This window comes from Magnolia sinica, chromosome 4 (assembly GCF_029962835.1).
Source record: "Magnolia sinica isolate HGM2019 chromosome 4, MsV1, whole genome shotgun sequence".
Classification (NCBI taxonomy): domain Eukaryota; kingdom Viridiplantae; phylum Streptophyta; class Magnoliopsida; order Magnoliales; family Magnoliaceae; genus Magnolia; species Magnolia sinica.
The window spans coordinates 13236548-13306056 of record NC_080576.1 but is presented as its reverse complement, the minus strand read 5'-3'; the positions used below and the strand labels follow the sequence as shown (position 1 = coordinate 13306056).

Sequence of the window (69509 nt, the reverse complement as noted above, 5' to 3'; positions counted from 1 at the left end):
CGTAATGTTGAATACTACACACGGCCACAACCTCTAATAAGCCCTTAAAAGCAATAATCGAAAAATAGCTCGAAGCCTTATATTAATACAATCAAATAACTCTTTTTTTTATCCATTTAATCATGGAGATTTATCATTTTATTTTATTTTAGTTTAGTTTCAGCCCCATTATTGTTCACAGCATGGGGCCATTAGTTTTTAATTCTCTGCGTCTCTCTATCCTTCATCCACGACATACTCGCAATGAAGTCTATTCAATTTCAAATAGAAGATTGTGGGGGTTTCTTACTATGTGTTATGTGATTTTATTGACCATATTGCCACGAGCCTGGTTCTGACCAAGTAACGAACGGATAGTTAAATCACAACCGTTTCGTCATATGCTTAGTTTCGATCAAGACCACAAACAAGTGTTACCTCACTAGCCATCTTATCACGAGGACTGATTCTGATCGAGCAACGAACGGATCATCGAAGATATGCCCTCCACCAGTCGTCTTGTCATAACGCCTGGTTTTGATTTAGCAACAAATAGATGTCCATCCCACACGTCATGACCGTCATGCTATGAAATTCAGTCTCAATTAGGCATGGAACTGATCGATGTCCCTCAACCCAATCGTGAGTTCCATCATTGTAAGAGCATTAATAAAATAACACTTTAGGCTTATATTTTCTTTCTCGATTATTTTTTATTGTTTAACTATGGTAGTGAATAACGTTGAAAGAAAATGTCATTAAAATTATAAATTCACGCTTATTGTCACACAAGCAAAAACTTTAATTTGGAAGGTTTAGTCACCTGCCCTTCCACAAATCACTTAAATGGAGTGCAATTTAAGTGGCCAGGAGGACTCTGGATCCCGTGTCCAATATCTAATTTGTCCATATCGGTGCAGGGGACAATAACATTTCAATTAACCCTAAAGTTGGGCAAACTCTAGCATGCCCCTACAATCATACACAAAAAAAAAATAAAAATTTAAAAAATTTAAAAAAAGAAAAAAAAGAGAAAAAAAAGAAGAAGCATAATTTAGGCCCTCATCTACATGTGTAGCTTATTTTGATTGTATTTGAGAGCAAACAGTTATTTCTATCACACAAGGTAGGACATGCAGACAATTAGAAATTTAACAGTTCAACAATATGGTTTGAAGATCTAAACTCAAGAAGAAGCCAAAAGATCAAAGAAAACAACCGCAAAAGAATGTGCTTTTAAAAGATAGTTATATCCCAATGCATGTAATTCATAAGTATGAATCATCCTCCAACAACAATTCACCAGATATTACAGGTATCTTAAACAACATAAGTCCATGGATTAGATAGCTAGGATTGCTCGAGGGGACTTATACTTAGGAGCAGATTAGGTGCGCTCCTGCCTCACCTAACAAGGTGTGGCTCTGACTGTGGGGCCACCTTGATTCATGCATTGTACATCCACGCCGTCCATCTGTTTTGCCTGATCATTTGAGGGTATGAAATGAAGCAGATCCAATTCTCAGGTGGACAGAGTGGTGATTAACCATTGAAGACTCTAGGCCACTAAAGTTTTGGATTAAGCTTATATTTGTTTTTTACCCTCACGTAAGTCCACGTGATCTTATTACCAGTTGGAAGACAAACAAATATTACAGTGGGCCATGGAAAGTTATAATGGTGTGCGTTCAATCCCACTGTTTCTTATGGTTCGGTCCACTTGAGATTTGGATCAGCTTCATTTTTTGCGTTCATGCCAGGGCAAAAACATGTAGACTCATTTTGGGGTTCATGCTGTGAAATGACAGGGCAAAAACATATAGACGGCATAGATATACAATATATACATCAAGGTCGGCCCCACGATCAGGGCCGCACCATGTTGGTTGAGGCTGGGGCGGCACCTAATTTGCTCCCTTTATACCTACCAGTTTTTCACTCATAGCTGGACCTCCTTTTGAATGGTTCTGATCATCCATATGCGTGGTCCAGCAAGCAGACTACGAAATTGCTTTGGATGATTCTGGATCACGCGCACATCTTCCCCTTCGCGCACATTAATCCTCTCCGCTCGGGTGACTTGGAACAGGAAGTACGCGTTGTGATAGATCAAGCCATTCATCGCATAGGGCCAACGGTGAACATGCCCTTATCCAAAAACATGCAGGTCCATTAATCAGTTTGACCACACGTGTACATTTAATACATAAAGTTGCTCATCTCTTTTTTCCAGCCGTCCATTTATCTCATAAAATGTGAAATATTCAATGATAATTCCAGTCTGATTTTAAGCTAGGGCGTTTCGACGATGGTTCCTGCATATGGAACGGCAGGGATTTGTCCCATGCGTGCCAAGTTGGCACCTACGCGTGAGCCCCTTTTCACCATCTCATTCGCACGAGTCCCATTTGCAGGTGCGAGCCCTTAACACAAATGACCATGCGAAAGTAACTCGCGTTAGTACATCGAAACCACAACTTCCGCTTAGAGAGCGACGGGTGGCCATTGGTCAGCGAAAGTTACCAAGGCCCCATCCCACGGCGTTTTTGGAAGCGATCTATTCACTAGTCAATAAAGGGTAAAAGAGGGAGAGAGAGAGAGAGAGAGAGAGCTGCCAAAAGAAATCCCAGCGAATTCAACCCGATGGTACGTATAATTCCTCTTAGGGTGCGTTTGGTTGCACCAAATTTCATGATATTTTCAAATATCATTTCCCTAACTGTGTTTTTTTTTCCCTGATCTTAATTCCTTACAATATTCTTCATTTCATCTTTTTTTTTTTCTTTTGTGGGAATGATTGAAATTCCATACATTAACATGTCTATTACTAACTACTATTATCTCATTATTTTGATTTAGTCGGATTCCATCCCTTCGCGTATTTGCATTATTATGATTTAGTATTTCTCTATCATTCAAAGGAGAGATTAGGTTAACCTTAATCTGTAATCACTATACCTTGGTAAAGAATTACATTATTCTTCTATTATAAAAGTCGCTTATGTGTGGAAAGAGATCCAGCGTTCATTCTTGTGTGTACTGTAATGAACTGAACCGACAATCCAATGAACTTTACCATTGATGTACTGTAATGAGCTGAACCGACAATCCAATGAACTTTACCATTGATTGGCCACTAACCAAAGAATTACCTTGGGCATAGCAAATCCCTGAGATTTCAGCATCCAAAAATTCTTACATTTAAAAGATCATATCCCAATACATGTAATCCATGACTATGAATTATCCTCCAACAACAATTCATTGGAGATTACATGTATCTTAAACAACATATGCACTAGACAATTTTATCGCTTCTATGTAATGAATTTCATAAATTATAAAAAAAGCTGATGGAGTGCATCAAAAGGCCGGCGAAAAAAAGATTATTTATTAATAATCGGCGTAAGATAGTGTTTTTGCCGTGAATGAGGGATTAAGAAAAATGGCTAAGCCCTAATCGAAAGGTGGTTGACTAAATCAAAACGTTATTTCCCAAATTGTTTTAAAAATGACAACCGGTGGCTGACCGGCCGTAATTGAGAGTTGGCTGATTAAATCAACCCTTGAGTAAAGCAAACACTGGCGTGCCAGCACAATTATTCAATGTACATATACTTTCAATCTAAGCCCTCCGTCACACGAGTGGGCTAATCTAATTGAAATGGAGAGCAAACGGTTGCTATAGTCCAGTGGTTGATCCCAGATCTGTCGTGCCCATCAGCACTACAAGAGTCGTTGGTATGTTGGGCCCACCGTCCACCGTCCAAAAAATGCACCGTCAGGCCAATCAGTGCCTATAAGAAGCACCTAAAAGACTAAAACCAGAAAGGTTGTCCATCAACATGCTAATGTCAGTCCTGGCCTAATGGATAGTCCCGATTTATTCAGACGGTGGACCATTCCTTATCCACATCGCAGGCCACTCTCACACAGAGTCTACTTTCAAAGTATAAAACTGAAAAGGTTAAAAAAGATGTGGACGTCAAGCAATTGAAGTGAAATCATGGGCCGCAAGTTGGGTGCAAGACCTACCTTTGGATGTAAGGCCACCATGGATAGGCCGCCCAGGGTCTTCCTTTTCTCTGCAGACGATCCTAACCATTAAAATACCGGAAGTCGATGTGTAAACTGATGATCATCACTAATTGCATACATTCATTTTTGAGTTGATGCCCCAAAATGATACGGAAAAACATATGGACAGCATAGATATACAATACATACATCAAGGTGGGCCCCATGATCAGGGCCACACCGTGTTGGGTGAAGCCGGAGCAGCACCTAATCCGCTCCCTTTATACCTTGCCAGTTTTTCACTCATAGCTGGACCTCCTTTTGAACGGTTCTGAGCGTCCATATGCGTGGTCCAACAAGCAGACTACGAAATTGCTTTGGATGATTCTAGATCACGCGCACATCTTCCCCTTCACGTGCATTAATCCTCTCCGCTCGGGCGAATTGGAACATGAAATACGCATTGTGATAGATCAGACCATTCATCTCGTAGGGCCAACAGTGAACATGCCCTTATCCAAAAACATGCAGGTCCATTCATCAGGTTAACCACACATGTACATTTCATATTTTTTCCAGCCGTCCATTTATCCCATAAAATGTGAAATATTTGAAGAGCATGCCGGTCTGATTTTCAATTAGGGCATGCCGACGAGGGTCCCTACATATGGAACGGTAGGGGATCTGTCCCATGTGTGCTAAGTTGGCACCTACGCGGCAGCCCCTTTTCACCATCTCATTCGCGCGAGTCCCGTTTGTAGATAGCGTCGTTAACCCAAACGACCATGCGAAAGAAACTCGCGTTAATACATCGAAAGCACAACTTCTGCATAGGGAGCGACGCGTGGGAGAAACGACGTTTCAATGATCGTTAGGCTAAGTTCTGCACCATTTTAAAAAAAGAGGGTGACTCATCCTCTCCCATATGGCACTGACCTACAGCTATCCAGACCATCCAAAAAGTGGGTCTCCTCGTGGATGGATCAAATATCGAAAATCACTCTAATCAATCAAACCTAACCATCAATTTAAGGATACCAAATAGGCTGTCCAAAGAAAAACAGTGGACGGTCTAATTGAAAAGGAAAAATCAGATGGAGAATACTGTCTTCTCACTTCAACCTATAGATTATGCTCCATTTGCAGTTGATTTAGTGGTTTGGCCGGTCTGGACTTCTGTACAGCTACGTCACGGGTACGTTTGAAGAATCACCACCATTTTTAGACGGTACAAAACTCACATTGGAGTCTAAGGCAAGCCTCCCCACGTTGTTAGCGAAATTTACCTAGCCCCCCATCCCCTCCGCGTTTTCAGAAGCAATCTATGCAGTAGTCAAGAAAGAGGGAGAGAGAGGGAGGTGCCAAAAGAAATCCCAGCGAATTCAACCCGATGGTACGTATAATTCCTCTTAGGGTGCGTTTGGTTGCACCAAATTTCATGATATTTTCAAATATCATTTCCCTAACTGTTTTTTTTTTTTTCCCTTCTGATCTGAATTCCTTGCGATATTCTTCATTTCATCTTTTTTTGTGGGAATGATTGAAATTTCATATATTAACACGTCTATTTCTAACTACGATCATCTCATCATTTTGATTTAGTCGGATTCCATCCCTTCGCGTATTTGCATTGATACGGTTTGGTATTTCTCTATCATTCAAAGGAGAGATCAGGTTAACCTTACTCTATAATCACTATACCCTGGCAGGGAATTACGTTATTCTTCTATTATAAAAGTCCCTTATGCGTGGGAAGAGATCCAGTGTTCGTTCTTGTGTGTACTATAATGAAATGAACCGTCAATCTAATGGGCTTTACCACTGATTGGCCACTAACCAAAGAATTACCTTGGGCACATGTTTATGATGAACCGTCAATCCAATGGGCTTTTCCACTGATTGGCCACTAACCACTACGGGACCCTTGCTTTCAAAAATGCTTCTGGTACTTGAACTTGACAGCCTGTCAATTTAGTCCTACTTCCAATTACGACTAGATCGAGCCAAGATACTGAGGCTTTTGCATAGCATGTTAAGTAGATACATGAGGAAGTCAGGCGGAAGATCACCTTCAGTAATGAGAATTACAAGGGACTTGCAGTTGTTCGACAATGTTTTGCACAATTTCAAGAAGGGGGTAGGGTTGGTGTGCGGCTCAAACCATAGAGGTTTCCAGCAAGGTTTACAACAAGCTCCACTCTAGAAAGGCAGGTCCTTTGCCTTGTTCAAAAGAAGCTAGGTGATAATGCATGCCTGATTGAACTTCCACCCGAAATGAAGATCAGCCATGTTTTCAATGTGGAAGACCTTATACTTTATCTTAGGCATCATGAAAATGAGAGGACAGAAGAACAAGCTATCCAAATACCTGAGGTGTCATGCTAGTTCCAGCAAGTCATTGAAGATGTGTTGAACGATCAGATAATTTTCACACGCCGAGGAGGGTATAAGAAATTTCTTGTCTAGTGGGGGGGTCGATCGAGGTCCTACAGCATGTGAATCTTAGCGGACGATTTCGATGCATCAACCCAAAGCTGTATGAGAATTTTATGCCACTAACTCAAAGGAGCTGAGTTCTTCTGAGTTGGGGGAAATTGATGCAATCGCACCCGTTCCTACACGTGCATGTTCTGCACACGTGCACAAGAAGAGTCATGGTTTCCCCCGTTTTAGATTGCATCTATTTTCCTTTTTTATGGTTTTTAGGAAATATATCTCTATATTAGGAATTAAATGTTATTAGGTTTTCACGTTTATGGGTTTTCTTATTTTAGATATTTTAGCCAGCAAGCAATTATATTTTTAGGTTTGTTAGATTGTGCTAGAGATTTTTCTCAAGAAGAAAACCTTGTAAGCACTCATTATAAATAAGGCATATTCATATAAAATAAGACCGTTGAATGATAGTTTTCTTTGAGCAAATTCTATTGTTTCTCTGTGGTAGTAGTGTTGGGAGGGGAGTGGTGATCGACTAGAGGCCACTGCATCTTTTCTCTTGTATGATTTGAACTTTCAACTTGGTGCGTTGAACTCTAGTGCAATTAGTTTTATTATTATTATTATTATTATTAATTTTTTTTTATCTAGTTGCATTAGAAGTTACAACTTTTCATCCCACTTGTAAACATTTCAAAAAGGAGAATTTCCACTTACCTGTAAGTTACATCCCATCCCATCTCTCTCTCAAGTTAACCCAAGCAGAGAAAATTGGTTAATTATAGGCATCCAACCTACACCTTAATCATTGGTTATATATATGAATGAAACTCATATTGCCTCCAATTATGCCTCCTAATTAAAGCCACTAATTGTGGTATGTGCATTTGACTGTGGTTTTCGGAAGCATCTTCAATTAAGATGTCATGGAGACGTATTGAACAAAGCTTCCAAAATTATTATCTATCATCAAATTTTTACAAGTGAGATTTCATCATCTTCATCATATTGAGATTTCATCATTGTCATCATCAGTGAAGCCTTTTCTCAACTTATTGCGGTCAGCTACACTAATCATGTTTCTTCATTCTACTCTTTTCATTCCACTCAATCTAGGCCATATCCTCAGTTAAACCATAGGTCATTAAATCTTTTCGTACTACCTCCAACCACGTCCTTGTTTGATGGAAAAATATGTGAATGATGTTTTTAACTTGCACACAGGCAAGTCTTCAACGTAGGGGATCATTATCTAGGAAAGAGAAGCCCAAGGGTCGCCATCATGGGTTAACCCAGCAGAAGAAACAAGAGATCAAGGAAGCATTTGAATTATTTGACACAGATGGTTCTGGTATGAACTTCATTTCTATTTATGGGAAGTTTTTCTTTTTCTGCTTTCTTATATTTTAAATTAATGAGTTTTTTGAATCTGTTTTATCAAGGCACGATCGATGCCAAAGAGCTGAATGTTGCCATGAGGTACGGCAGTCCTTCAATTGCATGATATAAACTTCTTATGTGGTCATTCTATTTTTTCTTTGGGGAGTCATGCTAATATGATTGCTAAAATGATTTATGTGCAGGGCATTGGGCTTTGAAATGACAGAAGAGGTATTGTTTTCCAAGGATCCTTTTTTCTCTTTGGTGAGGTTGGTGCCTGAGTGGCCTTCTAAATGGTCATTGCTGGAGCTGGCTGGACCTATAACAGTCGCCTGAATCCTGACAACTTTGAAGTACTCCTCCAGATGCCCAGCCTAGACTGAATTCTTTCTCGCCCCATGCCGCAATATTATCATTTGGGCCATAAGGCATCTCTTCACCTAGACTTCTCGGACCCAAAGGCATTGAAGCCATCATTTTTGTCTTCCCTTAATCAAATTTTCATTGCAGCAATCATGCTAATTCCCCCATTTTTTACTTCCATTGCTACTACTATTTTGTTATTGCACCTCTAGATTATGGGACCAGCATACCACACGGAAAAATTCTCTAGAAAATAATAATGTGAAAATAAGCATCTTACACGTTAAAAAGGGCATTAATTGTCAAGCCTCACTCCTAAGTTACTGGGGTTGACGAAGAAAAAGGCAAATGGGCCATGGAGTAATGGGAATGATGAATAGTTTGGATAGTTTGGAACATAGATGCGAACGGTGGAAAGGGCCTACTTCCATTCCCCTTTCTCCTCCAAACACTGCACAGAGGAGCGTAACACATTAAAAAGGCACTTCTCGTTCCATGACAATTCGAAGGCTGGGAGGGAAAGACAATTCTGCAGTCCTAAAACTTTTGCCAAACCATTAAATTGTAGAAGTGATAACAATTGTCAAATGAACTTTAATTGATTGATAGTGTGAAGCCCATCCATAGAAACAACATGTTAGATAAAACCTTGGTACTCACATATACCTTTTGAAAAGGAGAAAGGTAAACTTCAACTTAGGGGCCGTTTGATAAAACTTATTTTTAGTACTTATCACTGAAATTTGATATTTTCAGTGATTTTACTGATTCTATTCGTTTGGCAAATCCAACTTATTTAGTTGCTTAAATTAATTTTCACTGAAAATATGGGCCTTTTTTCAGCTCCCCTCCGTTCGTTTAGTGTTGAAGGCTGAATGTTGAAAGTAGTGGTGCATTAAAAATTCTTTTCACTTGAAGGAATGCTCCCCTCCCTTCAGCTCCCCACACTAGATGAATGCTCTAGGACAATTGAAGGAGATCTAAACCATGTGAAACTATAATTTCAGACCTCAACAAGATCATCACAAGTTAAGAGAGAATGGATGTTGCGGGAGAGAAAGGAAAAGGTACTGCGATTGCGGCAGAGGACGGTCGGGTGCCTTAGGGAGAGGATGATGTTTCGAATGCAGGAGAAGGAAATGAGTATTTTGAGGAGATGGAAGGGGATGAAAAGGGGTGGAAGCTTGTCTCATCCCGAAGTGGGAGGCTGCTAGAGAAGACGAAGGGAGGTCATAAGAGGCTGTTAGAATACCCAACATTGTACGTCACTGGTTTCCCAGAAGGGTGGATGCCAATCAACTTCGAAAAGGTTTTTGGCAGGGCTAGAGTAATGGAAGTTGTGATTCCTAGGGATTGAGTTTTGGCAACGTACAGGAGCTTTGAGTTTGTTCTGTTGAGCTCCGAGGTTGAGCTTTCTCGGACAGTGGAGACTTTGCATGGTGTGAGCTTCGGAGGAGCTAAACTCTCGGTGCAGAGGGCTCGGTTAAGACCTGAGATGAAGAACAAGGAGGTGGTGGGTCCGTCGGGGGCTAAGATGCGAAACCAGATTGTGCAGGTCAAAGGGGAGAAAAAGATGGCATCGGAAGCATTGCCACCTTAGAAGTCTACAGGAGTGATTGTCTCTGCTTTTAACTCAAATCTTTTAGGGAGGTGGTGGAGGCGAAGGATCCTCTGAATGATCCTCAGGTAGAGCAAAAGGGGGATACTACAGGCGGTATTAGTTATGCTGAGGTAGGGAAATGGGTGATCACGGACGACACCCCAGAGTCTAGGGCCATTCGTATGAAGCCAGAGGCTATTGTTAAGTCTTAGGCCTCTTTACAGTGTTCTATTGTAGTGACTTTGAAGGATGAGGCGATTATTCGTAGATCAGGAGGACCACGAAGTATGGATTCAACTTCACCCGGACGGGGATTTGGATAGCTTGATTCTCGCTGGTGCCCTCCATAGGGACGGTCCTTTTGCTCGAGTTTGAAGATGGGAGGAATACTCCTGTCTGGGAAGGGGGACAATCGGTTTCTCATCTTGGGGGATACCTTTGGAATTCTGGTTCACAGACTTCTTGCATTGAGTTTTTTGGGGAAGTTTGTGGAAATTGATTCTGTAGTAGAGAGTGGAGAGGAATTGGAGGTGGCAAGAATATTTGTCAAAAGGAAGAAGGATATTAGGGATGTTGATTCTATGTTGGTGAAGGTTGAAGAGGAGTTCAAGCTTAGGGTGCAATGGGAGGTGGTGGGAGTGGGGCGATCGGTGGAAGACAAGGGAGCTTGGTACTTTTCCTATGAATAACGACGTTTCCCTGATTTGAGAAGATGGTGCAGGAGGAGTGTGCTCTCGCAGTGTATCAGATAGGGAAGATGAGTGATGTTGCGTTTCTGTTGGCTATAGGGGAGTAGGTGGCCGAGGAATGGAGGTGTCGATAGCCGACAGGTGGCATCGGATGTTCGGCGGGTGCACGGGAAGGTGGTACTCCTGCTCCAAATCTACCTTCGAGCGGTGGCTTAGATGGAGGTCCTGATCCCAAAGCTGTCCCGACCCTGATTCGCTTTTTCGAGGTAGAGATTTAGTCGGGTCCGATTTTGGTTCGGTCCTCAGGGGTGGACACGAAGCGATCCATGTGGCAGAAGCCTTGGGCCTACGATTTCAAGTTGCAGTTAGAACTCGATACATAGAAGGATGATGAGTTCTCTTCGGGCGATGATCAGTCGCTGGATGAAACATGTGTGGGTATTCGCACATGTCCCCCACTTGACTTGTCCACGTGTTGAAGTATCTAACATTTCAGAACGTGCATCTTCTAATCGCATGTGTTCCTCTAGCCCTCTTTTTATACTTTGTAAATAGCAACAACTTTCCTTTTCTTCCGAAGAGTCAGTTGCAGTGGGTAGCTGAGATATTGCTTTGGTAGTTCGGAGCGATCTGTGCATCGAGGAGCCCCGCGTCTTCCCTGGCGATGATCACACCCTTGAGAGGAGTTAGTGCGCAGTCTCTGTAGTTGAAGGCGGGGCAAACGTAGTTTAAGAGGTGGTTCAGGAGGATCTTCTTGGGGAAGGGATTTTGGTCATTCGTGAGGCAATCGAGGAAGGAGAGCTGACAGAAGAACTGATGGTGATCACCTCTCTGCGTTGAGAGTGTCGGAGAATCCGAGGCTAGAAGTTCTTGCAGCTTGGTCCAATGAAAGTTTTTCAGAGACCTTCAAGCTACACCGAAGGTATCACTAAAGAACAATTTTTATGGGCCAAGGATGTATTGGATAGAGTGGCGGGCTTGGCGGGGCTTTCCCTTGACAACGACGAAGATGTCTACAGGTTTCATCAATTCGTCAAAATCAGGGGAATGCAATGTCAATAGGACGACCAATATTTGAACCAAAGAAAATCTCCTAGAGGCATGTGGGAGCTATTGAGTTTAGAATGTTCGCTAAATTGTGATATTTTAGGTAATGCTGGTAGCAGGAAGAGGGTGAGGTCGGGAAGATTAGTTGCTTAATGATGATTTTATCTTGGAATGTTAGAGGTTTGGGCTGCAGGGTCAAGAGAGCCAAGGTTAGAAAAGTTTGAAAAAAAGACGAGGTGGATATCATATCCCTCCAAGAATCCAAGTTGTAGGCTCCTAACTCAGTTATTGTGGAATCTATGTGGGGGGTTAAAGCTTTCGATTGGGTGGGCATTGATGCCGCTGGATCTGTTGGTGGGATTTTACTCGGCTGGAATATCGACAAGTGGAGGAAGGTGGATTCTTTCGCAAGTTCTTTTTTCCTTATTTGTATTACTAAAGGATGTTTCAAATGTTTTTCAATGGATTTATTCAACAGGTTATGTGCCCTGTTCTTATAGCATTCGGGACAAGTTTTGGGAGGAACTTGACAGTGTTTGTTAGAAGTGGGCAGATCCGTGATGCATCAGGGGAGACTTTAACGTTGTTAGATTTTCTTATGAAAAATCTAGTGGGAGTAGGACTTCTAGCATGAAGAATTTCTTGGACTGGTTGGTGAGGCACGAGCTGGTCAATTTGCCCCTTTGGGGTTCTAGATTCACAAGGTCGAATGGGCAGTCAGAGGTGATTATGTATAGATTGGACAAATTTATGATATCTCCAGATTGGATGGGGCATTTTCCTTTAAAAAATCAACGGGGCCTCTGGCCTCCCATGGATTGCTTCGGATCATCGACCTATAACCCTCGAAGTGCCCGAAGACAATTGGGGCCCTAGACCTTTTAGGTTTGATGCTACTTGGCTTCAAATTGATGGTTTTGCGGAGTTAATTGAGGAATGGTGGAGCTCCTTTGAAGTGGATGGGTTTGCTAGCTTTCGATTGAGTAGGAAGCTTAAGCTTCTTAAGGATAAAATTAATTTTTGGAAGAGAGGTTCTGAGTGTCAGAGAGGCGGATTTCGACTTTATGGTGGAAGGCATCAATGAGCTAGATATGTTAGAGGAATCTGGTGACCTTTCTGGTCAAGATATAAGCAGGAGAGAAACCTTTCTTTGAAATACGCCCAATGCGCCAAAGAAGAGGAAATTAGGTGGCGCTAAAGATCTAGGGCCTTGTGGTTAAAAGAGGGTGACAAGAACACTCTTTTCTTTCATGGCTTTGCCAATGCTCGTGCTCGGGCAAACAAAATTTCTTCACTTCTAGTTGATGGGTCAAGAATTACAGAAAAGAATCATATTTGCAATGTGATAGTTCACTTTTATTCTAGTCTTCTTTCTGGGGAGAATTGGAAGCAGCCGAGATTATAAAGTATTGAGTTTATGCAGCTCCCATCAATTGATGCTTCTTGCTTAGAAGCGCTTTTTTGGAGGAAGAGGTGACGACGGCTTTGGGTTCTTTGTGTGGAGAGAAAGTGCCGGGCTCCGATGGTTTTCCGATGCTGTTTTACTAAAAGTTTTGGCATATTTTGAAAGGCGTATGTTATGGATTTCTATGTGGAATTTTATCGTCGAGGTCGCTTATCCAGAGACCTAGGGTTCTCGTTTATTGCTCTCATCCTTAAAGTTGAAGGGACGGTTCATCTTAAAGACTTTAGGCCAATTAGCCTCATAAATGGCCCTCACAAACTTTTGGCCAAGACTCTTGCTCGTTGGTTCAAAAGTGTTCTTGCTAAAGTTATTTATGACTCTCAAGGTGCTTTTATTGCGGGTAGACAAATTCTAGATAGTGTGCTCTTAGCCCATAAATGTATTGATTCAAAATTCAAGGAGAAGAAAAGCGGATTGGTGTGTAAGTTGGATGTGGAAAAGGCTTTTGATCACGTATATTTGGTTTTCCTAGACTATATGCTTGGTAGATTGGGATGTGGCCCTAAGCGGAGAAGTTGGAAGAAGGCGTGTGTTCAGTTTGCCTCCTTTTTTGTGTTGGTCAACGGCTCGCTGAAAGGCTTTTTCAAGGCTTCGAGAGGTTTGAGATAGGGGGATCATTTATCTCCCTATTTGTTTGTTGTTATTGGGGAAGCTTTTAGCAGAATGCTTCGTAAAGGAGAAGAAAATGGGCTTTTCAAGGGCCTCAAGACCTCGACGATTGGGTGTCAGATTAGTCCTTCAGTATGCCGATGACATGCTTCTTTTCTATGATGCCAATCTCCCCTTGGTGGATAATCTTTGAAAATTGATTGTATGTTTGGAAGCTGTGTCAGGATTGAAGATCAATGTGGCTAAATTGGAGTTGTTGGTTATAAATGTTTGTGATGAAGATCTTCGCTGCCTGGCGGATATTTTTTTGGGCAAAACTGGGTCCTTTCCTTCGACTTATTTAGGGCTTCCTTTGTGTATCAGCAAGCCGGCTAAACACCTTTGGGATTGCGTGGTAGAAAGGATTGAAAGGAAGCTTGCTTCCTGGCAATGTTGGTATCTTTCTTTGGGGGGTTGGCTCACGTTAATCAAAACAACTTTTTCTAATATGCTGGTTTATTTTTTGTCCTTGTTTAAATGTCCAAATGAGGTGCTGGATAGGTTGGAAAAGATGAGGAGAAAATTTCTTTGGAATGGTGCTTCAAATGGTAGGAAGTTTCATCTTCTCAAGTGGTTTGAAGTGTTTATGATGATTAGAGGAGAGGCCGGGATTAGAGGCCTAGGAGATATGAATGTGGCTCTTCTTGGCAAATGGGTATGGTGGTTCACGTTTAGTGGGGGAAGATTATGGAGGGAAACAGTCGCTTCAAAATATGGGGTTCATAGGGGTGGATGATCAGTGAAGGGATCATTGCTATATAGAGCTTCTCATGTTTGGAAAGCGATAGCGTCGACCGACCATCTTGTGTTTTAGAGCATTGCATTTTGTTTGAGCGACGTGCATCACATTTGGTTCTGGGTGGACAAATGGTGCGGAGATCAAGCTCTCTAAGATTTATTTCCTAGAGTGGCAAGGCTAGCTCCAGACCATTTGTAATGGTTGCGAACTGTTATTCTATTCTTGGAGGGACAATGGTTTGGAATCCCCTGTGTAGGAGGAACATGTCGGATGACAAATTCAATGATTATGTTGTCTTATTGGCTCATTTGGTAAAGGTTCATCCATTCCTTTCTGATTCGGATTCTCTTCTTTGGTTGGGACATCCTTCTAGTAAATTCTCGGTGAGTTCATTTGTGAAGTGTATTCGGGAGGATAGTCCTCATTCGATGGCTCTCACCCATTTCACTGTTGGTTTTACGGAGCCCCACCGCGAGTTGCGGCCTTTGTTTAGTTGTTTGGAAGTAAGAGGATTCTCACTGTGGATAACCTTCAAAGGAGAGCGTTGCTATTTCCAAATATGCGCGTGATGTGCGGGGAGAATGCAGAATCTATTGATCATTTGTTCTTGAATTGCTCCTTCGCTTCTAAAGTGTGGACTCATTTTATCCGGTTGCTTTTGTGGGTTTGGCACGATGGTGGAGTGGGCAAATCTGACAAAGGTAACAATGGTTGTAACGATCACTACCGTTACTGATACGGGTATCGGTCGTAATGGCTGATCCAGGGGCGTAACGACTGTTATGACCCCCGTAACGGTTGAATTTTTTTCTTTACCCTAAAAATTCTGAAAAAAATATTTAGAAAATCCATAATACTGTAAATATTCCAAACATGTATTCATTTTTTGTTTTGAATATGTTTTTGGTAGCATAATGGTCCACTTTTTGATGAGAGTGTTATATCTGGTTGTTTGGCGAATTTATGAACATGGTTATGCGTCTCTAAAGGGCGTTTCTCTTGGTGATCTTTTTTGCAAGTTGTTAAGGGTCTGTTTGGGCGGTGGGATTAGAAGGGATCAGGTGGGATGGGATTCATCTGGTCCTGTGCCAATTCCACTCCATGTTTGGGAAGAATGAGAAAGCTTGGAATTACATTAAATGGAATTGCATTGGATCTTGTGCCCATTTCACTCAATGTTTACCAAGTTGTGTAGGTCCCACCATGATGTGTGGGCTATATCCACACCGTCCACTCATTTATCGAGATTATTTTAAAGCATAGGCCAAAAAATCAGGTAAATCTAAAGCTCAAGTGGACCCCACCATAGAAAGCAACAGGGATTGAATGCTTACCGTTGAAAACTTCTTTGGGGCTACATAAGTTTTGGATCTACCTCATTTTTAGGCCCATGCCATAAAATGAGGTTACAAAACAAATGAACGGTTTAGATATAACACGTGTGTTATTCTCAGTAATTTCAAATGATGGTGGGTATATTCATTCAATATACCATTGTATTATCAACAAAGCATGGCATTAATTTTATCCCATGTATTAGGGGACAATCCCAGCCATGGGTAATAATTCTGTTTTTTTGAATCCCATCCCACCTAATCCCTTGTAATCCCATCGCCCAAACAGACCCTAATAGAAATTCTTGTTCTCTCAAAAAAAAAATCTTTTCACTTTTGACTAAAATATCCGTAAAACTATTTCAAAATTACAATTCATCACTTAATTTTCAGAGCTTATTTTTCAGTTTATCTAACGGCACCTAGGTCATTTAAAAAAAAAGAATTTTCATCTTATACGTAAGTCTAATTATGTTACTAAAATGTGAAACTATTGCGTTATTGCAGCAAATAGAGCAGATGATTAAAGATGTAGACAAGGATGGAAGTGGCGCAATTGATTTTGATGAATTTGTGCATATGATGACAGCCAAAATTGGAGAAAGGGACACCAAGGAAGAGCTCACAAAAGCTTTCCGCATCATTGACCATGATAATAATGTGATGTTCGGACTGTTACATTCTATTCTCGTTCTTTCTTGTTGATAATTAACTCTTTTGAGTGTGGATTTAGGGGAGAATATCTGCTGCGGACATTGAACATATTGCAAAGGAGCTGGGTGAGTCATTCACTCCCAATGAGATTAAAGAGATGATTGAAGAAGCAGACCGCAATGGTATGAAGGACCTCTTCGCATTTCATTTTTTTTTTCCTTCCCTTTTTTTTTTAATGGTTATTGTATATTGATGAGGATTCAATTCAACTTCTATAAGTAACCAAACAATTTTTCTGAGTGTGCAATGTAGTTATTTATTACAGTAGAGGTCATGATTGCTTTTATAGATTGGTGTATCCATCTCTGAAACCTTAGTTCAAATTGTAGTTACCTGATTTCTTGATACATTATTTGCATTTGGATTTTCATTTTCTTCCTTTTTTTTATGGTTATTGTATATTGATAAGGATTCAATTCAACTTCTATAAGTAACCAAACGATTTTTCTGAGTGTGCAAGTAGTTAGTTATTACAGTTGAGGTCTTGATTGTCTTTATAGGTTGGTGTGTCCATCTTTGAAACCTTAGTTACAAATTGTAGTTACCTAATTTCTTGATAAATTATTTGCATTTGGGTTTGCCTTTTGCTACTTGTGAAATGAAACTAGCTATTAGGGTTGACTTAGTGGGTCAAGTTTCCTAGATAAAGCCAGACGATTGTTGGGGATCCTTTTATCTCTCTTTTATCAGGTAAAACCAGAAAAGGGGATATTAGTCTTCTTTCATCTTTTAGATGTTCTCTCATCATCTTTAATGTCTTTTCAGCTCTTTGAACTCTTAAAAATGCTGCTACTTCGTTGACATATTGCCCACAATGGTGATCATTGATGTTATGCATGTTTGGGTTCTGCCACAAAACCCTAAAAGTGCATAGAAATATGAAACAAAAAAGGAACATGAATATGTGCCACTTCCTGCTGAAAAAGTAGTGTTTCGGATCCTTTTATCTCTCTTTTATCAGGTAAAACCAGAAAAGGGGATATTAGTCTTCTTTCATCTTTTAGATGTTCTCTCATCATCTTTAATGTCTTTTCGGCTCTTTGAACTCTTAAAAATGCTGCTACTTTGTTGACATATTGCCCACAATGGTGATCATTGATGTGATGCATGTTTGGGTTCTGCCACAAAACCCTAAAAGTGCATAGAAGTATGAAACAAAAAAGGAACATGAATATGTGCCACTTCCTGCTGAAAAAGTAGTGTTTCGGAGCCTGAGGATTAGAGAAAATAGAAAGAGGGAATTGATATGGTTCAATTATTGGAAAGGATGTTTCTTTACGAATTATGACTGCCCATCCACATTGCAGTCTCCACGACCAAACCACCTGCCACAATCTATATAAATAATGCCAAACTGTTAAGCCATGTAATTGTGGTTGGAAGCGAAGCAGATTGCCTACAACACCCGCCACAAGGGTATCCCTGTGGCACGACATGGCCCAAGTTCTGCAGGGCGCCGACCATCCGCTTTGCCAGCTCATTTTAGGGCATGGGTCCAAAAATAGGGCTTAAAGTCAGGCGGGTTCAACCCAACCAACCCGTGACCGACCCGACATTGGATTGAGCTTGGGCATGATGTATCGGGTTTGGTCTCAAGCTTGGGCTAGATAAACACTAACCCGATAAAAGTTGGGTCGGGCAGACTTGGGCTTGTGTCAAGGTCTTGGGTTGCCCGACCCAACCCAAACGCGATGGATATCTAAGTTATAAATTATAATTGAGTGCGGATCATCTGTGTTGAAGGTATAGGAAATTCTAATGCCATTGGGTCTCATTTGCCCATGCTATTTTCGATGATTCAGGCTAACAAGATATACCGGATTTCTCTCTCCCAAATATATATTTTAGCTTGTTTGTTTAGAAAAAATGAAGTTCTTTATGATAAATAACTACATATATAATTTATAAAATCATAAGTACAAAAAATAATACATGTAAATATTAGCATGTATCCACCTGACCAACCTGACCGAGCTCGCTTGGGTTGGGCTTGGGTTGAGATATAGGGACCTTGGGTTGGGCTAGGGTTGAGCACCAGCCCGACCCAACCCGCTCAACTTTTAGCCCTACCCAAAAATGATACAGATCCAAAGCTCAAGTGGACCACACCATAGAAAACAGTGGGGATTGAATGCCCACCGTTGAACACTTCCTAGGGCCTACCGTGATGTTTTATTTTCCATCCAACTTGTTCATAAGATCACAAACGTTTTTTTTTTTTTTTTTTTGACAGATAAGATCACACAGACCTGGATGAAGGAAAACACAAATATAAGTTTGGTCCAAAACTTTTGTGTCCCCTAAGAAGTTTTCATTGGTGGGCGTTCAATCCCCACTGTTTTGTGTGGTGTGGTCCACTTGAGCTTTGGATCTGCATCATTTTTTGGCTCATACCCTAAAATGAGTTGGCAAAGTAGATGGACGACGTGGATAAAACACAAACATCACGGTAGGCCTCATAAAGCTTGGGCCATATCGTGCCCCGGGATATCCCTGTGGTGGGTGCTACAGGCAATCCGCTTCCAGAAATGAGGCATAGTAGGTGCCTTGTCGCAAATGTACGTAGAGGAGGGTTTATTCTTGTAGTTCACCCTTTGAAAGGATGTAGGTTCTTGGTATAAAAGGCGAAGTAACTACACTGCCAAAACTAATTTCGGTGGTAGTTGGGTTGTAATTAGTTGTCCAACACAGTCTCTCTCTCTCATACACATATACAAAGGGTAGGGACCTACATCACGTTAAATGCATTAAGAGCGATAACCAGAGGGTACAAGTAGAGTCTCTATATCTCTCTCATGCACACACATGAAGGGTAGGAACCTAGATGTTAGATGCATTACAAGAGAACCAGAGGGTACTAGTGAAAGACATTGAGATCAATGAAAAGTGGAGAGGCTATTTTTATAACTCCCCCCCCCCCCCTCTCTCTCTCTCTCTCTCTCTCTCATACACACGTCTCTTTCATACACACACGTATATGAAGAGTACGGACCTGGATCATGTTAGATGCATTAAGAGCGATAACCAAAGGGGGTACAAGTAGGGACCTAGATCATGTTAGATGCATTAAGAACGATAATCAGAGGGTACGAGTAAAAGACAATGAGATCAATGAAAGGTGGAAAAGCTATTTTCAGTAATTGTTAAATGACAACACTCTGAAATCATAGGGGATAGATGGAACAATAAACTAAAATGATGTTAGGGACCATAGATACTTTCGTAAGATTAGGATATCTGAAGTGAAAGAAGCTTTGAGAAAGATGAAAAAGGAAAGGCCCTCATACCAGATGGTATACCAATGGAGGTTTAGGTGTATGGGAGATGCTCGATTGTTTTGGTTGACAAAGTTGTTCAATGAGATTGTAAGGTTGATGAAAATGCTAGATGAATGGAGGAAAAGTACCATGGCACCCATTTATAAGAATAAACGAGACATACAGAACTGCACTAACTATTGTGGAATTAAGACTTATGAGCCATACTATGAAACTTTAGGAGAAAGTGATTGAGCAAAGACTAAGGCGTGAGATGAATGTATCAGAAAATCAGTTTGGTTTCATGCCTAGGAGATCAACCGCTAAAGCTATTTTCCTACTTATACAACTGATGGAGAACTATAGGGAGAGGAGGAAGGATATCCACACGCTCTTTGTTGACTTAGAGTATGCATGCGATAGGGTCCCTAGAGATTTAATCTGGTGGGTGTTGGAAAAGAAAGAGGAGTGATGTAGGACATGAGATTTAAATATGATATGCAAGATTTCAGGCTTAGATCATACCAATTCAAAAATAATTACACAAATTCCACATCTCACATGAAAATCCAAACATTCAATTAAAGGGGAATCTATGCGGGTCCAGGCCTACACAGGCTAGGATTGGACCAATAAAAATTATAAGCCAAACGATCTCAAAGGGAAATAGAAATCAACCACTCATGCATAGTAAACAGTCCCTAATCCAAGGGATTCCCCAATCTCAATTCAAGGAATCCTAGGGTGAAAAAAATGGCAAATAAATTAGGGCTAATGCAAACTAAGGCTAGGGTTTAGGAAATAGGAATGAAAAGAGAAAAACTAGAGGAAAACTTGACCCGGAGAAAGCTCCCGCGTGCAGATGGTGACTTGGGGCTGACACATGCTTGGGTGGGTTGGCCGCACGTGTGATGGAAGCCTCCATTCCCAAAGTGACACTTAGGCCTTGGTCGGCTAGGGGAGACCTCCAATCCCTCCAAGTTTGACAACGATCCGACGTAAGGTCAAGGCGTAGTACTCCGCCGAAGTTTCAGCCCTCCTACAGGTCCAGATTCTGAAAACTGGCTGTAGGAGAATGAATAGCTGTAAAATCTGAGAAATTCAAAGCAATAATGATGATAGAAGATGAAATATATGGATGAGAGAGGGTAGGGACGGATGAGGATAGATGTGGCTTCACACCACGTAGTTAGCCCTTCGAAAAGGGAGGGCTTCGCACTCACTTTTGAATTCTTCCACAACTCATTAAGAGAGCAGAAAAATAAAGCAGATATTTTTATTAAGCTTGAATTAATCAAAAGAACTACAAGGGGTGCCTATTTATAGGGAAAACCCTAAACTCCTAAACTTGCGTCATGTGCGCAACCTATTACTTGACGATGAAGTAAACTAAAAAAAAACCAAACAAAGAAATTTAAAGCGTTTATGATGTTCTAAATAATAACAATAAGCAAAACTTAAAATATGAAATCAATCCGACTAGTGGGCCACGATCATGAGATCCCATGATGGGCTTTTCTTGACTATTGGTCTCACTCTTTTGAACCAAATTTCGTCTTCTAACTAGGAGACCCTCCTTGGACGTCGTCATCGAGCTAGATTGACGGTGGGGCCCTCCTTTTCCTTGCATACGTGCGTAGGGGGGCGGCGCGCGTGCGTGTGTGCGCGTGATGTCCCCATCAAGGAGTTCCTAGAGGACATATTGACATGATTAAGGATATGTACGAGGAAGCGGTAACAAATGTGAGGACCACTAGTGGAGAGACAAGTGAGTTCCCACTTACTGTAGTCTGTAGGCTTGACCCATGGGTTGGATTTGACCCTGTACCTTTCCATATTGGTTATGAACAAGTTAATGAGGCGTTTACAAGAAGAGATTCCATGGTGTATGTTGTTTGTAGATGACATGGTTTTGATAAGATGAGAGAGGGCATAAACACAAGCTAAATTTATGGAGGGATGCTTTAGAATCTAAATAATTAAAATTAGTCGGACTAAAACAAAGTATATGGAGTGCAATTTTAGTAACAATAGGAGTGAAATCGAGGAATTAGTTAAGATTGCTAACTACAAAGTTTCCCAAAATACCCACTTCCAATACCTTGGGTCAATAATTCGAGATTGAGAAGGATGTAGCCTGTAGAATTCAAGCTGGGTGGAAGAAATAGGGATATGTCTCTGGAGTTTTATGTGATCGTCAGCTACCACTAAAGCTAGGCTGTTAAGGAACAACATTCATAGGAGATGACTATAGCTGAAATGAGGATGTTAAGATGGATGTGTGGCAAGATAAGGAAGGATAGAGTTAGAAATAAATGCACTCAAATGAACTTGGGAGTAGCACCAATAGGTAATAAGATGAGGGAAAGTAGACTCGGCTGGTTTGATCATATGCAATGGAGACCAAGAACCGTGCTGGTTGGGAATGAGTTGGTCCAAGTTGAAGGCTCTATAAGGGAAGGCCCAAAGGGACATGCATGGAGGTAGTAAGAAAGGACTTGCTGACCTATGGTCTACCTAAAGGTCTAGCCCTTGATAGAGTGGAATGGGGGATGCGATTCATGTAGCCAACCCAATTAATTGTGACAAGGCTTAGATGACGACAACGATGATGATGAGGATGTGTGCGCAAGCACACGTGTGGACACACATACACACTTATGTTATGCTTTTTTTCTCTCCTGAGAGAGCAAAAAATGTGATACTTTGTTTCCTTCTTTTCACAAGTGACAGACTTTCTGTGTTCTTGAAGACCTGGGACTCAGTTTGAAGTTTTCTCTCTCTCTCTCTCTCTCTCTCTCTCTCTCTCTCTCTCTCTCTCCACTCCCTAAGAGTTTTGACTCTACTTTTCTCAGGATGGTGATATATCATATCTATTTCCCCCCAAAAAGAAAGAAACAAAAAAGTGATATCATTTCTGAAATGTGCAGGTGATGGCGAAGTTGATGCTGATGAATTCCTGAGGATGATGAAAAGAACCACTTTCGGATATTAGAATTTTGATGCCGATGCGCAACAAAAACATCAACAGCCTCTATACATTGCAAAAATGATGGAAACCACCTCAAATCTCTACCAGTCAGGAAATACGCCACCGAAATAACAGTATCTTCATTTCTGTAATTTGGTTTTGAAGACTAAGGTATGTTCATATTCCATGGGATGGATTAGTTGTTTTCTAAATTCAAAGTGGTCTTTTTTCTCAATTTTCCCATTTGAGTTTCCTGCTGCATTACATATCCATTTTTTCTTAACTAGTCATTTTGAAGACTTCTGGATTATATATTTAGCCTTTGACATTGAAAGTGTATTAGATGTATAGCCCGCTAGATGGCTTCTGACCACTGCATTTTTTCATTTCTAGAAAACTAATTTTAGTTACCATCATAGAAACTGGAAGAACTTGTGTTGCCGCTGATAAAAGAGGAGGATAAATGTTGACAGGAGGGTAAATGTAATTGCAAACGAGTAATGCTATGATGATTTACCCTGTTGTATCAACTCACCTCCTCTTCGCCGCATTTAAACGTACAGAGGCAGTGGGTACAACATAAATACATGTGGGACCCATCGTGATGTTTGGGTGAAATCCATCCATTTGCAGCAGATCAGTGTAAGACTTGATCCCAGAAATCAGGCCCATCCAAAATTCGAGTGAACCACACCACAGGGAATAGTGGGATATGGCGCTCACCATTGAAATCTTACCTGGGACCTAATGAAGTCTTGGATGAAGCAGATATTTGGTTTTTTCCCTTCATCCTATGGGTACTCACTTCATGAATAGGCTGGATGACATGTAAACATCACCGTGGGCCTTTGGAAGGTTTCAATGGTGGCCATCTCTATTCCCATGTTTATGGTTTGTCTACTCCCTTATACATAGGAATTCATGCATTTTTTTACATAATTATAAATATGTACCATTAAACCATGGATTGGGTGTTTCTGGTGTAGTGGTTGGATTACTTGTTAATAACACTTTATAATTTTGGTAATACTTGAGAATCATTTCTATCCACGTACATGTTTCAATGTGCTAATGTGCTACACGTGTGAACATTCAAGTTGAAGCATCCCACATGTACATACATGTAACTATCAATCATTAAACACTAGAAAATGTAACACATGTATCAATGTGCAAACTTACAAGTATGCTACTAACCAATCGTTAATTTCCATGCATGTGCCACAATCTATTCTATTCATGATCTGGTATTTGACAAACAAGAAATGGAACAACTAGCTTTAATAGCATGCCATGAATTGCTGTTCTTGACATAACTTTGCCCAGATGAAAAAAAGGCATAATTTGCTTGCATGATTTACTTGGGTCCATTGGCCCCCTTTTCCAATGCGTCTTGGCTCCATTTAAGCCGAGCTCATATCTTTTCGCGAGCAGTAGGATAATTACTATTAAAAAAAAATAATTACAAAGAGGTTTACTTGAATACATCTTGAAGTATGGCAATACAATACATCAAGACTTTTAGCCCTTTAATATGAGTCAAGTTTGATATCTCAGCCGTCTACTCAATATCCTTGTACAAGTCTACAATCACTATGTGGGATGAATCTGGGCTTGGTGAATTTTAGTTGGGCCTAGGTGTAATAGGACTCCCTATTACTAGCTGGCAGCTGCAATCATATACTGAGCCGGACCATGCCTCAATTCAGAGAGATGAAGGTAAAGAGGTTACTAATTCCCCATCTCATTGGGGGTGGGTATGGCAATACAATACATCCAGCTTTTTAATATGGTTTCTCTTGGAAGGATCCAAATTGTTTATAGGGCAAGCCCCACTTTGCATAATGGAAAGAAAACAAATAAAAGCTCTCAACTTGGTTATTTCAAACCATTTATAATTTGGCTCTTTTGCTTTGAACATGAACAGATACCATAACCTTTGTATAATAAATGGTTGGTCATTCCCCATGCAAGGGGAGCCCTGACAAACTGTTTGTGTCATTAAAAAAAATGCCCAAATACAGTGGCTAGAGTCTTAGCGAATCTTATTATAAATAAGTTAGAATGTATTCGAACAAACCTTGTTACAAAATAGCTCTACATTATGCCGGAGTGGATTAGGTGAGGCCCTGACCGTGGGGCCCACCTTGATGTATGTGTTGTATATCTATGCCATCTATCAGTTTCCAGCTCATTTTAGGGCATGGTTCTAAAATTAAAGCAGATGTAAATCTCAAGTGGACCATACAGTAGGGATTGAAAGCCTACCATTAAAAACTTATTGGGGGCCACAAAAGTTTTGGATCCGCTAATATATGTGGTTGTCCATTCATCCAAGTCTGTGTGACCGTATCCACAGGTTGGATGGCAAATAAACATTGCGGTGGCTCCTAGGAAAATTTTAATGGTGGGCATTCAATGACCATGATTTCCTGTGGTTTGGACTACTTGAGATTTGTCTCTACTTCAATTTCTGGAAAAACTGATGGCCGGTGTGAATACACAACACACACATAAAGGTGGGCCCCACAATCAAGACCTCACCTACTGAGCTGTTACCCGGGCCTCACCTAATCCGCTCCCACAGGAAGCATGCCTTCGTATCAGTAATGCGCACCATACATGCCTGAGATAGGTCAGAACCATTAATTCTTTAAATCAGCTATTGAAAGAGCATTGGGACAGATTATGCTGTTTTCACAATTCTAACCCTCAAATCGATGTGAGAAAGAGCTCATAACTGATGGTTAAGGTCATTGATCATGGCGGAGTTTGGTTAGTGACTGATAGAAGTACGAAAGTTACATGCTTAAATGAAAACGTATTTTCATCTTCTTGCGGGTGATTATTGTGGTCCCGATGATTTCTTAGACTCCCGCAAGGATGAACAATGGGTTTTGGGGTAGAGACTGAAATTGATAGGTATGGGTCATGTCAGCCCATTACAGGTGGGTATGATCACTTAGTCACAAGTTTAGCAATACATTGATAGAGTGTGATGTATAATACGCAGTCACTTGGAAATTATTTAGTGTAAATTTGGCATATAATAACTTACATTAAACAGGACTTGGATTGTCTGGTGAACCCAACCTACCTAGTTTGGTGGTGTTGGGATGTGGCAAGATTTGATTGCACCATATGTCGCTATCAGAGTTTGGTGTGCGGTACTTACCTAACAACTTTTCAACACACTGAGTGGGATCTATTGTTTTTTGTTTTTTAAATTTTTAAATTTTAATTTTTTCATTTATTTACAATGGCACATGCTCCAAACAAATCCTGCCATGTAAGTTCCAACACCACCAACTACGTGGTGTTAATAACACCATGCAATCCCCCTCCAATTAAACTACATAAATTATGCGTCCCATTTGAAATTTATCATGATAAAAATACAAGGCTTATTTGGTTATGTCGATTGGCGGGCATTTATTGGATGGTTAAAAATGGAAAATATACCATGGTCTTATTTCAATGAACAATCATGCATCCACGAATGATCCGTCTAAGGATTGTTAAACTATCTGATTTTGGGATTGTGAGTTAGCAACAGTCACTTCCAATATTTAGATGGTTTTATCCATCGCCATACTTTTATAGAGTATCAAAAAATCTTTTTTCGTTACAAAGAAGACCTGATTTGTTGGGATACACACTTGTATGGTATTGATAATCACACGATGTAACGTTTTGGGCCCATTGTATTGTCTATGTGAAATCCAAACCGTACATCGCGTGTGCAGCTTCATGAAGAAGGAACCATATAAAAGTTAAGTAGCTCCAAATCATATATGGGCCTCAACGAGAAAAAAATAAAGAGGTTAAAGTAATCCTATTTGAACATAATTGTTCACAGAACAAAGATTAGAAGTTCTCCACCAATCTGATTTTGTAATTTACCTAGAAACAATGGGGTCCCTAATTTAATTATATATTTAAATTTGAACTAATGTATGCCATGTGTATAATTTCTTAGTGCTCGTGTATCAAGCATCATGCTCCAGCAGAGGATTATAAACCTCTCATTCGTTAATACCAAAGAAGTGTTCATTTACTGCAGACGTGCTCGTACCGAGTTGCCATCCATTTCCTGCCATTATTTATGCACTAAAATAATATTAGTCAACATATTAGGCCGGTATTAGTTGTCAGGTCATGCTTCTTCTTCTTCTTCTTCTTCTTATTTCTTTTAACACACGCACACACACCCCTACACACTCACGCAGTACTGGGATTTCACTACCTATGGATGCTCAAACTCTTGACCGGGTGTTGAAACTCCTGAGAATCTACCACTGGACCAAGAGTAAGGATCCTGTCCAAGGTCATACTTGTGGGCCAGATTGGCGGTGCTCACTTTGACAAGTGTACTTGTGGAAAATGGGTCATCTTCCAATGTTTCGACTTTAATTGGATTACTTCAGCTCATAAATAATTTTATTTTTTTATTTTTTTATTTTTTTACTTTGAACATGAATAGTTGCCAAAACTTTTGTATGATCAATGGGTTTAAGTATTCATTCAAAGATTGTTTTAGGCATTCTTAATTTAAGGAGATCCCTATAAAATAAATTGTTAGGGTAATTAAATAAATATGAGTTTAAATATATTTAATTGCAATACAGTGAGTTGTGTTTTGAAAACATTTGCGCATCGCATAATTGAAACAAATTAAATTGGATGTACTTGTAAGCATGTATGCATGAATTAACACTTTTTATGGATAATGAAAGATGATTGGCATTTGCTCTTTCTCTTTCTTTCTTTTTTTAAATTAAACACTTTTGTATTTATACCTTACTTGTTAAGAAAATTTTCTTAACATGTGAAATTTTATAGAGTTTTCTAAGTTGCTCTCATATATTTATAGGTTTGCCACCAAGCTTTCTTTGTCATAGTGAGATCTCTTTTGAACATCCTTACAAGTTATCTAAACTACAAGCAATACTCACAATATATTTATCTAATTATACAAGAAGTTTAACTGAGTTAAATCTGTTTAAATTTGAATGTTTTCATGCATACACTATTGGGAAAAGAGATCCCTTCTCAACAACACACGCAACGGTATCGATGTAAAGAAAAAAGGAAAAATATGTAAACCACAAAATAGATATTTACGTGGTTTACTTTTGGTATGTATACAAATTCACACCGATCCACTATGCTCAAAGGTTAAAAAAAAAAGAATGAAAAAACAATTCTCAATACAATGCCAACTCTCTCTCCCTCTCTCTCTTTCTCTCTCTCATGATAGAATATATATTACCCTGAACAAACTAGAATTTACATCAAAAAAATCCACGTGAAATTACAAAATTACCCTCTAGACTGTGGACATGCCCCTGGACCCCCAAGTAAAAGAGTGCTACCCCCCTATAACTCCTAACAAACTCAATGCGGAGCTCGATCCACAAAGTGCTAGCTGGATGAATAATACACCTATGATGATCAAGCTTCTTAGATCCTAACATACACTGCATGGATGTATATGATCACTATGTTTTATGCTATCATGTACATATTCTTTTACATTACTACCGTAAGGTCCACCATAATAGGTTTATCATTTCCCACAATGATTAATTATAAAAAACAAATATAAACCGTTTATTTTAAAAAATAATACGTATGATGATTTCAAAATCATTTATTTAATCAAAATGATTTATAAAACAAGTTTAGTTAGCCATGTTAATCAAACATTTTGGTTCATAGTATAAAGCTAAACCAAAAAAGTTTATACATCCTTTTTTAAGAATTCTAATCCACATGAGAACATAATATTTGACCATTCAACTCACCACGATTCATTAAAAAAGTTGACATATTAATGAATCAAAGCGACTAATTCAATTTCCACTAAGACCATATGTCATCTCTGAAATTGCACGTGGAGTAGGATATTATAGCTACACATGAAAGCTTGACGGAGTTATAGAATGAAGGTTATGCCTTAAAAAGAATATGGTGATTAAGACCAAATAAAATATAATTGCCTAACTTAAACTAATTTATCAATTAAACTAAGACAACTTAATACTAAGGCTTCAAAGCTAATAGCAGGTCCAATCATATAAACTACAAAGGATATTGTAATTCAAGCAACTAGTTTATAAAGATGATTGTATACATGTGCGTGTGGAATATGCTAACTATCAACTTCCAGCATTCATATAATTATGCATACACATAATTCACTAATCAATCACATAGGCACGATTAAACAAGTGTTCAAATGACAATTCTAAACATAAGCATGTATAGTAGTTTTGTTTTCATACTCTACTCTCAATAGACACACTCAACCCATGAATGTACTAGATTTCACTACGGGAGGTTTTAAATTAGGTTCACCTCTAACCTTTATAAGCGCACACTAATTTCAATGATATTCAATTACCCTGGTGGGTCCCCTTATTGTATGTATGTTGAAATGACCAAAGATAATGTCTATATAATCATTGGGTGGGCCATTCCATCCAAAACAATGGCCGTCCACCCAAAACTTTCAAATTCATGTGTGGCTCCCGTGATAGTTTGATGGGCCTAGAACGGTTCGATTTCCGTACACAAAATACAGTCGACCATATGCAGAGTCGAAGAATGAACTTTTGCTATAAAAAAAAATCCGTCTGATAAGTGGCCCAGATCTCTGACACGTGTTGCATGAAATAGATACGTGACACATATTCCGTGCCTTCGTGAGAGTGTACGTATCTGAATCACGATCCTTCCAGAAACACCTTTCTTGCCTTCCGCTGCGAAGTCCTCTTCTTTTGTGCCAGGACGTGGTTTCCTTTTCTTTCTGTTTCATGATATATGCTATCGCTCTGTCTCATCGCACTCGCTGGCGAGATCCAGAGTCACTCATCAAGTAGGCCCCTCCCAAAAATCAGACTGGTAGAGTAGCCAAACTCGCCAGTGAAGTGAAGCCCAACTATGATATGTGTTTTGCATCCACACCGTTCATCCATTTGGAGATATCATTTTAAAGCATGATTTAAAAGAATGGGTTAGATCCAATGCTCGAGTGGACCCCACCACATAAAAAAAGTGGAAATGAAACGCCTACCATTAAAAGAATTCATGGGGCCAGGGTAGTTTTGGATCAAGCTGATATTTGTATCTTCTCTTAGCTTGTGTTTGCGTTAACTCAAAGGAAAAACACAAACATCAGCTTAATTGAAAACCCCTGCATTCACTAAAAGTTTTTAATGATAGGGGTTTAATCTCTATTGTTTTCTGTGGTAGGTCTTCTCGAGCTATGGTAGGTGTTTAATCTCTATTGTCTACTGCAGTAGGTCTACTCGAACTTTGGACCTGACTTATTCTAGAATGATATATCCAAAGGGAGGGAAGAGGTGGATATAGACTCAGTGACGTCACTTCAGTAGCCAATTTCTCTCCACATCTCAGTAGCTTAAAGTGTTTCAACATACTCAACATGAAAGGTCACAGATCCAAAACTTCTGTAACCTAAAAAGTGTTTCAATGGTAGACATTCAATGCCCTACCATACTTTCTTCCCGCTTGATAGTTAAATCTTTCTTATTTTTCACCTCAATACTTAGTAGGAGGTCATTAAATGGATGGTGTGTGGTACACCAGCCAATCCGCTTCCCTTGAACAGCGGCCTATCAAAAGTTAATTTTACTTGGGGCTCGTTCCGTAGCACGGAGATTTAGGGATTTGTGAGACTTTGCTGTTTTCTAGGTATTTCGTAGCCAAAAACGGCAGGGATCTGGATTCCATAAGAGTCCAAATCCTAGTAAAAAAGCCTCTTCGGAGCTGCCACCGAAGAACTCGTGACTTCAAACGATTGGACCATCTTTTGTCGGAGAACATAAATGGTGAGGTTAGCCGAGGTGTCTCGGGGTGGCCACAACAGATCAGGCATGGAGGATCTTGAAATTAGGATTAGTTACTGTATGCAACAGTACTTGACATTAGCTCACAAGATGTGGTGAGATTTGATTGTACAGTAGGTGATAGAAATAGTGTATGATTGATTGAAACTTTAACACATACTTTGTGTGTTTTAGTCTCCAACAATAATATACTATCCAATCAAATCCTGCCATGTCTATTTTATAGAGTGTGGTGACTTGGTGTCACCACTTACGTGGAAGGACTCAATCAAATCCTGCCATGTCTATTTTATAGAGTGTGGTGACTTGGTGTCACCACTTATGTGGAAGGACTATAAGGTTTGCTGGGACGTGTATCTTTTATCCTTGCTGTTCACATGCTTTCTTAGCTTATTTTAGGCCATGGGCTTAAATTGGAGCATATCCAAAGCTCAAGTGGACCCTATCACAAAAAGTAGTGGTCATTGAAAGCTTACTATCGAGAAATTTTTGTTTTTTGAAAGTTTTAGCTTTAGGTGACATGTGTTTTCCCTTTGTTCGGGGATGTGTCACTATCCTTATTGTTTCCTTCATGGTTCACTTGAATTTTGGATATGTTTCAAATTTAGGCTCGCCGCTTAAAATGAGGTAGCAGATCATGGTAGGCCACATAGTCATCCCACCATTGAGGTGGGCAGGGACGCGGATTAGGTACTACCCCTGCCTACTTGGAGCTCAGGGTAGGCGGAGGCTCTGATGGCTACTGAGGGACTTTCGTGATGTGTGAATTTTATCCACACCATCCATCCACTTTTCGAGATAATTTTAGAACATGATCCTAAGAATAGACTGTATCTAATACTAAAATGGACTACAAAGTGGGAATTAAATTCCTACCGTTGAAAATTTATTAGGGACCACGAGAGTTTTGGATCAAGATTATATTTGTTTTCTCACTTCATTCAAGCGTAGATGACCATATCAACAGGTTGGATGTAAATTAAACGACTCGGTGGAAGGTTCCAGTGGTGGTTATCCTTAGTACAGCTGGTTCCTGTGGTGTGGTCCACTTGAATGTTAGATCTTCCTTAATTGGTATATCAGCTAAAATGTGATATGGCAAAATGAATGGGCAGTGTGGATGAAATTCAAACATCACGGTGGTCCCTCACTAGCAATCGGAGCCTCCGCCTGTTCCGAGCTCCGAACAGGCGGGGGTAGTACCTAATCCGCGCCCGGTCGGCAGTGGCTGGGTCACCACGCAATCCGCGTCTGTCCGGCCCCGCGTAGCTGGAAGTGGCGAGTGGATTAAGGTACTGCCATCGCTTGTTCCGAGCTCCAGATAGTCTGGGCTTCCAGGGTCCTCCGTGATTTATTGACTACATCCACACCGTCTAATCATTTTTCCATATCATTTTAAATTATTATTCTTAAAGTAAGGAAGATCAAAGGTTCAACCGGACCACACAGTGGGATTAAATTCCTACCTTTGAAAATTTGTTGGGGAATATAAAAGTTTTATATCAAGATTATATTTGTTTTTTCAATTCATCTAGGTGCATATGAATATATCAACATGTTGGATGGTAAATAAACAACACGGTGGGCTCTAAGATCGTTCCAATGGTGGACATCCTTAGCACCGCTGCTTCCTGTGGTGTGGTCCACTTTAGCATTGGATCAACCTTATGTTTAGGTTAATAATATAAAATAACATGGAAAAATGGGCGGTCGGTGTGGATAAAAGCCATATGTAATGGTGGCCCCTCAGAGCAGGTAGAGGTAGTACCTAATCCACGCCCCTGAAAGTAGTGTATCATTATACGTTACAGATACCTCCACCGCACAAGTGGCAGGAGAGCCGTAGATGGGGTGCATTTTGCACCGTCCACTTCTGGACATACTCAGAATAGGCGCGTCCACTTGGAAAAAAGACCACTGTTTGATCAGATGGCGATACGTAGAAAAGAATGAACGGTTAAGAGAAATTGATCAGTGGGGAATCACATGATGAGCGGGTGAGATATCATGACACGTGCGCATCGACTACAGAGAGTGCACTCGCATTTAAGTCGCTTACGAAACATCGTAACAATTTGGAAATATTGGTTTGCGTGATGTGATAATCTCCGCTCAGCTCACGGCATTACTACCTCACCCAACTCCTCCTCACTTCTTAAAAGCTACATCCCCCGATGCTATTTGCTTCCGCTTCCTATCCTGTAGAGAAAAACAGAGAGAGAAGGGAAAATCATCCCCGGCGTATTATAGAAAATGGCTAGCCAGTCCCAATTAAAATCCGCCGCCTTGTTGGAGCAGATGAAGCTCCATCTCGCTACAGATGCTGGAAAGTCCCTTACCAAAAAATTGGGCCTTGTTTATCAGTTCAATATCGCTCCACAGGTCTCTCTCTCTCTCTCTCTCTCTCTCTCTCTCTCCCCCCGTTCTAAAAACCCTAATTCTGACCTAGTTTTTCTTTTTTCTTAAAAAAAAAGAAACTTGGACTGGATGAGGAGATTTACACCGTCGATCTCAAGAAAGGAGAGGTCATCAAAGGTTAGGCAATCTTTTGCTTCTTTCTTCTGGCACTTCAATTTGAAGATCAGCAATCCATTTATTCTTTCTGTTTCAATTATTGAAAATGGTGGAGGATGCTGATGTCTTTTGGAATATTTCTGGAAGTACACGGAGACAATAATCTAAAGATAATGCTAAGGGTTTTGGGCATTTTGTGTTCTTTTGAAATTATACTCAACGATGTATAGAAGATAACTTAATGGGCAAAGGGTTGAGTCATCTGAACTTTATCATGACACGCTTACACTTGTAGATTTACCATCTACAGGTTCTAAACTGATAATATCATGATGTGTTATTGTTCTTGATGCATATTGATGGAAAATTGATGGTTATTATTATTATTTTTTCAGATTTTGTGTAATTTATTTATGGTTTTTCCTTTTTTATCCTTTTTAAAATAAAGTTAGGAAAAATATTACGATTTAAAATATGATTTGTAAATTTGATACAATTTGACGCATTATGATGTACGATATTACTACGATTTTATTCGTCCTTCTCTAAGCTGTTTATTTCTCCAAAGTTAAGTATCAGACTCAGTTTCATCTAAGTTTGTTGTAGTATTGAGTTGCTGGGCTTTTATACCCTGCTGGAATTACCCTCTATTCTTTAATTTATAGGAGAAAACATTTCCAAAGAACTTTGCATGTCTAAATTCTAATATGATACCATCTTCAATGTTAAGGAATGTATATGCCTTGCTATGAGAGGCATATCCCATAAGAACAGACTTCGTAGTTCTAGGTCCTAACTTTGGTCTTTTGTGCATTTGTTAGTTGCAGTGTTACCTAAATCACCAACCCCCTAGGTTTTTTGATCTGATTATTCTTATTACGCAATCCGGGTTATGGGTACGATCCCGACTGCTATTTTTGCCCATCCAAACTTATGGTTCTATACTCTAGTGTTGATTAAGTTTTAATGCAAATTTATATTTAGAACGTGCAATATACTTAGATTTATGCAATATCATGAATATAATATAATGTTATGCATGTATGATATTTTAATAATAATATTCATTATTTATGTATAAATTACAGTTTGTGTCACGCCCCAAAATCTGGGTATAGAGTGTGCACACTCAGACCCTCAGTTCGGGAGGTTGAGAGATACGGGGAGAGTTAGAGATATAAAAGGGAGAAGGATTAGGAATAGAGATAAGATGGGAGACTAGGATTGTGTTTGGATAAGAGATAGAGATGAGATACGAAATTTCTCTCTCAAATTCTTCTTCTTTTTTTTAACAGGTGTTATAGTTTGACCTTAAAAAAATCACTATATCAATTCTTATATAGAAGTATATTGCATATACTTAGTATATGTATTGGAGTGACTTATCCCACCTTAGTGTTCCACAAATTGGAGGTAGTGTCTCATGTCTCGTTCCCGTATCACATACTGGAATAACTCAAAATCCACATAACCTTGGTTAGTCTTACACAGGCAAGACAACCCAAACTCTAAGATAACTAAGGTTTGGTTTTCTACCTTTCAATTGTTCGTAAGGTGTTATCTTAAATTTAGATTTGGGTACCCTATTAAGAATGTGACATCTAAAATAAAGAGTTCTCCTTAGAAACCAAGAGAAAGACTAGAACTTAGCATTCACCACATTGATTAGAGTTCTATTTCTATGTTATGCTACCCAATTTTGTTGACAATATGGGGAGCAGTTAGCTCTTGTATGATACTATTATATTCCTGAAGATTTACCAAGTCTTTGGAAAGTTTGTTCTCCTCTATCACTTCTAAAAGCTTTAATTTATTGACTTAATTTTCAACTTCATTCTTGAACATTATGATTTTGTGAAGTGTTTCATTCTTTTATTTGAGCAAATACACTTGAATCTAGAATGATCATTGATGGAGTAATAAAGTATTTAGTGCCTCCTTGATTAAGGGTCCCTTCCCATTGCTCAGTGGTAGACTTATTGCATTTCAACACTGAGGCTATGGGTTTGATTGCTCATGTGGTGTGAGTGTGTGTAAAAATAAATAAATAAAAAATAAAAAAGAATAAAGGTTTCCTTAAGATTGTATATGTTAGATTGGGTCAATTAAAGTAACTCATAATTCCTTTCTATTATAAGAAAATTCTTTCTAATCATCTTAGATTACGGGCAAGATTCGGACTTTTCAAAAATTTCTAATTCAATTTATGTATTGTACTACATGCAGCCATCTTTTGTATCAATTATGCATTCACACATCCTAGGCTACAATGGTATATAGAAGCAATACATATTGCTGAAGAAAGTTTATTCGGTCATGCATTTACTTTGAACACTCCATGTTCATCATCAACATAACTATTTCCAAGAAAAGAACCATTTTCATAATTAGAAGTTGATCAGACTTCACAACCTGTTTTGACCTACCTTGTTCAAAAGGTAATATGAAACGAGGTTCTTTTGCATGTTTGGAACATGAAGAACATTGGCTAGGGTGATGGCTTCCCTGAAGGTGAACATGATTTCGACCTTGTCCCATCATGTTCATAGTTGCAACATTCCTCATTTGAACTATTTGCAGATAGGAACCTCCTCATGGGCCTTGAATCAACTTCTATTTTAGCAAACATGCATGTTAGCACCTATGTTGGTGCTAAGGCTGGTCCGTGTGATGGTTTCCTAACCTCCAAGTCAAAGGTTCGAGGAGTTGGTGCCATCATCTTGAAAAACCCACTATTACAGTCCCATATTGATCATGTTAACCTTTGTGGCCACGGCCGCAATAGGAGGCTCTTTGGTCAGATTTGCTATAGGCATATGCTTCTTTTTGAGATGATGGCACTCTCTTTCAAAAGTGTTGGGTTTCCTACAAAGCAATCTACAGATTTGGTATGGTTGTCAAATTCCTAGTTTTTAGGCTTGGGCTTTGTTTCCTTTTGAATTGATTCTATTTGGTGGGTTGGAGTTTATTAGGCTTCCCTTTGAATTGATTATGCGTGTGTGCGTGCGTGCGTGTGTGTGGGGAAAAAAAATACAACTGCCAAAAATAACTCAGCTAATTCTGATTGATTAGACTGAGAAATCGTGACCCTTATATCATTATGCCAAAAGTCATCTTCCCAACAAAGCACATTAGTGTTTTTGCTTCTTTGAACATGGAAGGCAGCTTCCATGGGAATCGACCATCTTGATCCAAATGACTGCATTCCACAAATCCCCTAAATGATAATGGAGTGGAGGTTGAGATTGGCTGCTATCTTTGCTCCCCCAGAGTAATGCTGAAACTTCCACAAAGCTAGAATCACCTGACCTGATCGACTTGAAAAATCGTTAACATTATCTCCATTACTATTCCTAATTACCCCACTAATAGCAGCAGGGCTTGGATTTCCTAGCGAGCTTCCATTAAGGTTCAATTTGAACACCAGTTATCAGGAGAGTTTCGCCACCTCTCAGAGATCTTGGGAAGGTTCCAAGTTCCAACCCCCACAAATGGATTCCTCCCTATTGGAATGGAGAAGACATGGGAGGAAACCAACCATCAGTTTGTCATGTCTTTCCCATTCTACAAACGCCTCAAAAATCTTTTTCAAGAGATAGCCTTTTGATCTTTGTTTGCAATTGAATATTCTTCCATTTCAGTCAAGCCATAGCCACCATACTGTTGCCTTCAGGACGAGATTCCACAACAGCTTGTTGATGGGGCCTCACCCTGACCTCCACTAACCTGTGCACAACTTGCCAACTGATCTAGGCTTTAACCCAACTGACTACAAACTTCGAAAGAATCACTGCATAAATCTTGCTTGCAAACTTATAGCGGATGAGAAGGTGCTCCACCTTTTTTTTTTTTTGGTGCCTCGCTGCACCTCTTGTATCTATTTGGGATCAGGATCCCCCTGCTTTGAAGATGATTGATCATAAAATTTTATCTTTACATGCCAACCAGCAAAATGCATTAACTTTCGGAGGAGGCCCATTATCCCAAATCATTTAAATCCCATTCAATTCACTTGTGGATGTCTGCATCAAGCTTTTGCAAAATTTATTTTATCTTGAGGATTCAAATGTATCAAAGAAAAGGAGAAAAAAAAATTTGTAGGGAAGAAACCCAACAATCCACTAGCCAAGTGCTAGCAATCACAACCCCCTCTCTTCTACCAAATGGAATCAAAAGAAAAACAGCAAAATTGATGTTTTTTATTCATTCATATCATAATCAACTGTTACGAGTAAGGTCTTTTATGAATAATTTGACAACTAAAGAAAACCCTATTATAATAGGAAATGACCAAAATTCCCTTGAATCCTGTCATTGCCATGTGGACCTTATGAAAATTGGTCACAACTTGCAAAAATAACATCGAAATTGCATAACTTGGGCTAAGCTAACTCAATATGCTATCAAACAAGACCATTTTTCATCATTATGGCATCGTTTTGATGCCCAAAAAGTTGTGCATAAAAGAAGTGATGAAAATTTAAGGAGACTTGTTAAACACTCAAACTAACCCTAATAACTAATAAAAAACAAATAAATCCTGTAAAGTTAATGACCATTTGGTTGATCCCATATGTGCTTGAACCATGTGTCTCATATGATGCTCATGCTCAAATTTTGGAAGCAAGTATATACCAAACCATCTGTATCAGTAGTTATCTGAAATAGCGGGTTCACCAACAATCTTTTCTGTTATCTTTATCCTTATCTTGAGGCCTCGCTTTTTCCACCATGTGGAGAACAATGTGGCGTTCAATGGACAATTATGTTTTATGCATGGTATGCCAAAACAGTTGCTTAACGGCTGTAATGGCCGTTGCATAACGGTAATGGTTGTAACCGTTACATATTATGGGGCCGAAATGGCTGTTATGGAAAAAATGATCTGTAATGGCCTTGTAACGTTCTTGTAACTGTTCTGAAACAGATTTTATTTTTTATTTTTAAAAAAAGGCCGTAATGGCCGTTAGAATCCGTATCATAACGGTAACTGCCAATGGCTGCTGTTACCGTTATTGAACACCTCAGTTTTATGCATAAGGGAATTTTTAGATTAGAGTCTTTCTAGGATAAAGGCATTTTTTCTATCATTACTGCCACTTGGAAAAAGCTCATTCAATTCAATTACATCTCACATTATTTCATGGGCTGCTGTGAGTGTTGAATTTATTTGTCTATTGTATTACAGATTTGTCGTCTACCATATGGAATATGAAGTATCTACTAATTGCATATTTTTTTAAACTCTCGCTTCTTCATTTTTTTTTTCCTTAAGGGCATTCCAAATCTCAATAGATGTCTTGCAATCACAAAAACATCATATATAACTGATAGGACATGACACCTTTTTTTTTTTTGGAGGATTAACTGATCATTTTATTGAAAAGGCGCTGAAAAAGCACAAAGAATTATATTCTTAACAAACAAGAAAAATTAGTCTTGTAAAGAGATGGTGCAAGAAGCCCATTCAGCAATAAGATTCTTGACATGAATAACTTTCCCTTCTTTGGAAGCCTCGTCTTGGAAACATCTACCATTCCCTTCCCCCAAAACAGCCCAAAGGACGGCTAGCAAAGTCAACTGCCATAAATCCCGAATTTTTCTAAGTGGACGCCATGCCACATTAGGAGAAGCTCCTTAAGTTTCCAGCATACTCCAAGAAATGCCAAGTAGAGCAAGGCTAGAGCACCAAATCTGACCGTCACAAGGACAATGAACGAAGTGATGATTAATTGATTCCATGTCCGCCTTGCACATCAAATATACATTCAGGAGAAACATGCCCCTCTTTTGAAGATTGTCAATGGTAAGGACCTTTCCTCACTAATGAACTGAAGGCCATTACTTTTGGGGGAGCACCATAGTGCCACACTAATGCCGTATGCCCACTAGAACCTTCCCTTTCATTATGCTTAAGGGGTTGTTTGGGAGCTTGTAAATGGAATCCATTTCACATTTACTCCCATTTCAAGTGTAAATGACTTACTAAGTTGTGTTTGGACGAGTAAATGAAATGCATTGAAATCCAAATATTTTGTTTGGATGGGAGTAAATGGGAGGAGTTGGAATGCATTGGAATACCATACAAACATATGTGATATTTCAAATAAACTTTAATATCCCAAATTAGTATACATATGTGATATTTGACAGAATGATTGTAATAAGCCCATTGAAATATATACATTAGCCAAAAATTAGGAAATTCCAAGCCTTGGGTAGGCCACAAATGTAAGGATCATGAACAAGCAACTTGCCAACGTTTTTTAACTATCCATTTAGATGTCCAACGTTTGGAAGGTTCGGATTATTCTATTGGTGTGATTTTAGTGATGTAGCTGATAATTGGATTGTTTTGGAGTATCATCAACCTGCCATGTGTACGGCAGACACATGCGTAGTGAAACCTTTGTTTACTCGTATAACTCTCCAAGGGAGCCCAAAAAGACATTTCACCCCATTTACTCCCAAATCTCTTTTCTTCCTCTAGATTTCAAATCAGCCCCATTTACTCTCAATTCCATTTACTCCCATCCAAGCGCACCTGTTACCCCAATTCCTCCCATTTAATCCCATCCAAAGAAATTCTAGGAGGACCTATCCAACATGACAATTACGGTGTAATTCTTGTAAAGGTAAATCATCTTCATCTCACTTCTATTGAACTGTAGATGCCTCTAGTTTGTTAAGTTTAGTGGATTTATGATGGTTATTCAGTTGTGCAACTTTCAGAGTGATTTATTACATAAGTAGTTTCTGCTTCCACTTCTTAGAGTGCTGCCGATCGAAGATATTAGGGTTGATGGACTTATTTTCATTCATAGGATCTCCTGAAGCCATAGGGGTGACTTGGAAATTGGTTGACTTTCCTCCTGGGGCAAAACTATAAGGCTGTTAGTGGATATTAGAAAAAAAGTGCAGCGTTGATGGTTCAATAGAGAAGTGTGAGGCTAGGTTAGTAGCCAAGGGGTTTGGGCAAATCTTTTTACATAGAGTTGCTGCTTTCTTTAGAAAGATTTTATCAATTTGAACTCCATCTAATAGCTGGTAAATCCTAATTAAAGATACATAAGGATTCTAGGTGTTATTTAGGGTCTATAAAAGAGTTGTTTTTGGCATACACCTTTTTTTTCTAGCTGCTCTGTCGTGGTGAGTGCATAGTTATGAATATCAGTATTGTATCAGCTGATACGGCCATGTCTTAACTGTATCGGTTAGATACCATACACGATGCAAGATTGTATCGGCCTGTTATGAAAAAGTGTCCCATATCGGCACCGATATTTCTGTGAATCGATACGGCTGTAAAAAAGTCTTCAACCAATCCTTTTTTTTGTTGTTTCTCCTTCCTTTCTTCTTGTTTCGATTTTTTTCTTTATTTTGCTTTATCATTATTATTTTTAAATTTAAGTGAGGGAGTTTTCCAGAGCCATTTCCAACCAGATCTAAGGTCAGATTCAAAGAGATATATATATATATATATATCAAATCAAAGGATCGAAGCTCTTGAGCATGGTTTGCAAAAATTGAAAAATAGGTAAATTTTTTTTTTACTGTTTCAAATTGGAATCCCATAAAACCAATTGTATAAACCATTTCGATCAAATCATGGTTGATTTGATCTCGATTCGGGATTTTTTTTTTCTTCTTTATTTGTACATGAATTTTCTGAAAATTTTAGAATATTTATTTTCAAATTAGTTTTTTTTTTTTTTTGGCTAAATCTTGTTATGATGCTTGCGGAGTATTATAAGACTATGGATCTACTGATTTGGTCTTCATTCGGTGATGTTTCTTTTTTATTTTTTTAATTTTTTATTTACACAAAATTTCTGTAAAATTTAAAAAATTATTATTATTATTATTATTATTATTTTAAATAGATTGTTGTTATAGATTGTTGTTATGTTGCTTGAGGAGTCCTCTAATACTATGGATCTAATGATTTACACACTTATTGTTTAAAACAAACAGTTTCTTCAAATTTTATTTATTTATTTATTTTCCTATTTTGGGTTATTTTTGGACATCTTCTGAATTTTTATTTTTGAAAATAATTTTAGGAAAATTATATGATTATGAATGATAGATCTAGGTTAATATATGTTTGTTTCGAACATAGATCTACCATTTGCGGCTAGATTGAAATTATTTTCTTATATTCGAGCCATTTAATCTATTTTTTTTAGGTATTTTGTAGATTTTTTTTCTTCCAAAATTTCTTTGGGGGAATGATACATCTATGTTATTTAAACATTGATCTAAGTTCTTTTAGCAATTATTTACATTTTAGAGGTAAATTTATTTTTAACCTATTTTTACACTCTTTTTTTTTTCTTTTTTTTTTTGCAGTTTTCAAAAGTTTTTTATTGTTTTCAAAAATCAGATTGGATATTACTTTCCATTTATCAAAAATTTCACCTCTTACTTGTATATCAAATATCAATTCATGTTATATACTTATATTCTTCTCTTAATCCAATAGTCCTAATGTGTTATTGTTTTAAATAAGTCCCCTAACAAACAACTAATAGTCCAAAAGTTGATAGATAATCATATTAGCAATATATGATATCAATTTTTGATACCTATATCAACAATTTATACAAAAATAAAAATAAAAATAAATCAACTCCACACCTTATAGTAACTCTACCCATCCGGACAACATTCTTGCCAAACAATAGTCCAATACACTGTTGAATGCATGGTCAAAACACACACACACACACACACACAAAGAAGAGATTCTTGGATATCTCATTTCCCCCCTAATTTTCTAATATTTCCTTATTTTTTTTGCTTAAAAAAATAAAAATTCTGACTGATATGGCCCCGATACCGGTATGCAACGCCGTATCGTATCGTTTTTTTGCTGGCCGATATGCCTGCCGATTGGGTGAGTGTTGTTTGCTCACTCGCAATAATTTTTATTGTTTCAATACCTGGATTGCATCATCAGCAGACGAATTACAATGGACCTTTCGGTGGGTACTGCCCACCATGGATTTGACATCCCCCCGAGAGCACCTTGATTGTATGATCACAAAAACCATATGATTAATGGCTGGGTCTCTGGTTCTACTAAAAGCAGTCTTGCTGTCCATTTTCAATGCCCTGAATGCGATGGCTGTGATTTGTGGGGTCATGTGCAAGCCATGGTGGACGGTGATCATAGGCTTTCCTACATGGCTGGCATAGGAAAAATTTTAATACATAAAGAAGTCTCACTTAATCTTGATTCAAATAAGCAGTCGTTGACAGAGAAAAAATAATAACTGTTTTTTTTTTTTTTTTCGCTTCTGTTAATTTGCAAATTCCTCTATGGGACCAAGGCAGTGGATCTGCAATCATGGTGTAGGCAAGGATGACTGTAAATCCATATATTATCAAAAGCCTGCTGAGTGTCTGGTGAAACTGAAAATAATTGTACTGTATATTTTGCATGACCTTAATTAGATGGCTATGATTTGGTGTCATCTGCAATTCCCGCTGGACACCATCCTATTTAGTGGTTGGCAGTGATTGTAGGTGTGCCTGCCTGGGCTGACAGAGGAATATTGGCTGTAATACAGTAACTCTTTATTTAAATGAGTCATTGACGAGAGAGAATCATAATAAAACTGTATCCATTTTTAGGGCCATATGAAGGGAAACCCGATTGCACATTTTCTTTCAAGGACAGCGATTTTTTTGCCGTCGCGACAGGAAAGATGAACCCCCAAATGGCTTTCATAAGGTATTATTATGACCTATCTGCCACCATAATTGAAATTTAGTTTCTACACACCCCCCCCCCCCCTTTTTTTCCACTTTGTTTTATTATTATCATTATTTTTTTGATGGATTGTAGGGGCGCGATGAAGATTAAGGGAAGTCTGAGTGCAGCACAGAAGTTTACTCCGGATATCTTCCCCAAACCTTCAAAGCTGTGAGAGGGTTCTCATTATAAACTTATACACGAAGTAAGAGCTTAGGCTGCTGAAATTTAGCATTGCATTTGATACTCTGAAAGTAATATAAGTTTTAGGATTTAGTTCTTTAAATAGTGCGGGTAGGTTGGTTGGTAAAATGTTTGTCTTTCAGTTTTATTCATGTACTTTGAGCGGCTAATGCAGTAGCTGGTGGTCCCGCAAAATAAGGGGTATTGTGGTAACTACTATTTATCATGCAATTTGTGCCCCTTTAGCTGTAATTGTTTACTTAATACAATAAAGGTATCATTTATCAAATAAAGAAAAGACTGCTTTTTCTTCAAGTAATTTGATGAAGTCTACTGCAAATCTTTTTTGAACATAAAGGAAACTGCAAACTAGGTTTGAAATATGGGTATGATTATGAATATCCATTTTTCAAAAAAAAAAAGAAAAAGAAAAAAAGACCCCATTAGTATCAACTGAATCTGTTGCATTGTGGCCGATATATTTGTCATCTAAGCTGTATCACAATATTCGAAAAAACCAATTTGTATTGGCTGATACATTTAAACTACAATTTGTAAATATTAGTTTTGTGAGCCTCTACTATGGCTGGTTCTAGAGCCCGGTGTAATGATGAAGGATTGATGCTTGGTTGCCAGTTGACTGCAAAACTTTTTCTAATGACTATTGAAAGCCCAAAACCAATTTGCTGGGATGAGGGCGGGGAAGATGATGGCGTTGATGATTAGAAATATGAATTCGAGAAATACTTTTTTGTGTGTTTGAGAGATTGGTGGTCGTGTTCGATGGCTGCTTTTTCTTCCCTCTCTCTCTCTCTCTCTCTGTTCTTTTCTTTTCTTTTCTTCTTCTTTTTTTTTTTTTTTTTCCCGAAAAGTGGTATGTAATTTCACTAAAAAAGTTGATATTGTTGAAAAGGAGACATTGGCAAATTGAAATGCTAGACTTTGATTTTTTTCAAGGCATTTCACTTGCACGAGTTGGTTCCTAGCAAGTGTTGGGATATGTTTGGCCATGTGTAGGTCGTAGCACGTGGTTGTATGCTATCGATGCTGTATGGCATTTCTTCATGGTTTTGGCTGTTAACTTTCGTCTGTGGAATTGCTTTTTCTCATCATCCACAACCTTGAATTTTAATGTACCAAGGTCGGTTGCAAGCGTAGAGTACTTTAGTTTTCCTTTACTCTCCTTCCGATTCCTTGGTGAGGGTGAGCCGTGAGCTAGCGAAGTGGAGCTATCGAGGTTGGTTTACTTCTTCTTCTTCTTTTGTGTGTGTGTGTGTGTGTGTGTGTGTGAAGAGTTTGGAAATATTCCCAGATCTTCCGTAGTTAAGAAACATTAGGGCTTGTTTGTTAAATCTGAAGTTCGAAGTCTGAATCTGAATCTAAAGCCTGAATCTCGAAAACCTAGTATTGAATCTAGAACAACCTGTTTGTTAACTAACCTCTGAAATGTTTGGAATATGTTAATTTGACACATTTGCCCTTAGGAAACAATCATGATTAAATCCCTACCATTAAAATCTTTATGGATTTAATCAAAATGTTTATTTACCAACCTGTTGATAAGGTAAAAAACACCTAGATGAAGAGACCACACAAATATCATCTTAATCCAAAGCTTTTGTAGCCGGCAAAAGAAATTTAATAGTCATTTGCCACTTTTTCTTATACTATGGCCCATGTGAGATTTGTTTTTTTTTATTTTTTTATTTTTATTTTTAATACACCCGCAAACATACTCCCACACACTCACACCATGGTGGAATTTCACCACCTGTGGGTACTCGAACCCTTGACCAGGTGTTGAAACGCCTATAAGAATCTACCACCCAAGCAAGAGCAAGAGATTTGGCTCTGCTTCATTTTTTGGATCATGCCCAAAATTGAGCTTTCAATGTGGATGGATAGCATGAATGTAGTCACATACATCACGGTGGGCCTCACGGTCAGGGTCCTACCCACCTCGGTGGATCCAGATTGCATACTGACGATGTCAGTAGCTAGGAGCTATTGGACGTCCATCCATTTCTCCAAATCAATTTAGGGATTGATCCCAAAAATGAGGATGATCCAAATCTCATGTGGCCTAGAACTTTTCTTGGCCCATTAATCACTCACCACTATTTCCTACTGTATGACCCACTTGATAATTGGATTTGCTTCATTTTTTATATATAATGCCACATAATGATTTGGAAAAACGGATGGACATAGTGGATAGTGGATATATGATACGTACATTAAGGTGGGCCCACAGGGCCAAGTTCAGTGGCATGTGACACACCACCCAATCTGCTAAACCCCCTGAATCCGGGAGCGGAATAGGCAGGATCTCGGATCCACCACAATGGGTGGGATCCCTGACTGTGGGGCTCACAATGATGTGTGTACCTTAAATCCACACCATCCAGCCATTTTGAAAGCTCATTTTAGGGCATTATCCCAAAAATGAAGCTGATGCAAATTTTATGCGGATTTTGAAATTTTTAAAAAGAATACAAGGAGCGCATTATCCATTTACCATTAAGTTAGACCTTCATTGCTGAAAAAATTCAGCCAAAATTATGGAGCGCTTTCCATGATCCTTGTTAGCAAACAAAACTAAATGCGAGTGCTTTCGATTTTATGTTAAGTCAAAATTTTCTGCGTTAGCAAACAGGACCTTAGTCTTTGAACAATAAATACCCAAGCTGCCCTTTATGGACATCTAAGTTGTAGCTTAAGAAATAAAAGATTCCACTACCTTTGGTTCCACAAAGCTGATGCACAAATTCCTCATAAATGCATGGGAGTCATGATTTCTTGCCACTTCAGGCCAGTGATGGTCAATGGATTAATGAATGTAATGAGGTGAATGGGTTAGGTTCCTTCCCTGTCTATGGTGGATAGTGTTAGCGTTGTATGCCCTGGAAAGCTGATGATGATCAGGATTCCTGTGTGGACATGTTATTGATGCCATAATTAATGTCGGTTTACTCTAAATCACACATGAATTCATCACCAGGGATTGAATCCTTAATCACTCAACACATTATAGTCTCTAACAGCACATCTAATGAGCGGGTGACATCGCACTGTATTCATGGGTTAAAGGAGAGAGAGGAAGAAAAGAGAGAAGAGAAGAGAGAGAAATCACCTCTCCTCTGTCATCCACACGTCCACGTGGGGTCCATGCTGTGGACAGCTCTCATTGCACAAATAGAGAAATTCACACAGCTCAAGGGTGTGAATTATGGCTCTCTACGTTTTCTTCTATCGGGAATGGATCGGAGAGAGATCTCCTACATTGGAAAATTGGTATTGCCATCTTCTTCTTCATCAATGGACCAAAATTAAAGTTTTGTTTGATTTTTTTTTTCCTTTAGGTTTTGATTGTATTCTACAAGAGGATTCCAAATTAATTAAAATCTGATGCTTTTCAAATGTTTAAATTCTGCCGTGTTTCCAAAACTCTAGCAGGTAAGATGCTTGTTTAACAGGATGATTAACATTTCTCCTTGATTGGGGTCAGGCATACCATATATGCATATGAAAATTAACCCTCCATACTAACAAAAGTATGGGTACAGGCATCCGGCATGGGAAACTGGGTGTAGTGGATTCTCTAATTCCAAATCTATTCAAGCAATTGGCGTAACGATGGTATTTTTTAAAAAATAAACTTTAAATTAAAATTTTTAAATTTAATTTTGAGTGAGAGAGAGATCCATCGATCTCATCTCATCCCTTTTATTTCTTTTTATCCAAACTCTCTCTCATCCCTCCTCTTATTTGTCTTTATTTAAACTTTTTCTCGTATCTTGTAGTCTCCCAATGAACATTCTTTCTTAAAAATGGAGCACGTGAGAGTGAGAATCTTACTGAAACTCAAGGAACAAAAAAAAGTAACTTATAGAAAGGAAAAAAAAAAAAAAAACGAAAGGAAAAGTGGAAAGGAGCTTTTTTGAAATTTGTCTATTCAAGTTAGCATAATGTTTTTTTTTTTTGTTTTTGTTTTTTTTTTTTTTTTGCAGTTATTAATTTTACATTAATGTACACATTGGACGGATTGTATAAATTAAACATCTATTGTATAGGTCTAATTCATCCATGTGGAATAGTACCTTGATGCACATGGCTTTAGGGTTGATGTGTAGAAGATGAAGATTTTTCCATGATGGATAGTGATCAATATGATTTGTAATATTTTTAAGAATCAGACCAATTTGACACCTCAATGGACTGTACCAATCATATATCTACCAAGATTTTTTCTTAATCTAATGAAATTGAATTGATACTGGAAAAGTAATTCTTTGCGTAAACTATAACTTGACACATATAATTATACGACATAATTTGAAATATATTATTAAATCATCATCATTCATTAAAATTTTAAGAATAAAATAAATTAAAATCTTAAATTCCAGACCAATCGAACCATTGGATGGGGCTGCATCGATGTAAAGAAATGGTAGATAATGAATCATATGTTGATTCATTATGTTGAACCATTATATGGTTGAGATCTAACTCGATCTTGACCGATTATTAAAATCCAGATATCAGATGATAATGACATTCAAATTTGATGATCGATTTAACCATCTAGTGGGTCGCATTAGCCAATCAATATGAGCATTAAGAATTATAAATAATTAAGGTATGGATGGTCATATCAAGATGATTATCGGTTCTCCCTTGAAATTTATCAAGTGACAATCAATGGTTGGCCTTGAGCCATATACAAAAGGTAATTCGAATATTAAGTTATCAAAGTAAATAAATCCCCTAAAATTCGTGTAAATCATCATAAATTATATAAAAATTCAGAATTTTAGGGTTAAAATAGATTTTTTTTACAAAGTTAGCGGGTTCTCGCATAATATTTCAAAATATTATAAAATGTCACTTGAACTTTTAGAAAAATCAATTTTCAAGATTGTTACTTAAAACAGTCTGAATTTACAGAAATTCTAGGGGGCTAATTCTAACAACACCTTAATGTTTGAAATGTTATTTTCTAATTTATGAATTAATTTAAATGCAACATCTTAAATGAATTTAGATCAATTAAAGGTGGGCCCCACCATGTGAACTAGTAAGATTAAAAATAATTCTCATTTATGTGATTTTAGAAAATTTTAATCCAAACCAAACAATTGGTCCACGAAATCATCTCTACTACATAAAGGTAAGTGATCCCGATGTGTTTCTCATCCATCAAGTTAAAATATGTTGATTGTTTGATATGTTGTATACTTACCCTGATGTAGTTGTATTATACTCTTATTTGATTTGGATGAACGTGTAATTTTTTTATTAATATAATAATAATGATATAGTTTGATTAATGTGTTAGTGTAATCAATTATTTGAGTTACTATATTGATGTAACCTATACATGCTGAATTGCTAATTAGACATGAATTGAATGATATATTGATATTACCAGATAGTATGTGACCATGTTGATTCAAATATAAAAATCAGAATGATCTATATAATGCATGATTTATGACTACTTGATATGCTCGTGCATCTATCATTTGCATGCACAACATATACTAATCTTCCCGGATGATATACCTGGTAGAATCGTTGCCAGAAGTCCACTATACTAGTGGAAGCCTACTCAAGGAGTAGATGCAGGCTTTGCTTATGCTTACCAAATGATAGAAGCCTGCCAATGGACAGATGCGGGTTGATGAGTTTCAACTCAAGTAAACTGATTCACACTTGATGTATTAATGCATTGCATAATATTTGTATTTTCCTTTTGAAATTATATTGTGCATAATTATTTGTATTTTATTCTAATTTGATGTGAAAAATCATGTCAGAATTTCTTATTAGGCCTAGCCAGCTTACTCTGTATTGATGTAAAATTGTACAGATGTGATTCAGGGTGAGCCAATGGCTCAAGAACATGAGTATGTGGTCGAGCCGGAAAAAGACTTAAGAGACATGTGACCTTACTTGACAGAGGAAGAAGTTGCTGCCCTACACCATCCATGATTATTACTTCAATAATATTTGATGTTTTTAGAAATTTAATTATTTCTTTTAATTTGTTGGACGAAATTTATTTCAGACCCCTAATAGAAGGGTCCTTAACTATATTAATAACTGATTATTGGAATGGGTGGTCGGTTTCTTATTCATGAGATGTGGCTGAGTATGAGTGAAACTTAGATCTATAGTATAACTACTAGTTAGGTGAATTTGTGTAAGCATATCTAATAGTTTAAGTACACTTAGGGCCTGTTTGGATTCGCGTATAATATTGTATTGTATTGTATTTGGGTACTATTCATGTATACATTGGACGGTTTTCAGAATATATCCAAATCAATCAGATACAAATCAATGTTTGGCTAGGAGGTATTGTTTGACATGGTATATAATACATTATACAGATCAATGCTTGGATATGACGTATTATGTCTGCGTATTGTACAATCTTAATTGGGTCGGGTGGCCTGTTTGACGTATGGAACTTTCTGATTTCTAGCCCAGATGATTTTCACGTTGAAATGTACCAAATGAATGGTCTCGATCTTACACTACATAGGTACTAGATATCTTGTAATCGTACAAATTTCAAACTTTCATCCGTTGCCGAATACAGCGCAATGAATACAAAGTATTGACGGCAACAGAACCCACTGACAATACTCTACCGTCGGTTCGAAAATTTGGCTGGAGTAGTTTGTATTCGCACGTATGGGATTCAACACCTATTCACTCCAATCCAAACACGGTAAACGTCAAATCATAACTTCTAATACAATACAATACATCCCAAAACGCGTATCCAAACAGGCCCTTAGTGTACAAGTCATGATAGTAAATCTCGGGTTCGAAGTATACACAAAGTACCCAAAATTTGGGTCGTGACAATTGGTATGACAGGGATTGATTACAAGCTCGTCCCTAAATTGGAAGCCGTCAAAGTACATGTGCCACATGGATTGGTTATAAACTTGCTAGTGCAATTCCATTAAATTATCCCCCTAGCAGTTTCACAAGTAGGGCCTTTTTGCCTTGTTGTACAAGGCACTCTAGTTCAGAACCTGCTATTAAGTTTAAGAATATTCCTCGTCATATTTACTTTGGCTCTAATATTTATTTCGTAGAAGTTTTTTATATTAAAAAAAGAAAAAGAAAAATATATTATGGTGCGTTTTGTTCGGAGGTTAGTGCATGGGGACATTTTTTCAGTGATCCAAATTATCTAAATATTTTGGCATGTGGGACTCACTATTCAGTGATTCAAACCATCTAGAAGTTCTTCAATTGATCCATCCATGATAGATTTATAAAACAATCCAGTAGTAGATTTCTCACATTTATTGTCATGTATCACAACACTTTCAAGCATTTTCTCTTTTGAATCTTCGAATTCAATGCCATATATATATATATATATATATATATATATAATGACAATCGTTGATGTTTTGAAGCTTTCAGTTGTATTATTTAACTTCTCGAGCTTGGTTTTCAGTATTCACAAATAAGAATTTGGATGATAAAACCAGTATTTGATAAATAGTTAGGACAACTAGAAATTAGATGATGGATAAAAGCACAATATATAAATGAGTAATTAAATGTACTGATATTCTCTTCTCCATGACAACTCAGCAATGAAGAATAGGCGAGTACCAATTAATATGTAGATATTAGTCCGGATTAATTTGGATAAAATCTAACTTTGCATTTGACATAAAGGAAAAGCAAGTATGGCCATGTGACTCCATAGTGAATTGATACTATTTGATGTAGTCCTACTTTTGATGGATCCACCATTTACATGACCTTAAAAAAAAAAAAAAAAATATATATATATATATATATATATATATATATATATATATATATAAAAGAGGCAGAGAAGGCAATGAACGACAATGGAAATCGTTGACAGATACCTGTTCATGTGTATCTGGAAGCGCCTAAAAAATGTGTGGGCAATGGCCAACAAAAACGATGAAATCCACCAGCGATGGGGACCTAGCTATCACTCCGTTAATTACTGCATTTCAGATCGGATTCCAGAGGTGCACCGCAGATCACTGTCTTTATTAAGCAGCAGGGACCTTCTATCACTATTCTAAGTGTTTGTGTGGAGGATATTGTGGTGATCAGTAATAGTTCAAAAGAAAATACCTCAGTTAAAAAGGTTTTGAGCTTGTCACTTTGAAATTAAAGATCATGGGTCACTCCCATATTTTTTGGAGATAGAATTTACATGTTCTACAAAAGCCATCTTCATCTCTCAGTAGAAATATGCCTTGGATCTTTTGGGCTCCGATAACATATACTATTAGAGGCACTTAGATTGCCTGCGACCCCCTTCCACAGGAATTCTTGCGATCAGAGGCTAAATGGGGCTCATGATGTTTTTGGAAAAATTCACCTTGTTTATTCGTTTGTTCACAGTAGGACATGAGCCCAAAAATGAAGCATATTCAAAGCTCAAGTAAGCCACATGGCAGGAAAAAGTGGAGAGGGAAATGCCTCTCGTTGAAACCTTCCTGAGTTCCAATGATATATATATATATATATATATATATATATATATTTTATATATATATATATATATATATATATATATATATATATATATATATATATATATAGGGAAAAGGTACTATGCGCTCGACCTCACAATAAGCTCCCGTGAGGTTGAGCTGTGTGGGCCCCACCGTGATGCATGTCGACCATCAACACTGTGCATTTGATGGGTCCCCTCTAAATTATGGGATATCCCAAAAATCAGCCGTATACGGAACTCAAGTGGGCCATACCATCTAAAATCATGTGAAGACATGCCAAAAATATATAAAAGCACTTGGTGGGGCCCACCTGAGTTTTGAATGCTGCTGAAACTTGGTCTGAACCCTCATCCAAGTGGGACACACATAATGGATGGGCTGGATTTGCAAACCACATCTCGGTGGGCCCAAAAAATGATTATGAATGTTTTAATGGTGCACGGCCCCTCCTCACTTCTGTATGTGGTGTGGCCCACACAAGTCACGAATTGACTTGATTTTTGAGACCTAGGCCCACGATGGAATGGTACATCTAACTGATGGGGTAGATGTTTGAAATGAATCACGGTGGGGCCCACACAGCTCGACCTCATGGGACGTTCCCATCAGCTCGAGCGCATAGTACCTTTTCCCATGTGTGTGTGTGTGTGTGTGGGAAAAGGTACTATGCGCTCGACCTCACGAGTCCGTCCCATGAGGTCGAGCTGTGTGGGTCCCACCGTGATGCGTTTCGAACATCTACCCCATTAGTCATATGCACCATTCCATCGTGGGCCTAGGTCTCAAAATCAAGTCAATCCGTGACTTGTGTGGGCCACACCACATACAGAAGTGGGGAGGGGCCGTGCACCATTAAAACATTCATAATCATTTTTTGGGCCCACCGAGATGTGGTTTGCAAATCCAGCCCATCTATTATGTGTGTCCCACTTGGATGAGGGTTCAGACCAAGTTTCAGCAGCATTCAAAACTCAGGTGGGCCCCACCAAGTGCTTTTATATGTTTTAACGGTGTCTTCACATGATTTTAGATGGTATGGTCCACCTGAGTTCCGTCTACGGTTGATTTTTGGGATATCCCATAATTTAAAGGGGACCCATCAAATGCACGGTGTTGATGGTCGACACGCATCACGGTGGGGCCCACACAGCTCGACCTCACAGGAGCTTATCGTGAGGTCGAGCGCATAGTACCTTTTCCCAATGGGAATGACCGTTCATAAGGTCATTCCGATTGGGATGAATTCAAAACCCAGAAATATTAGTTTGATTCACAACTTCTGTCAGCCCAAGAATGTTTCAATGGTGGGCATTCAATCCCATATGTTTCCTGTCGTGTGGCTCACTTGAGTTTTGGATACGCTTTATTTTTGGGCCTCCTAGCATGAGCTGGTACAATGGACATATGGAGAGTGGATTTCTCACAAACATCACAGTAGGGCTCAACTAACTTTTGACTGCACTTTGATCAATGAGTAGATTGCCTGAAAGCCTTCTGCAGGAAGTTCGTGCTGTTAAAAGCTACTTGGGACCCAACGCCATGTTTGTGAGAAATCCAATCTATCCATCTATTTTCGCAGACTCATGGGATGGCATGAGCCAAAAATGAGGCAGATAAAAAACAAAATGAGCCGTATATGACAAAAACAAAAAAAAAGTGAGGAGAGAAGTGCCTACATTGAAACATCCCTGGTCCACACTGTGATGTTTATATGCCATCCAAACTGTTCGTAAGGTCATACCAACTGGGATAAACTGAAAACCCAATGTTAATCTGATCTAACTTCTGTGGCCCCATAAATGTTTCAACAACAGGCGTGTCATCCCCACTATTTCCTGTTGTGTGACTACTTGAGTTTTGGATCTGCCTCATTTTTTAATCATGTTCTTCATGAGCTAAAAAATGGATGGACATGATAGATTTCTCACAAACATCATGGTCCGCGAATGCGAGCTCACATGAAGTTCTTGCGGTAGGAAGTTATATCATGCCCCAAACTCGGAAAACCGGCTCACAAAATTCCCGATCACCGAATCTGGCGCCGATAGCCTCCGTAGTGCCCCATTCTCGGATCCCAGCACTCACGTGCCCGATTCCGATCCTGGGATCCTACAAGGAGGATTTTCAGTATGATTTTTATTTTTTTGTAATGGAGCATAACCACAAGTATAACCAAGTCATAAAGGCAACATCATCATCACATATCCACTAATATAATCATTTGAGTACAATGTTGAAAGGGAAGTACACATATATATCAAAATCAAAGCTCCAAAGGACAGCTGCACGCTCCAAGCTCAACGCTGCTGCAACCTAACGCCACCTGCATGCATCTATCGTGTATAAGCTTACAAAAGCTTAGAGGGTGGTGAAAGTGTGTGTACAAGATAAGTGCCAAGTATACCATAAAGTCCATAAATCATACATCATCGGAATAAGCAGAAATACTGACAAGATCATGAATCATACGATATCAGAGTAAGCGGAAATATACTGGTAAGTTCATGAGTGCTATCAGCCGTACCAAGGCTATGCAATGCAAAACATAATAAGACAATAACAGATGCTGGGGATGCAATGTAATATGCAAATCCTGACAAGCCACGAACACCATCAACTTCATGCAAAAATATAGTAACCCAAAATGCTAAGTACTGCGGATGCAATGTAATATGCGGTGCGAATGAAATGACCATGCTGGAATGTGAAGTCGGGATGATAGTACGAAGTATCACAGGTTATGGGGTCCATCACAAGGGACTTCTATCCAAACCAGTCCCATACCTAAATTTGGATAGTCAGACACAATGTGGTAAACTCCTGATCTCAGGTTAGTCGCGCGCAACCGAAATCCTGGCCATGCAATGGTACACGTAACAAATAGTTACGCACCACCAGCCCGAGTGGATAGTGAATAAATGAATGAATGGATATGCAATTCCTACTCAATAAGTCTACATATCAGTACGGTTGCTCTCTAGGAAAATCACCGGGGTCTATTACACTCCACTCCGACAGCCTCCTCCCTAGCTGCACAGCCCAGTGAGTGGAAGAGACCTCACTATCCGCCTGCCAATATCGGGCCCAACTCGTCGATAGCGGACCCATTTACGAGCTGGTCATACTCAGCCTAGCTTATAGCCCCTTCACTCGGGCAGATAAGGCCACACCCCCTTCTAACCAACCACGACACAGTGGGAGACACAACCTCATGGTATAAGCACCGGCGCTCATATTCCACTCGGTTTAGACGTTGGAGCATCTCTTGGCCTCGAAGGATTCTGGAATTTTCACCCAAGGACATCCTAAGTGCCCACAGTGCTAGAACCAAATATTTTCGGTGTCCCATCTAGGCATCCACGATGTGCCTATGGAGGTCACGACCCTGATGTCACTAGGGCGTACAATAATCAAGTCACATGTATGCGAGATGCATGAGTCACACTATCCAGTCATGCAGCAATCCTGTGCGTATTGCGCGATAATGTGGGCACTCCGTCTCATAAGGAGTGCCGTAAATAATTTGCCCAATGGCGTATGCTATGATCAAACATTCTTCATATCAGGCATACATATGATGCATATGGGCATGAATCATGGATGTGTACTAAGCATGTTATAAAGTAATGAACTATCCTTACACCGAAGATGGGCCTAGACAGCCTACACGTAACCAGTATGGGCCTATCAATGGGCCCTAAGGAGAGTTATAATGCGGACATTTATTATTCTTACAATGTGGACGTCAAATCAACATTGCTCTGAAGGCATGACCCGTCATAAATGTCATTACATAACCCATGGTGGAATCACACAATGTAATAGACCTTGTATACATCCCATTGGGCCTCGACCCATGGGCCTTAAATACATCAAATGGGCCTCAACAACGGGCCTTGAATGCATCACAATGGGCCTCAACCCATAGGTCAGAATGCATCACAATGGGCTTTAACCCATGGGCCCTAATACATCTCAATGGGCCTTAACCCATGGGCCCCTAATACATCACAATGAGCCTCAACCCATAGGCCTTACATATATCAAAGTGGGCCTCAACCATGGGCCACAAATACATCGAATGGGCCTCATAACATGGGCCTTACATTCACATTCAAGTGGGCCTCAACAACGGCCTCATACACATCAAGGTGAGCCTCAACAATGGGCCACAAATATGATAAGATGGGCCTAATCACTTGGGCCTTATATATATATATACCAAAGTGGGCCTTAATGGACGACCACAAATAAATCAAGATGGGCCTCATCCACATACCAAGGTGGGCCTCAATGGACGGCCACAAATAAACTAAAATGGGCCTCATACATATACCAAGGTGGGCCTCAATGGAGGGCCACAAATAAACCAAATTGGGCCTCATACATATACCAAGGTGGACCTCAATGGAGGGCCACAAATAAATCAAGACGGGCCTCATACATATACCAAGGTGGGCCTCAATGGAGGGCCACAAATACATCAAGACGGGCCCCATACATATACCAAGGAGGGGTCTACTTGAACTATAGATTTGTCTTATTTTTAGTCTCAAGCTTTAAAATGGGCTTTCAAAAGGGTTGGACGGCTCGGATGCAACACATGCATCATGGTGGGTCCCACTGTCCAGTGATGTGAATGGTGTGGAGAGAGCACATACATCAGCGGGGTCCCACCGTCCAGTGGTGTGGACGGTGGTGACAAAACACATGCACCATGTTGGGTTCCACCGTCCAGTGACGGTGTGAATAAAACACATACATCACTGTGGGTCCCATGTGGGGCCCACCATAACGTTTTCTTTCCATCCAACCTGTTGGCAAGGTCACACGGACCTGGATGGAAAGAGGAAACAAATTTCATATTAATCCAAGACTCCTGTGGTGCCCAAAAGAGTGTCAATGACAGCCGTTCAATCACCCAAAAGGGGTCCCATCCAATGCACGGTGTGGATTTTCGAACTACATCAAGGTGGGACCTGTGGTGGGGGCCATGGTCACTGCCCATTTACAAGCCGTAGGATGCTGCTTGCTGTAGCGTTTGACAGCAAGTGGCTTCCTCTCTTGCACATTTTTTTTTTTTTGATTTGTTGTTTTTCGAAGGTTTTTCACAGGTGGGCCCCGCATCAGCTGAATCTAGCGCAACCATTGTACTCTACAGCTCAAGAGAAGCCAAACAAGTCCAATATTGAATATATTTCGGTGAGTAGCAAAATTAAAGTGAATTTAAACGGTGAGAATCACTGGTTTGAAAGGTATGGCCCACCCGATAAGCGGATTAGCTTCATTTTTTGGCTCAACGTCTAAAATGACCTAGGAAATGGGATGGACGGCTTGGATTAAGCCCATACATCAACATGGGGCCTATATAAGTGGCCCTTCCCAAGAGCTTGAAACAAGCTCATATTTGTGGTTTCATTTCACATCCAAGGACGTCCCTGAACGTGGACGGTCTATGCAGAACACATATAGCAAGGTGGGTCTTGCTCAGGTGGGCCACCAAATGATGGATGGTGTGAATACAATACATGTAAAGTGGGCCCCCACCTATGGATCACTTGGATAAAATACATGCCTCATCGTGTGGTCCATCTGGGTGGGCCACACGGCCATATCATCACACGAAAATATGAAAAAGAGGAGGAGAGAGAGAGAAAGAGAGACACGTGATGATGGAGGGACCCCGGCACTATGGGCCCTCCCTTGCATGATCTATTACATACATCAAGTGGGTCCCATTTCAAATGGGCCCACCGACCAAAATCAACGGTGGAGATCCTTTCTCCATCGAAATAGAAGGTCTAGATGACCCCTTTTCAAGCTAGAAAATAAACATCATGATGGGGTCTATGGAGAATGACCCCATCATGGAATGATCATGAAGATCAAGGTGGGCCATCGGCCACATCTTAGGGTCCAAAGTGAGATCCATGCTATTGATCGGTAGGCCTCACTTGACCCATTATAAAACATGAAAACTAGCCTATAGAAGCACTCATCGTTCGATCTTCTCGGTCCGTTGGAATGCCAGTCTCCTAGTGCTCCACTTTGATGGTGGAAGATGAGAAATTAAGGGTTAGGATGAAGGATTTGAGATAGGAAAGTGGGTCACACAACACTCTTTTCTCTCATGAAAGGCCATGGACGTCCACATTTTTTGCTCTCTTTGGTTGCTTGGAAATTATGTAAAGAAGAGAGAGAGAGAGAGAGAGAGAGAGAGAGAGAGAGAGAGAAGTGATGGGAGATGGGTGATGGATGTGAGTGATGGGTGAGGTGATAGCTTGGTTGACTTTCGGGTTTGCTTAACTTGTAGAGAAAGAAAGCATGTGTTGCTTTGTACTTGACATGAGGTGATTGATGGGATTGATTGATGGGACATGTCGTAGAGATTCTCTTGGGATTGCAAACGCGTAGCGTTTTTCTCAAACTGAACGCCGACCCACATCTCCCTGCCAGGGTATTGGATCGGTGCATGAGTCGCGGCGTTGGAACCACGCTGACGGTGCGGTTGCAATGGTACAAGTCTTGAATTAAACCGACTCGAATCTACAGGATACGACTTAGGGTCGCGCACAAACATTGATTATCGGTCGCAGTTTGCCGGAATTCGATGGGAAGGATCGCGGGATTCGACGGAACAGTATGGGCTAGGATACGGGTCTTACAAGTTACGTGGGGCCCACATAGATTAGTATATTTCTCACGAACATCATGGTATGACCCAACTTCACGCAATTCGCGTCGAACCTTTGCATCCGCGCTCACACGGAGTTCTTGATGTAGGAAGTTATGTGGGGCCACATAGATTAATATATTTCTCACGAACATCATGGTGTGACCCAACTTCACGCAATTCGCGTCGAACCTTCGCATTTGCGCTCACATAGAGTTCTTGATGTAGGAAGTTATGTGGGGCCTACATAGATTAGTATATTTCTCACGAACATCATGGTGTGACCCAACTTCATGCAATTCGCATCGAACCTTCGCATCTGTGCTCACACGGAGTTCTTGATGTAGGAAGTTATGTGGGGCCCACATAGATTAGTATATTTCTCACGAACATCACGGTGTGACCCAACTTCACGCAATTTGCGTCGAACCTTCGCCTCCGCACTCCGTGGGGCCCACATAGATTAGTATATTTCTCACGAACATCATGGTGTGACCTAACTTCAGGCAATTTGCGTTGAATCTTCGCATTTGCGCACTCACACGGAGTTCTTGATGTAGGAAGTTATGTGGAGCCACATAGATTAGTATATTTCTCACGAACATCATGGTGTGACCCAACTGCACGCAATTCGCGTCAAACCTTTGCATCCGCGCTCACATGGAGTTCTTGATATAGGAAGTTATGTGGGGCCACATAGATTAGTATATTTCTCACGAACATCATGGTGTGACCTAACTTCACGCAATTTGCGTCGAACCTTCGCATCTGCGCTCACACGGAGTTCTTGATGTAGGAAGTTATGTGGGGCTCACATAGATTAGTATATTTCTCACGAACATCATGGTGTGACCCAACTTCATGCAATTCGCGTCGAACCTTCGCATCTGCGCTCACACGGAGTTCTTGATGTAGGAAGTATGTGGGGCCCCACATAGATTAGTATATTTCTCACAAACATCACGGTGTGACCCAACTTCACGCAATTTGTGTCGAACCTTCACATCCGCACTCTGTGGGCCCCACATAGATTAATATATTTCTCACAAACATCATGGTGTGACCCAACTTTAGGCAATTTGCGTCGAATCTTCGCATCTGCGCGGTCACACGGAGTTCTTGATGTAGGAAGTTATGCGGGGCCACAGATTAGTATATTTCCCACGAACATCATGGCGTGACCCAACTTCATGCAATTCGCGTCGAACCTTTGCATCCGCACTCACATGGAGTTCTTGATATAGGAATTTATGTGGGGTCCACAGAGATTATGATGACAAATCTACTCCATCCATCAGTTTCTGAAACTCACATTAGGTAGATCCAAAAGTGGGTTACACGACAGGAAACCGTGAGAATGAATACCTCCAGTGTTTAACTGGAAGCGGATCGCGTACTGAGCAACTCCGTACCCTAAGCCTACTGAGTAAACTCTATGGGGCCCACCTTCATTTGTGCATTTTATCCAATCCGTTCATCCATTTTACCAGATAATTTTAGGGCCTTAGCCCAAAAATAAAGCCTATAAAAAGATCAAGTGGACCACACCAACGTAAAGAGTGTGAATTGAATTTCTATTGTTGAAAAGTTCTTAGAGGCCACAGAAGTTTTAGATCAAGCCGATATTTGTTTTTTTTATTTTTATTTTTCCTTCATCCATTTCTGTTTAATCTTATGAACAGGTTGGATGAAAATAAACATCACTGCGTGCCTTAGAAAGGTTTCAAGGGAGGAAATCAATCCTTTTACTTTTTCATGTGGTATGGTCCAGTTGAAGCGTGGATATACTTCAATATTTGTCTCAACGTCTAAAATGATCTTTAGAAATGGATGAACGGCGTGGATAAACCACATGCATTCACGGTGTGCCCAACAGAGTTTACTTAGTATGATAAGAGCGTACGAGTAACTCAGTACGCAATCCGACTTCTGTTTAACCCTTCTTTGGAGCCGACCATGATGGCTACCACTCGCATAAAGCACAAATATCATCCTCATCCAAAATTTTCGTGGCCCTCACGAAGTTTTCAATGGTGGTCTTCAATCTCCGTGTTTCGTATGATGTGGTGCACCTAATTTTTGGACTCTCTCTTATTGTGAGCTTGAGGAAGTGATGGACGGACTAGATTTGTCACGCGCATCTTTGTGGGCCCCACATAGCTACCAAACTGGAACTACGTGTTGATCGGGGTACCAGCAATTCGCTTTCTCACTACTTTTCAAAGTCGGCTTCCTTAGCTCGTCGCATGTACGTTAGAAGTGATCCCCTGCATGCAACAGCACCAGAACTTTTATTTCCGTATAACCTATTCTCCTATCATGACATGTGTATATGAAATCCGCACAATTAATTCGGTAGGCCCCTCCATGTATATTATTCTTAAAAAAAATCAGGATAGAACACTTATAATTTAGGCCACAATATATGTTGAATCAGACCGTCGTTTATCCATTGATTACAAAATCATGACCTATCTGATGAGTGGACCAGTCTCAATTTTGTGTTAGGTGTTCTTCATCATGGGTCCTACTGTTTAAAAGGTACGGATTTTAAATACACGTGGCATCCTATCAGGACACAAGGTAGGGAACCACAAGTCCACAACAGTTGTCTGTAGGTGGTCAGCTATAATAATTCCGCGTAGCCCATGTCGTGTACACCAAGTCATCCAATCAGGTCGCCGTTCTAAAAAGTGGTGTCGAACACAGCTAGTTGGACGATATGGGCCCGTCCAACTAATACATAACTGCCCATTGTCAATGAATGTATAAAATCCAACCCGTCCAATATGTTAGCTTCACTGTAAAGATCATCCATAGAAAAATTTAAATCAGATCGGTTGAATCGTCAGGTATTCTACATGTGTACATTATACTAAATTGACACTTGTCCATTACTTTCAAAATCGAGACCCATATGATGATCGAATTCATTTGATTTTTCTATCATTGTTTCTTCATACTGCAGGAAACCTTTTGAACGGTTTAGATGTTTCTAAAAACTTGATACATTGGCATTGATACTCTACTTAGAAGATAACACCATGTTCTAACTTCTAACCGATCATGTGTGTAAATCCTTTTTAAACTCAGACAAGAGAAAGGAATGCAGAGATGAGGGTCCTCTTCATATCGGTGGCATGCCTCTGTCTTTCAGTATCTCTAGTTCCAACATCCACACTAGCCCAAATCTTATTTCAGGTACCATTACATTTTTGCTACATATATATACGTCCACATAATAGTAACACACTCCTTTCTCATGTATATGTTTTATTTATTTATTTATTTATTTGATTTCATATACTCAGGGATTTAATTGGGAGTCTTGGAATAAGGAAGAGGGTTGGTACAACTTCCTTGGAAAGAATATATCGGATTTAGCTAATGCTGGAATTACACACGTTTGGCTTCCTCCACCCTCGCATTCTGTAGCAGACCAAGGTACAAATATCATTTGAATACATCACATTATCGTCTGTGAATTGGTTACAGCAATATCTTGGATACTCTTAAATTTCGATGAAATCTTTTTTGGATGAATTTTTGATATATACAAACCAGAACAAATAATATTTCCCTATAAAAGACATTCTTTTGTGACATGTTCTGCTGTTTCTAACCTTGTTAGTGCACCATGTTTCATGTGTACATGTGTTACATAAATCAAAGGGGTGATTGCACAAGCTTACTGGGAAGATGTTAAGAACCTAACCCATATGCTATAAGTGTCAGGACTGATGGAGCTTGTCAAGCTAGGCACTTGCAACTATTAGAGTAGGTTTGTTAATGGGCCAGTTTGGGGCGAAGTATAATTAAAATTTTAAGTATCATCATCCCAATAATTTAAAATCCAGGCCAAAGCCAAGCCCAGCGTTATCAACCACACAGGACGTGCACATCGAGAGGAAGGAATTTAGTTGGTAACAGGTGGGAATTTTATTTTTCGAGAACCCAAAAACTTAAATCGAAAGCATGTTGGGTGGATTCGACTTTGAAGGCTTTGATTGATAATTATTTCCATGTATACAAATGTATTATAGAACGCATAATGATGTGATTGGTTGCACCAAATGTCATGAAATTTCATGCTATTGTATATTGTATTAGACTGATTAGTAATGAAATATCGTGAAATTTTATGATATTTAGTGCAACCAAACGCGACCTAAACTTTAAAAAAGAAGAAATGAAAGCTGGGAAAAACTCAACTCAACCCGGTTGAGTTTTTGATTCAACTCGAAAAAACTCAGTGGGGACAAGTTTCTTACAGGTTGACTGGCAAATATTAAAATTACCATTCCTGGAATAACAGAATAAGGGCTTTGGTAGGCTGGTTTTTTAGTTATGGCAGTGGCTTTTTTCCTTGTGTAGGAATTATACAATCTGCAACTTGAGGCTTTGAACAGTATACATAGGGCCTGTAGTTCAGTAATCAAGGCCACTAAGTTTGTTGTACCCTACCATGGAAGGAACATGGCCCAAAAATATCCTGATAGTATGATCTTGAGATTTCAATTTGTAGTGGATGAATAGATGGTTATGAAAAGATAGAGAGGTCAACATTCAACCGAATGCAGTCCCATGATGTCCAGCTATAAGAACTGGAGTCTTCTAATCAAATGGTGGTGGAGATTCGGAGAGGAACAAAATGTGGAAGATCATACCTAGATAATATGGAGAGGAAAACAGAGTTTGGAATCCCCGAAGAGGAAGATTAGGGCAGGCCTGGACTGAGCAATATCAAAATTTTGAGTAGGCCCACCCCGATCGGCTCAAAATTGGGGCTTGGACCATCCAAGGACTGGCCCTTTTACAACCCTAATAATGAGTCACATAATCCGGCAGCTGGGGTTGGATCATTAAGGGCTAATCTCTTCAATACTGTGTTATGGGTTAACTAAGGCTGACCCATAACATGGAGTTGTTTGCCTACATCTTTTGACATCTCATACAAGCTACGGGTCAGATACATATTATAGTGTGCTAACAAGCTAAATAATGAAGTAATATATTTATACAGTACTAGTCCCATTAGAATCACCAAAGAAGAAGCTACGAGGTTCCGCTCGCTGCAATTGAATCAAATACCTTAATGCTCTGCTCGCTGTGGATGGGCCATCTGAGTTTTGAGTAGTTGCTCGTAAATGCATAGAGAACTAGTATTAGTGGGCAACCCACAATTAGATCAGTGAAAAGCCAACGGCCCATTTGGAATTACCCAACATGGGTGTCTTCGCCAACATGTTGAAGAGCAGAGGATTGACAGAATATGTCGAAGCAGCTGAGGAGAAGGACATGGAATGGACAAAGATTTTTTAGTAGTTTGTAGCTTTATACACCAAGTGGACGGCTACTGCCATTAAATACTAGAAATTTTCGTTAAAATACACTACGGGCCTTTTGGTTGCCACATAAAAATGAGTTCAAATGAACTCATATTTAAGAGGCAACCAAACAAGCATTAATCATCAGGATTAATAATAAAAGTTGTGGTCAAAGTTTTATGTTGGCCAACCTGATAAAACCTTCCTTCATTCGTGCTGGGGACTGCCAATGAGACTGCATAACTCCCACAGGTGTTATTAAAACAGGCATTAAATAGAACCAAAAAACTCTAATCAAAAGATAAAAGATGAAGGCAGCCCATGTTTATCTGGACAAACAACAATTGGAAGAGGTGCTTGTCCAACATTTCAAAAATCTTTAGCAACCTTCTTTAAGATTTTCTATGAAAGAGAAGGTTGTATTTTTATCTTCTCCTGAACAAGATGTAACCAAGTAGATCTCTTCTTTCTTCTTGCCACCGATGTCTCTAGCCCTTACGATGTCCCAACCTCACTTTATTCCTGCCAGTCCATTCTTGAAATTATTTTTATCTTTCTGCTCAAAGCTGATCCTAAGATGACTAGCTAATCTCTATTACCCATGGTGTCTCATGTTTGTAGCATGGGAGTTGACTTTGTTAAATCAAACTTTGAACTGTATGATTAAGATTGCATTTGGATGCACTACTGAATTGAATTTTGATGAATTAGTTCGAATAGAATGGAACTGACCAAATTGTAAATACTGTTCTTAGCATTCCTATTAAGGGACTAGACTCCGAACCCAAATTCAGATACTTTCATTTTGGGTCCTATATGAGTCTAAGGGCCTGTTTGGTAGACGCCTAAAAATGATTTCATCTCATTTTGGTTAATTACCACTCTTAATAGAGATCTTGATTGTTGCTTATCAAGAATATCGTCTCAAGTACATGATTACAATTAACAAAAATGAAGTGAACTCATTGTTAGGTGTTTGCCAAACAGGTCCTCTGGGCTCTTTTATCTTTAAGAAGACTAGAGTAACTATCATTGATCCTTTCATCTCTATCGAGCAAATTTTGCAATTGAATTCAGTCATGCATCGAAACACAAGCTAATGAAAAGGTCGCTTTCTGTATAAGATTAAGGTCCTGATGAGGCTCATCACATGCTTTTCTTTGTTCCTTTTCCTTCCTCAGGTTACCTTCCAGGAAGGCTATATGATCTCAATGCATCAAGATATGGAAACGAGAAAGAACTGAAGCGATTGATGACGGCATTGCATGATAAGGGAATCAAATGTGTTGCAGATATAGTCATTAACCATAGGACCGCCGAGAAGCAGGATGGCAGAGGGATATGGTGCATCTTTGAAGGTGGAACAGAAGACGACCGTCTCGACTGGGGCCCTTCTTTAATTTGCAGTGATGACACTGCCTATTCCGATGGAACAGGAAATCCCGACACTGGCGCTGGGTTTGGAGGTGCCCCTGATATTGATCACACGAATGCAAGGGTGCAAAGAGAGCTCTCTGATTGGTTGAACTGGCTGAAGAATGATATCGGTTTTGATGGGTGGCGCTTAGATTTTTCCAAAGGATATCGGGCAGACATTGCTAAGGTTTATATCGATCGGACCAATCCAGCTTTCGTGGTTGGCGAGTTCTGGAGCTCTCTTGCTTATGGGAAAGACGGGAAGCCAGAGTATAACCAGGATTCACATAGGAAGGAGCTGGTGGATTGGGTTCGAACTGCTGGTGGTGTTGCAACGGCCTTTGATTTTACAACTAAAGGGGTTCTCCAAGCTGCAGTTCAAGGGGAATTGTGGCGGATGAAGGACGTGTATGGGAGGCCGCCTGGAATGATTGGATTGTCGCCAGAAAAGAGTGTCACATTCATCGACAATCATGATACAGGATCCACACAACAGTTATGGCCATTCCCTTCGGATAAAGTCATGCAAGGTTATGCTTATGTTCTCACCCATCCAGGAATCCCTTCCATAGTGAGTTCTAATCCTCTACTGTTGTTAAGGTTTTTTTTTTTCTGCTGTATGTATCCATAAAATTACATGTCCTCTGAGATTTGGATGGTTATATTGGATGGTTATAAGCACAATTGAACTGGTATGCCCCACCATACATGGACTAAAAAAATCACCTTCCTAGCTATTTGGCCAATGAACTTAGCACATTTGAAGTGTCAGCTATTAGGTCCCTAATCAAACAGTTATGATCATTCAAAATTTGATATTTCTGAGCGAAAATCCATTCATGGTGGGGGTCCATTCGATGAAAATTGATGATAGGCAGCAACACATGTGCAAGTTACATGGTGATAGAACATGAAATTTCATATGTTTCCTCATCCATTTCACTTCTATATCTAACAAAGGCTCATGATCTGTCTTTCTATTAACTTGTTATTAAGAAGAAATCATGTTTTCTTTTCTTGTGCAGTTCTATGATCACTTCTTCACCTGGGGACTGAAGGAAGAGATTGGCAGGTTGGCTTCAATCAGGTCTAGCAATGGGATTCGACCGACTAGCACTTGTCGTGTCATAGCCTCTGATGCTGATCTTTATTTAGCAGCAATTGACGAGAAAATCATTGCCAAGATAGGGTCGAGGTATGATGTCGGCAATCTTGTTCCACCTGATTTTCATATCGTTGCCTCCGGCAATGACTACGCCGTGTGGGAGAAAAACCATTGAATTTCAGGGCGGCCATCTTCTTTGTTGAGATCTTTAGGGCTTGTTTGGATCGTAAGTTACTTTACATAAGTTAATTACACCTCAAGTAACTTATCTTTTCTACATATTCAGCAAATAAGTATGTTTAATAAACGACACAATTACTAGCAATAAAGTAAAGAAATGTATTGGCCTTCCAAGATCATGTGTACTAATCTGTCAATTTTGTTTGGTAAAGCCTTAATATCCACCGTCCATCATGTGGAGCTAACCTTTGTTGTGGATTATTCATTTTATGTTGGGCCCACCTTGGTCCTATCTTCAATGTGAACTGTCCATCGTGTGGGGCCTACCTTCATTGCGGACCATCCACTTTGTGGGCACATCTTCGATGAAGCCTATCCTTCATGCGGCACCACCTTGGATGTGGGTCGTTCATCCTGCGGGGCCCATCTTTAATGTGGACAATCCTTTATGTGGGACCCAACTTCGAATTCAAAGTGGGCTGTCCATTATGCAGGGCCCACCTTCCACCTTGGATGTGTGGGGCCCAGCTTCAATAGCCATCTTCCATCATGTGGAGCCTACCTTTGATGTCGACCGTTTATTGTGTGGGCCCCATATTCGATGTGGGTCATTCATCATTAAGGGTACCTTTTGCTGTAGACAGTCCATTTTGTAGGGCCCACCTTGATGAGGGTCATCCATTATGTGCGGCCCACCTTCAATATCCACTCCCCATCTTGTGGAGTCCACCTTAGATGTGGATTGTTCATCGTGTGGGCATCACCATCAATATGGGTTGTTCACCATGTGAGGCTTGCCTTTGATGTGGGCTATTCATCATTAGGGCCCGACCTTTGATGTGGACAGCCCATTATGTGGGTTCCATCTTGATGTGTGTCATCTATCATGTGGACCCACCATCAATATTAATTGTCCATCATGTAGGGCCCACCCTCAATGTCCATAGGCCAAAATGTGGAGCCCACCTTCAATGTCCATCGGCCATAATGTGGAGCCCACCTTTGTTTTGGATCATCCATCATGTGGGCCCCACTTTGACGTGGGCCATCCATCATGGGGGGCCACCGTTGATATGGACATTTAATTATGGAGAGAGAGAGAGAGAGTTAAAAGGCAATAAATTTTTTGCCGATGGTTATAAGTGCGTCAAGATATTAAGGGCCCGTTTGGCCGGGTGGATTGAAAGGGATTGAATAGTAATAGGGTGGATGGCATGGATTTCTAGGTAATGATGGTGTTGTCAGTGGATTGTCTTGAGATCTATGGGATTGCTATATCCCTGGATTGCTATATCCAGCCTGTTTGGCATGCCCAGCCAAATCCTGGGATTAAACCTTCCCATCCCTTCCAATCCCTCGAACCAAACACGTCTCAGGCAAATTTGAATGGATTAAGGTGGATTGGATGGGATTTAAAGGTAATGATGGTGTTGTCAGTGGATTGTCTTAAGACCCATGGGATTGGGATCAGATCACCGACTCTGTTTGGCACGCTCGCCCAATCCCGGGATTTAACTTCCAATCCCTTCCAATCCGACCGGCCAAACGGGCCCTAAGTTATTTTTGAAATGGTGCTTATCAAAATAACTTATCTTTTAAAAAAACTTTTTTGCTACCATAAGCCAAAAAATGTTACTTATGAGGTGGTATCAAAATGGACCCTCAAAATAACATAAGCTAAGCTATTCTCCATAGACAATCCAACGATCTTAGAGCCTCTTTAGATGCCACTTAAAAATGAGTTCATCTCTTTTTAGTTGATTATAATTATTTATTAGTGATGATGATGATGATTATGATGATCAAGAAATAATCCTCCTCAATCACCAACTTAGAAATGTTGAGATCAAGATCAAGATTATATAAGCTGAACACCTTTAAGGAAGGACAGCAGAAGCCTAGGGTTAAAACGAATTTTGCAACAAAAAAATAATAAACACCTAAATCATATAAACCATATATGCTATGCCACTATGCAGCTTACACCAAGTGTACCATGGTCCTTGGATCCTTCTCTCATAGCCCACTGTTCATGGGAAGTTGATTCAAACCCTTCATCTCACCCATACACGGGTTGGATCTTGGCATTGGCACCCATGAGCAATGGGCCTTAACATAGGACTAACCCATGAGGTGCATCTATCACATGTCATCTACATCATACATACATCCCACATACCATATACATCAATCATACGTCACATGCCCTTATGGGCTTATTACATTATAGCCACTGGGCCGAATTAAACATGAAGATTAACCATATATAATCCACATCCACATCAATCAAACCATAAATCATGCACTTGAGACTTGGGCTGCTCATTTAAAGTTGTTGGGTCTTGAAATACTTGAAAATCTCATTGGTTTTGGGTTCCACATGAGGCTCACATCCTAGCTCATAAAACCAGCATATTTGGGCCTTGAAATAACTCTAATTTAGGCCTAATGAGCCTTGGCAATAGGCCACACTGCACTGCCCAATTAATTTATAGCGTGGGCCCAGAATACATACATCAAAGTGGGCCACATATGCTGCCAAAACTGAGAGATAATCTAGAACGTACATCATATATATTATAACGGGCCTATAAACAGTCCAACAGTGTGTGTATGCACAACATAAGTAATAAAGGGAGCTATTTAGGCTTCTAAAAATGGATGGGCAGCGTGTACAAAACCCAGACATCATGGCGAGTCCAATGACAAGCGGCTACATGATGGAAGCGGCATGAATAAGACACGTACATCACATTGGGCCTACTAAGTTTTGAATGAAACTGATATTTGTGTATTCCCTTTATCTAGGTCTGATGTGATCCTATCAACAGATGGAATGGCAAATAAACATCACCATGGGCCTTGGAAAATGTTCAACAGTAGGTGTCAATTTCCACGTTTTTCTAGCGGGGTGACCCACCTAAGATTTGAATCTGTTTCAATTTTGGGCCCAGCCCTTGAAATGATCGAGTAAACCTGATGGACGGGTAGATACAAAATATATACATTAAGGTGGGTTCTACAGGGTGGTCCCTCATGTGCAACAAGTGGTGGGCCCAGCAGCATTATACGCTGTTGTCTCACAGAAGCAGCGTTTGTTGCTGCGTCATTTTTTGTTTCCTTTATATATATATATAAAATTTAAAATTTTGCATCATTACAAGTTTTGTTGTGCATTAAAACATTTTGTCTTTTAGTGTTAGGGATTCAACGGTGGGTGTTTGATCACCACTGTTTCCGATGGTAGGACCCACCTGATTTCTGAATCTGCTTGAGTTTTGGGCCACCGGCCTAA

At 39.5% G+C, this 69509-nt stretch overlaps 3 protein-coding genes across 4 annotated transcripts; all 3 read left to right on the top strand.

The window, feature by feature from the left end:
* The first annotated feature begins 2529 nt into the window (after nucleotides 1-2529).
* Nucleotides 2530-22967, top strand: LOC131242484 (caltractin-like). 2 transcript variants are annotated; one of them, XM_058241161.1, is made up of 7 exons: nucleotides 2530-2625; nucleotides 7657-7783; nucleotides 7875-7911; nucleotides 8016-8043; nucleotides 16205-16357; nucleotides 16431-16533; nucleotides 22599-22967. In XM_058241161.1, the coding sequence occupies exons 1-7, from the start codon at nucleotides 2623-2625 to the stop codon at nucleotides 22661-22663; spliced, it is 516 nt and encodes a 171-aa protein (XP_058097144.1). In that variant the 5' UTR covers nucleotides 2530-2622; the 3' UTR covers nucleotides 22664-22967. The 2 variants fall into 2 exon arrangements, with proteins under 2 accessions (XP_058097144.1, XP_058097143.1); XM_058241160.1 differs by lacking the exon at nucleotides 2530-2625 and adding an exon at nucleotides 5232-5389.
* A 9642-nt stretch (nucleotides 22968-32609) lies between these two features.
* On the top strand, nucleotides 32610-43285 carry LOC131242483 (sterol carrier protein 2). The gene is made up of 4 exons (XM_058241159.1): nucleotides 32610-32895; nucleotides 32988-33048; nucleotides 42667-42766; nucleotides 42881-43285. The coding sequence occupies exons 1-4, from the start codon at nucleotides 32767-32769 to the stop codon at nucleotides 42960-42962; spliced, it is 372 nt and encodes a 123-aa protein (XP_058097142.1). The 5' UTR covers nucleotides 32610-32766; the 3' UTR covers nucleotides 42963-43285.
* A 17968-nt stretch (nucleotides 43286-61253) lies between these two features.
* On the top strand, nucleotides 61254-66388 carry LOC131242482 (alpha-amylase). Its single transcript, XM_058241158.1, has 4 exons — nucleotides 61254-61387; nucleotides 61498-61630; nucleotides 64695-65500; nucleotides 65955-66388. The coding sequence occupies exons 1-4, from the start codon at nucleotides 61301-61303 to the stop codon at nucleotides 66207-66209; spliced, it is 1281 nt and encodes a 426-aa protein (XP_058097141.1). The 5' UTR covers nucleotides 61254-61300; the 3' UTR covers nucleotides 66210-66388.
* Nucleotides 66389-69509: the final 3121 nt, after the last annotated feature.

Excerpts from the sequence above, each read along its gene's own strand:
- LOC131242482 (XM_058241158.1), top strand. The coding sequence starts at position 61,301 with ATGAGGGTCCTCTTCATATCGGTGGCATGCCTCTGTCTTTCAGTATCT. Across the intron at positions 61,388-61,497 it reads TAGCCCAAATCTTATTTCAG|GGATTTAATTGGGAGTCTTG; the intron begins GTACCATTACAT and ends TCATATACTCAG. Across the intron at positions 65,501-65,954 it reads ATCCAGGAATCCCTTCCATA|TTCTATGATCACTTCTTCAC; the intron begins GTGAGTTCTAAT and ends TTTCTTGTGCAG.
- LOC131242483 (XM_058241159.1), top strand. The coding sequence starts at position 32,767 with ATGGCTAGCCAGTCCCAATTAAAATCCGCCGCCTTGTTGGAGCAGATG. Across the intron at positions 33,049-42,666 it reads GAAAGGAGAGGTCATCAAAG|GGCCATATGAAGGGAAACCC; the intron begins GTTAGGCAATCT and ends ATCCATTTTTAG. Across the intron at positions 42,767-42,880 it reads CCCCAAATGGCTTTCATAAG|GGGCGCGATGAAGATTAAGG; the intron begins GTATTATTATGA and ends GATGGATTGTAG.
- LOC131242484 (XM_058241161.1), top strand. Across the intron at positions 7,784-7,874 it reads ATTTGACACAGATGGTTCTG|GCACGATCGATGCCAAAGAG; the intron begins GTATGAACTTCA and ends TGTTTTATCAAG. Across the intron at positions 16,358-16,430 it reads TCATTGACCATGATAATAAT|GGGAGAATATCTGCTGCGGA; the intron begins GTGATGTTCGGA and ends GTGTGGATTTAG.